Source organism: Euphorbia lathyris, chromosome 5 (genome assembly GCF_963576675.1).
Source record: "Euphorbia lathyris chromosome 5, ddEupLath1.1, whole genome shotgun sequence".
In the NCBI taxonomy this organism is placed as follows: domain Eukaryota; kingdom Viridiplantae; phylum Streptophyta; class Magnoliopsida; order Malpighiales; family Euphorbiaceae; genus Euphorbia; species Euphorbia lathyris.
The window spans coordinates 31,714,703-31,786,791 of NC_088914.1; the positions used below are offsets into that span (position 1 = coordinate 31,714,703).

Here is a 72,089-nt window from a genome sequence, read left to right on the forward strand (position 1 = left end):
TTATATTTCCGCTGCTATACCTTAGCCTTAATTTCCTTCAGAAGTGAGACAAAACTTTATAATAAACTAATAAACTTAAAACCACCCCAGCTCAAGTGATATGTTTAGGATTGATATATCACTGTTGAGACTTGCATGTAACAATGTCTTCTGTCCGACAGAAAGCTGATCTCACAAGCTTCATATATACAGATATCTGGACAGTTACATGGATCCGATGAAAAGTAGTTCATTAGGATTGGGGATCCGATTTGAGATAACAGGATGGGTAGATTCATCCTTGTCACATGTTCATCTCATTGGTATTAATAGGTATAACTAATCCTCAGACTCAAAGGAATATTAATTGGTATTCTGGATTACGGAATGTGACGCTTTGACTCTGGTGTAACACGATCCTTAATAGAGATGACTCTAGAGTGTGAACAGTAGATGTTGGGTATCACAGGAAGTGATTGCGGGATCGTTATATATTGGATTGAGCATTTATCACTCCCGATAAATGGGAGATACATCCAAGGATCGCTTGTGGAAGACTCGACTCTAAATCCTTGCAAGGTGATAGCTTAAGACTTGAAATACAGATTTCATTTAACCTATCTATTTGAGTTGACTCGACCTATACAAGTAAAACGAACGTCTCGCTATATGTGACTTGACATCATCCATAGTCATAAGATTCAGTTCAAGGATGTAGTTGATAAAGGATCGAATTATACTGTAACTAATACGGAAAGGTTAACGATAGAATCAACCTGTCTTCTTATGGCTCTGGGGGAATGATTACGGACTTGCTAATCACATACTCTATACATCATTCCGTTATGCAAAGATTAAATATAATACTTTGAAAATTAATTTAATAGTTGCATACGGCCAGTAGTAATAGGAACCTAATGGGTCACACATAAGACTTGGAACCTAAAAGAGAGATATATGTTAATTAATTGATGGAAGCCCAATTGAGCCCAATGAGGCCCATGGACCATAAGGGGGGTCGAAATTCATGTATGGTACATGAATAATTAATTTGATTTTAATCAATCCTAATTAGATTAGGATTATGAATTAAATTAATTAAGAGATAAATAAGTTAGGAGTTTTAATTAGATTATAATACTCCTATTATTATCCAATAAGGTTATTATTATTATCCTTAATATGTTAGATATATAATGAGATAATAATTAGGAATTCTATTCCGAATTGAATTCCTATTTAGTAACCTAATTCTATCTAACTAGGGATTAGATACAATAGATTATAAATACCCCCCCACTATGTGATTTTCGAAATGCTTAAACCCTAATCCAAGGCTAGTGATTTTCGAAACCTACCCTAAAGAAAGAAAGAGAATTTTCGACCCCCAGTTCGAGGACGAGATTTTCTACGGCTTCCTTCCGATCAATTGATTTCATCTATTTCTTTTATCCTTGATCTTGTGTTGATTAATTAGAGGCAATCTATTTTGGTTGCTATTCAACGGTTGATTCTAACTTAATCTTCCCATGTTTTATTTCGTGCTTGGGAACTCGGAGAAGAGTTGTGGGCACTTCATTAACAACGGTAGATTGATCATCAAAAGGTAATTCTTCTTATCCCTCTTTATATGAAATAACGATTAACGGATCCTAGGGTTAATGGAAATAGGTTAAAATTTTTATATTTCCGCTGCTATACCTTAGCCTAATTTCCAAGACAAAAACACAAGGGCGCATTTGGATGGACCATTCACGACATTAAAGGGATCAGCCCCACCATTTGCACACACGGCATCTTTATGGTGGATAAAGTCAAACCCTCCGTGCAGCCGCAACGACGACTTAACCCCAATATGAAAGAGGTAGTAAAGGCCGAGGTAATCAAACTCCTCAACGCAGGTATAATCTTTCCTATCTCCGATAGCCCGTGGGTTAGTCCGGTCCAATGTGTTCCCAAAAAGGGGGGCACTACGGTGACGGAAAATGATCAAGGGGAATTAATTCCCACACGAAAAGTAACGGGGTGGCGAGTATGCATTGATTATAGGAAACTTAATGAAGCTACCCGAAAGGATCATTTTCCGTTGCCGTTCATTGACCAAATGTTGGAAAGAATGGCGGGACATAAATTCTTTTGTACCCTAGATGGCCTTTCCGGCTACATGCAAATCCCCGTTGATCCCTCGGATCAAGAAAAGACAACATTTACTTGTCCATATGGGACATTTGCATATAGGCGGATGCCGTTTGGGCTTTGTAACGCCCCCGCCACCTTTCAACGGTGCATGACGGCTATATTCTCCGAAATGATTGAGGATTTCATGGAAGTCTTCATGGACGATTTTTCTGTTTTTGGGTCGTCCTTCGAAATTTGTTTGAGCAATCTTGATAAAGTCCTTCAACGTTGCAAGGACACTAACCTAGCTCTCAGTTGGGAAAAGTGTCAATTTATGGTTCAAGATTGTATCGTTTTGGGACACAAAGTGTCCGGGGAAGGAATCGCGGTTGATCCGGCCAAGATTGAGGTGATTGAAAAATTACCTCCTCCAATCAATGTTAAAGGGATACGGAGTTTTTTAGGCCATGCGGGGTTCTATAGGAGATTTATTAAAGATTTCTCTAAAATAGCGACCCCTTTGACCCAACTCCTCGCAAAGGATGCGGAATTTAGTTTTTCCTCCGAATGTTTGCTTGCATTTAACACGCTAAAGGAAAAACTAGTCAATGCACCCATCATGGTGAAACCCGATTGGAGTCTTCCCTTTGAACTTATGTGTGATGCGAGTGATTTGGCTGTAGGTGCTTGTTTGGGCCAACGGGTGGATAAAATTTTCTGCCCCATTTTTTATGCGAGCAAAACGCTCAATGAAGCCCAACAAAACTATTCTATTACGGAAAAAGAGATGCTTGCTATAGTTTTTGCTTTCGATAAATTTAGATCATACCTCGTGTTATCCAAAATTATCGTATACACTGACCACGCAGCTCTTAAGTACTTAATGACTAAGCAGGATGCCAAACCACGATTGATACGGTGGATTCTACTCCTACAAGAATTTGACATCGAAATTAGGGATAAGAAAGGAGTGGAGAATGTCGTAGCCGACCATCTTTCCCGATTACAAAGCGAGCTAGCCACTTCTTCGGCAGTTGTGGAGATCAAGGAGACCTTTCCCGACGAAACTCTCTATGCGGTAACACCTTTACCTTGGTATGCCGATATGGCAAACTACAAAGCCGGTAATATTCTTCCCCCGCACCTTACTTACGAGCAACGTAGGAAGTTCTTTCATGACGCTAAGAACTATTTTTGGGAAGAGCCCTACTTGTTTAAATCTTGTGCTGATAATGTCATTCATAGGTGCATACTGGAAGATGAGGTAAATCATGTGTTGCATATATGTCACACCCAAGAGCCGGGGGGCCACTTCGGCCCTAGTCGGACTATGGCTAAGGTTCTACAATGTGGCTTTTATTGGCCTACCTTGTCTAAGGATTCCCAAGACTTCATCAAATCATGTGACGATTGTCAACGGAGCGGGAACATCTCCCGTAAACATGAAATGCTCCAACAAGGGATCCTAGTTTGCGAACTTTTTGATGTTTGGGGGATAGACTTTATGGGACCTTTCCCTAAGTCGCATAACAATGCCTACATTCTTGTGGCGGTTGATTGTGTCTCCAAATGGGTGGAGGCCGTGGCCTTACCCTCAAACGACTCTAAGGTAGTAGAGAAATTTATAAAGAAAAACATCTTTACTCGGTTTGGCACCCCTCGAGCTATCATTAGTGACGGGGGTTCCCACTTTTGCAATCGTCAATTCGACCAACTCCTACAAAAACATGGGGTTGCACACCGAGTCTCAACACCCTACCATCCGCAAACTAGCGGGCAAGTCGAGGTTTCTAACCGTGAACTCAAACGTATCTTGGAAAAAACGGTTAGTTCCTCTAGGAAAGATTGGAGCCTAAAGCTCGATGACGCTCTTTGGGCTTACCGCACGGCGTTTAAAACGCCTATCGGGATGTCTCCCTATCGTTTAGTTTTCGGGAAATCGTGTCATTTACCTGTGGAACTGGAACATAAGGCCTATTGGGCTCTAAAATTTTTAAATTTTGATATGCAGGCCGCAGGGGACCAACGTCTCCTCCAACTCAATACCCTTGATGAACTTCGTCTCGGTTCATACGAAAATGCCAAGCTTTACAAAGAACGAACGAAGAAATGGCACGACAAGCACGTGCAAATCAGGGAATTCAACAAATGGGACCAGGTCCTCCTATATAATTCTCGCCTCTGCCTATTCCTAGGAAAATTAAAGAGTCGGTGGTCGGGATCGTACACCGTTGTCAGTGCTCACTCATCCGGAGCGGTCGACATCTAAGGTTCCGACAACGAAACCCATCGGGTGAATGGCCACCGCCTGAAAATCTATTACGGGGGCACTCTTCCACAACACGGAGAAACCACATTCCTCAAAACACCGTGAGCATGCACACATCAAGAGAAAGTCGAGCTACTCAGACTCTAAACATAGCCTCGGTTTGCGTTCCTCAAACCTATTGTATATATGTTTCAAATCCGTTTGTTATTTTTAGGCACTATTCTTATCAACGAAAAACAAATCCCATACAGATCCAAATATCTCACACGGGGCGTACACACCATCACGCCCCGCGCGTCTAAGCCTCTGGCCAAAATCGGCCTAAAAAGCACCTTCCACGCATGGCGTGTTCCCTATAAAATGCTCAGAAACTCAAACACGCGGGGCGCCCCTCTTCCTGCGCCCCGCGTATTCGAGTCTCTGCCACAAAATAAAATAAGACGCACTCCTACGCGGGGCGCCCCAGGGGCACGCCTCGCGTAGGACCAGACCTTTCAAAGGATCTTAATTTTAATTTCATGTCTATTTTTGTTTTTGTTTTATCTTTTCTTCTGCGACGTCCTTGGAATAGACGTCATTTTAATAACGCGGAGGGCCGTGCAACCCCGCACTTTCAGTTTGTTTTGCACTAACAAAAACAAAAATAAATAAAAATCAAATAAACAATAAAATAATTGAACTAATTTATCGATTCTAAAATTTTTAAGACACACTACCTCCCCCTTGGAAATAAAATAAAAGTTCCGTTATTTGTCCTTAAAATAAAAAGGCGGAACACAAAGGATCGGTTTTAGTAAGAAATTTTAGTCTTAATTTTGAAGTCCTAGAATTTATGCAAAGCCTAGGTTTATACTAAACAAAAGCATCGAGTCCTAACCCACATGTCATCTCCATAATGAAATTTAAAAAGGCAATAAAAACGGGATGTTTGAAAGTTTAGCAAAGACTCGATAGTACACAATTTGAACCCAAAATTTTGTGAGGTAATTTTGAGCCTAAAGGAGTTCGTACGAGAACTCTATTTCTTTTACAATTTTTTGAGAGCTTTGACTTCACTCGACTCATAGAGTTTGCACCCAATACCGGGTTAAGTACACCTATTTTGGTTAAAATCGCAATAGATGATAAAACGAGCCCACTTAGTCTAATTCTTTTCTTAATTTATTTTTCTCGTTTTTACCAACCTCTAGGAAACCCCATTGAGCCTACTAACCGACTTTTCTTGTTAATACCCTTTTAACAATTAACCCTCTTTTTCTTCTTGTTTAAATACCAACAAAATCAATTCGCATCCGAAATAAGTCAAGGCCTTAATAAGTGAACACCATAAGTTCTCGAGATCGTTTTTGTGCCTCTCTCAAAACAAAAAGAAAAAGAAGAACATAATAAAGAGCAAAAAGGCATTCTCAAGCTCCACCCGAGCAATTTCGAGTTATATTTTACAAACTTACCAAGGCCAAAATAAAATGCGGTGCAATCATCAAAATGGTATTTGAACTTGAGTTCTAAAAAATTAACCACTAAAAAGCCACCCACATTACAACCCCCCCTCTGGGTTCATTTTTAATATTGCCTAGACCATAACATAGGAGGAAAAACCCGGATGAAAATGCAAACTCAAAGTGATCTCGGGTAAGTGCAAAGAAGAGTGCTAAAACACCGACCCACCAAAGTTTGAGCGTAAGAGTGAAATCCCTTGGTGAGGTACTATCGGGTTCTCAAAAGATAATCAACCCCCGTTAATATTGCCTATTAATTTTGATCATGGAGGTTTCAAACAAGTTTTGGTCACTCGATTGTTTGCGTAGGTACTTACCGAAAACTTTGCATAAAACTGTAACTTTGAAATCACGCACTTGGTAAAACCAACCGACGGTTTGTTTCTTAATAATCTCAATCCCTTGTCTTTCGATTTCTTTTACTTGAGGACAAGTAAAACTTTAAAGTCCGAGGAGGTTTGATAGGGGTATTTTACCCCTATCTTTTAGCGTGATTTACGGGTTAATTTTAGAAGAAATAAATAAGTTTAATTATAAAAATAGAGTGTTTTAATAAAATAACGAAATAAAAATAAATTCCGTGCTTTCAGTTAATTTTCCTTGTTTTTGATTAATTTAGAAAATAAAAACGTCAAGCTAACTCGGCTCTCGAGATTTTTATTTCAGGTACGAGCAAGGAGTGAAAATCCACTCAATACGCGAGGCGCCTCATTCCTTACGCGGGGCGTGAAACATGGAGTCAGAAATAATTGCCCTATCCACAGGCACCATATGGGATCTAGTCAGCATACGCGAGGCGTATGACACATGTCAGAAATGATTAGCCTAATCCTGAAAGTCAGACTGCATGGTCTCCCTGAGTCAACTATCCCTACGTGGGGCATACTACCTTACACGCGGGGTGTGTGAGGGAATTCTTCAACATAGACTCATTTACGCGGGGCGTGCCTCAAGCTATGCACGGCGTAAAAGGACCAAATCAAGCAATAAAAAATCAGAGTCTCAAACACGCGAGGCGCATGCCATTCTACGCGGGGCGTGTTTGAGACAACAAGATCTGGAATTGGTCCACATGCAGGAGATTTCTGACGGAATGGGCACACACGCAGGGCGTATACCACCATACGCGAGGCGTATTATGGGATTTCTGCACAAAATTATGTTCCTCCATACTTGCACCTTGTGGAATTACAATCTTACCCCCAGCTTGATGTATAAATAAGAGTGACTAGCACTCATTTAGACACCTTAGACATTAGAGATATAGACCTTACACCTTACACCTTGTAATTCTTGTCATTTGTAGTTTTAGATTTTTTTTTTAGGCTTTATATAACCAAACTCTTCCATCTTGAGAGCTTGTTCATTGATTCCGGCATTCCATCAAAGTTCCACTCCATTTCCATGCACCAAGCTCGAAAGCCCCACCATCCAAGTCCTAAGAGACGGCTTTGAGTCCGATTAGCTAGTTTCGAGGGTGGACTATTCCCTTTTCACTTGCTAATTAGCTTGAACTCATCCTATGTACTAGGCTTGGTTGTAATTCATATTTACATTCTCCATATTTATAATCTATGATTCATAATCTTCTTTTCTATATATGTGTTGATGTTTGTTACTTGTTTTGATATTCATAATTGATTATTATGTAGGAGAACACGATTTCCGACGCCATTCGGGTTATCTTTAGGGATTCATATAGTTGTTGCCTTACCGGAAGTGACAAACCGGAAACTGTAGGAGTTGACAAGCCACGGAACTTACGGGCCCTAATTTCTGGTCCCAAGCATTAGACACGCCTTGACTAGGAACCACGTAGTCTAAGTACTTCACGGGTCGGTTACACTACACATAGTCATCTTTGCAAGAGCAAACCATCAACCGTATAAACATTAGAAGTCGTTATTTGTCATAGTTATAACTTATCGCATCCACATCACTTCGTAGAGTTTTGTTATATAAATTCGCCTCATCCGTAGTTAGGAGTAGTTTGTAGTTGGTCCTCATATCAACCTCAAAGTATTCACCGCTTAAATAACGTATAAAACCGAGTCATTTAATACTTGCAGTTATAAATCCCGTGGATTCGATACCCGGTCTTAACCGGATTATTACTTGATACGACGGGGTACACTTGCCCCTAAGTAGTGACGTCTAGTAAAGATAGAGCACTTAGAAAGATCACATCCATAGTCATAACGCACTTATCGTAATATACATTTCTTATTTACACCACTAGACGGTACGCATCAATATGCAATTAATGCAAGAGCTAATTCAACTCTAGCATTATTAATTTCAACCTACTAATCCTCATAATAAATATTTAAATGTTTTAGAGTGCTAAGTCAACATTATTACCCAAAAGAAAAATAATATGTTGCATTAATGCAACATATATATGTAAAGTCTACAACTTCTATAACATGTGCTCATTTATATAGCAAGCAAAGGTGGATGAGGTTACCATTCTAATACACAATCTTCGCAAAATATATGCTTACAGCACAAGAAAATGAGTGTGTGTGCGTCTTCACGTGGCAAATGACACACATATCTCATATTGCATTGACCTACAAAGTATTGTTAACAATTTGAGACATGTCAACAAATATATAAAAAAAAAAATTAAATTCACAACAAACAACTCTAAAATCGGGCATGGATGTCATATGTTGCATTTGATCATCATGATCTAGATAATGCTAGTTAAAACTGGATGTTCACATGTTAACAAAAGAATTCAAATTATGATGGTTATTTGACAAAGATGGCAAATCCCATTACACTTTAATTACAAAATACCAACTGAACACAAGGTGTGCCAGTGTAAGAGACATTAGTAACCCACCCAAACATAGATAAACTAAAAAGAAAATTTATTGAAGGTCAATTTGAAAGGATAAACTGAATGTAGAACAATTCTAATACTGTCCTCCTAACTTTAATTAGATAGATTAGGTAGATCAGATATTATAAATTACAATTACACATAAAGTAGGTATGATTTCTGATGGTCAGCTATATCAGTATAGTTGTATATTGAATTCAATGGGTTGATTACAGGAATAAAGAAAATAGAAGATTAAAAAGAACCATATTTTAGTAATTACAGCAAGTACATCCTAAATAAGCTAAATTGATATCTAAATAAAAATTACAAAACCATACAAATCCCAGAGCATATTCGAGTACTAATAACATCATAAATTTATAACTATGGTTACAATTTCAGATATATAAGAAGTAATTATATGCAGCTTTTGTATTTTTGAAATTAAAAGTTAGATACCTGAATTTAAATCTCCGAAGGAACAATCTTGAATGATTTATTCCAAATTCAGAAAATGTAGGTCCCAAAGCTATAATTTATCAACTTAAAAGAGGCATGTTCATAGTTCCGAAAAGGTGAAACTCCAAAAATGAAAATGCTAGAAGCTGGTGCCACTGTAGCGATCCTTCTCTAAAATCTGCTATAGCGGTCGAGGCAAAATAAATGACCATATAGAATCCAACAGTCAAAGATGAAAAAGGGCCACTAATGATTCGACGGTGAATAAAGAATAGAAAAAAAGAAAAATAGATACCTATAAAGACCATGAACAATATCAAAGAAAATAGGAACAAAGCCTACAAAAGAGATAAAGCTTAATCTAAAACAACTGATCCCAAAATTTAACACGAACACCCCAAAATCCAAAGGAAATAAATTATTAAATAAAAATGAGTTTAAAACTGAACATGAAAAATGGAATTAAACATGACAATGTTGGGGAAAAAAGAAAATGATGGGCAACTTAAAGAGGAGAGCAAAAGTTAGGAAAACCCATAAATAGATTCATTATCTATTTCCATAGAGGAAAAGTGTTCAATCCTTAAATAAAAGCATATAAATCAAGAAAATCCAATCCTTTAAGACACAATTAAACAAAAAGAAAGCAAATATAAAATATGATGAAATTATTTAAAACAAAAAAATATAAACCAAGCCCATAAATTTGTAAGCTCATCATTTTAAACCAGAAAGTTAAATCAACTATATTTAAAAAAAGAATATATACCAAACCTAAAAATTCATGAAACTATGAACATTAAAAAAAAGCTGAAAAGGAAATTTCTTTATGGTCAATTTGAAGCGATATACTGAATGTAGAACAATTCTAATCATGTCCTCTTAACTTTAATTAGATAGATAAGAAAGATGGTAGCTCCTAGGGAAAAAACCAAAAAATACCTTAGTTTAAGAACACACCAAATCGTAATAACAATTTGACGACCAAAGCTACAGCTACTCGTCGAATGCCATCATCGATAAAAAGCTCAATTATGAGGTGGAAGTTTCAACAGTTAGATCAAACTGATTACATCAACAAATTAGAAAGTAATCTGATTACACAAAAACTAATATTTCAATATGGTAAATGATTCAAACTAATATTACTCTTAGTAAAAATACATAGGAACCCTGAATCTTAGAACAAAAAGCTTAAATTACCATCCAAATAAACATAAAAATGAGATTGATATGTAATCTCACTGTAAACATATCTAATTTTTCAAATCAATCATTTAAACATCAAACAAATTATAAATATAAGAGCCCCTAAAAGACAAAAGCAGATATTATATTACAATTTTGTAGAGTTCAATTAGACATTCATAGCCAAACAGAATCAATATTTTTTAGATTGAGCATTTCAAATGTTTTTTTATTATTTCCTTAACAAAAAACAAAGCCAAAAGTGATTACTATCCATGACATACTTCTATGTCGAGCTTAGAGAAATGCCGTTGAAACAATCGTGTAGAAAAAAACATAAAGAAAAGATAAAAAAAACCAAAGTTCTGCAGAGTTGGTATAAGATGGAGACGCAAACAGATGAGAAGTGATAAGCACTTAACAAAATCCAAAATTTCAAGTAAATAGCTCAAATTTACCTCCACATCATCCGTTTGAAACCATCTTCCTTTAACCGAGCATCATAGGAAGAACATTATAAAGAGTCACCATCATAAGAAGAGAGGAAAAAAATCAAGAGGAACAAAAGAGGTGGAGAGAAAACGGATAACAACAACTCAAATTACGGATAAAAATGGAAGAGGTGCAAGAAATGAAATGGATTTAGAAACCCTAGACACAAAGCGATGGAGAGATGGAGAGCGGCAGATGTAGTGGGAAGAGAAGAAAAGATTGAAATGTTGAGGAGTCTGAAACCTACTACAAATGCTCATGTAAAAGACGATAATGCCACTCTATGAACGACGTCGTTTTTCTGTAAGTGTGCTAAATACACAAATGCTCATAACATGTTTTATTGGGCAATTGCAATTCAATGATAAATTTGGAAAAATATCAATTTGTTACTGTATTTAATAAATTGGAATTCTACTATTCCTTTGGGGATTCATCTTTATATGAGAGTATAAATGTCTTTTAAAAAAGTATAAATGTTTACACTGTTGGGTTTATAAAAAAGATATTGATAAACTCATCCTATATCTATGTGTCTACAAGTAAAGGTTGTGACTATATGAAATATATTAAATTGAGTTAATTCATGCTAGTGCCTAATAATGATATTTTTGTGTCCGTTGATGTTTTGTCTGTTTGTGGTAATTTAAGTTCATTTTGAGACTAAGGCTTTGTTGTTGTTGTTGTGGTAATTTAAGTTGAATGATGTTAATGTTTAGATTTCTAGCATCATAATGGACATTATTGATCTTAAAAACATATTTAAAGTAACAAATTGCGTGGCACTGATTCTAGTTTATTTGAAGCTTAATTATTAATAGTTTCTTTCACTGGAAGCTTTTTAAGGTGATGGTTTCTGACAAAATATAAGGTTTATTTATATGTGATCATGTTAATGAAGGAAAATAGGCTAACGTATAGCAGCGTAAATATAAAATTTTTAACCTATTTCCATTAACCCAAGATCCGTTAATCGTTATTTCATACAAAGAGGGATAAAAGAAATACCTTTCTGAAGTTCTATCTACCGTTGCAAACGAACTGCCCACAACTCTTACTTTGAGTTCCCGAGCACAAAACAAAACAATTGAAGATCAAGTTAGAATCAACCGTTTATAACAACCAAAATAGATTATCTCTAATTAATCAACGCAAGATCAAGGATAAAGAGAAAGAGATGAAAATCAATCGAACGGAAGGAAGCGGTAGATAATCTCGTCCTCGAACAGGGGGGGCGAAATTCTCTCTCTTGGTATGCTTAGGGTATTTCGAAAATTGCATAAGGGGGTATTTATATCCTCTTGTATCTAAACCCTAGTTAAATAGAATTAGGTTACTGAATAAGAATTTAATTCGGAATATAATTCTTATTTATTATCTATAATTATATCTTAAATATAAAGATAATATTAGTAACCTTATAGGATAATAATAGGAGTAATATAATCTAATTAAAACTCCTAACTTATTTATCCTTTAATTAATTTAATTCATAATCCTAATCTAATTAGAATTGATAAAATCAAATTAATTATTTATGTATCCTATATACATAAAAATCGCCCCCCTCCTTAACTGGGCCTTATTGGGCTCAGTTAGGCTTCCATCAATTAATTAACATTTGTTTCTCTTTTGGGTTCCAAGTCTTATGTGTGACCCATTAGGTTCTTATTGCTTCTAGCCGTATGTAACTATTAAATTAATTTTCAAAGAATTATATTTAATCTTTGCATAACGGAATGAGTACGCAAAATGTGATTGGCAAATCTGAAACATTCCCCCAGAGCTATAAGAAGACATGTTGATTCTGTCGTTGACCTTTCCGTATTAGTTACAGTATAATTCGATCCTTTATCAACTACATCCTTGAACTGAATCTTATGACTATGGATAATGTCAAGTCACATATAGCGAGACGTTCGTTTTACTTGTACAGGCCGAGTCAACTCCAATTAGATAGGTTAAGAGAAATCTGCATTTCAATCTTAAGCTATCACCTTGCAAGGATTTAGAGTCAAGTCTTCCACAAGCGATCCATGGACATATCTCCCATTTATCGGGAGTGATAAATGCTCAATCCAATGTATAACTATCCTGCAATTACTTCCTGTGATACCCAACGTCTGCCGTTCACACCCCAGAGTCATCTCTGTTAAGGATCGTGTTACAACAAGATCAAAGCGTCACATTCCGTAATCCAGAATTACTAATTAACATTCCTTTGAGTCTGAGGATTACTTATACCTATTAATACCAATGAGATAAACAGGTGACAAGGATGAATCTACCCATCCTGTTATCTTAAGTCGGGTCCCCAATCCTAATGAACTCCTTTTCATTGGATCCACGTAACTGTCCAGATATCTGTATATATGAAGCTTGTGAGATCAGCTTTCTGTCGCGACAGAAGACATTGTTACATGCAAGTCTCAGTAGTGATATGTCAATCCTAAACATATTACTTGACTTGGGGTGGTTTTAAGTTTATTAGTTTATTATAAAGTTTCGTCTCACTTCATGCTTGTATGAACACTTTATAATCACTTTAAACAAACTTACGGATTTCCTTTTATTAGACTTTATTTAGTTCTTAAAAAGGGATTGCCTTTATATAGTTATGAAAACATATATCTCATTAAAACAAACGATATAAAGAACACTTCATTTACTTTAAGTTTGTATCCTAGAACAATTGTCTATAGGACACTAAACCCCAACATACTCCCACTTGGACTAAAGCCAATTGTTTCTACAACTTATCCCAGTAGAAGTTAGATGACAATCATGTACTTTCTGGGTTAAGGGCTTTGTCAACGGATCTGCAACGTTGTCCTCAGTAGGTACTCTTTTTATTCTCACATCTCCTCTTGCCACAATTTCTCTTATAATGTGGTATCGCTTCAGGTAATGCTTGGATGTATTATGAGACCGTGGTTCCTTTGCTTGCGCAATGGCTCCATTGTTATCTCAGTACAGTGTAATGGGATTTACAATGTCAGGCACCACACCAAGTTCAGTAATGAACTTCCTAATCCAAACCGCTTCCTTTACTGCTTCCGCAGCAGCGATATACTCTGACTCGGTCGTAGAGAAAGCTACGCTTCCTTACTTGGAACTCTTCCAGCTGACCGCGCCCCCATTCAAGATAAACAGGTATCCTGATTGGGATTTAAAATTGTTCTCATCTGTGAGATGACTGGCATCTGAAAATCCTTCTATTTTCAGATCCCCTTCTCCGTACACTAGGAACATGTCTTTAGTCCTTCTCAAGTACTTAAGAATGTTTTTGACGGCATTCCAGTGCTCGTCTCCCAGATTACCTTGGTAACGACTCGTTATACTTAATGCAAACGCTACGTCAGGTCTAGTGCATAGCATAACATATATAATCGAACCGATTGCGCTGGTGTACGGGACTACAGCCATGCGCTTCTTATCATCTTCGATTTTAGGACATTAATGATTGCTTAACTTTACTCCATGTATCATGGGTAAGTTACCTCGTTTCGATTCAAGCATGCTAAACCGCTTTAGCACCTTTTCGATGTATGTAGCCTGTGAAAGACCAAGCAGTCTTCTTGATCTATCTCTGTAGATCTTTATACCAAGTATATAAGCTGCTTCACCAAGGTCTTTCATGGAGAAGTTACCAGATAACCATACTTTTACCGACTATAGTAGAGTTATGTCCTTATATAATATCAGAAATGCAACTGAGCTCCCACTTGCTTTCTTGTAAATGCAAGCTTCTTCGCAATTTTGTTCGAAACCAAATTGTTTTATGGTTTCGTCAAAACGCTTGTTCCAGCTTCTTGATGCTTGCTTGAGTCCATAAATGGATCTCTGAAGTTTGCAAACCTTGTTTGCATCCTTTGATATGAAACCTCCAGGTTGCATCATATATACATCCTCAAGCAGGTTTCCGTTTAGGAAAGCTGTTTTCACATCCATTTGCCAAATCTCGTAATCGTAGTGAGCGGCAATAGCAAGCATTATTCTAATTGATTTGGACATAGCCACATGAGAGAAAGTTTCGTCATAATCAATTCCTTGTTTCTGACGATATCCTTTCGCTACTAACCTAGCTTTATAGGTGCTAACCTTTCCATCCATGTCAGTTTTCCTTTTGAAGATCCACCTGCACCCAATGGGTTTTATCCCTTCGGGTGGATCAACCAAAGTCCACACTTGGTTGGTGTACATGGAATCCATCTCAGAATCCATGGCTTCGAGCCATGCTTTAGAATCTGGACTGTTAAGAGCCTCTTCGTAGTTTTCGGGTTCGTCGTCTAACACGGGAACCTCATCATCATCTCCCACTAGAAAACCATATCTAATAGGGAGTTCACGAACTCTTTGTGATCTACGAATGGGTGGCACTTGAGTCTCATCTAATGGGACTGCATCGGGTTCCTCAACCGCCTTTGTTGTTTCAGTCGGTGTTTCTTGTTCTTGAACTTCATCAAGTTCAATTATGCTTCCCTTTTCTGTTTCTTCGAGAAACTCTTTCTCCAAGAAGGTTGCATGCTTGGATACTATTACTTTCTGATCATCTGGATGATAGAAGTAATACCCCACAGTTTCCTTAGGGTATCCAATGAAGAAACACTTATCAGATTTAGAATCTAGTTTGTCTGACGCAATGCGTTTGACAAATGCTGAACAACCCCATACTCCCATGAATGAGAACACGGGTTTCCTACCAACGAACAATTCATATGGTGTGGAACTAGCGGATTTAGTTGGTACTCGATTTAGGGTGAAGAGGGCAGTTTCTAAGGCATAGCCCCAGAATGTCTTTGGAAGTAATGCTGTGCTCATCATGGATCGTACCATATCTAGTAAGGTACGGTTCCTCCTCTCGGATACAGCATTGTGTTGTGGTGTATAGGGAGATGTCCATTGTGAGCATATCCCACATTCAGTTAGATAATTCAGAAAATCATCTGAAAGATATTCGCTACCTCGATCGGATCGAAGTGTCTTTATTTTCTTTCCTAATTGATTTTCTACTTCATTCTTGAAGCATTTGAATTTCTCAAAGGCTTCGGACTTGTGCCTCATCAAGTAGATATAACCATATCGGGTATGGTCGTCTATGAAGCTTATGAAGTATCTGAATCCTCCTCTTGTTTGGACTGACATAGGACCGCATACATCGGAATGTATTAATCCTAGAGTGTCTGATACACGCTCACCTTTATTGCTAAAGGGTGTCTTTGTCATTTTACCTTTTAAACATGCTTCGCATGTTTCCAATGATTAAGGATCAATTGAATTTATAAGCCCATCTTGATGTAGCTTAAGCATGCGTCTTTTGTTTATATGGCCTAAACGACAATGCCACAAGTAAGTTGAATTATCTAGCTTATGTCTTTTGGTATCAATTGCGAAAACAGAAATTTTGTCATCTAGCACATAAATCCCATTTTGTGATATTCCTGAAAAATAGAAAATCCCATCTCTATAAAAATCGCAATGTTTGTTCTTTATCGAAATATAGAACATACCAGATGTTGGAGTCCCGGCTTTTCCCTTTTTGAGGGTAGCTAGGTACACCAAATAGTTTCTTTTCCAATGCCCTTCTTCACCACAAAAGTGGCACTCTCCTTTGGGCTTCTTCACTTCCTTTCCCTTTGTTTCGGTGAGCATGGCCCCTTGCCCTTATTAGGATGGTTTGGATTGGGAGAGTTCCCTTTCCTCTTCTTTGATCCTTCAATAGTAAGGGTCGGTATCCCCTCGTTTTCTTTCATATTGGGCTCGACTGTCTCGAGCATATTTGCAAGCTCTTCAAGAGAGGTTTGCAAGCCACTCACTTGATAGTTCATGATGAACTGTGAGTAACTCTCGGGGAGGGACTGAAGAAGTAAGTTTTCACTTAGTTCATGATCCATCGCATCTCCAATACTAGAAAACTTGGTGATAAGGCTAATCATCTTGGCACAATGTGCCATTACAGATGTGCCCACCTGCATCTTGCATCTATATAACTGCTTTGTTATCTCGAAGCGTTCGTACCGAGTTTGATTCACAAACAACTCTTTCAGGTGCGCGACCATGGAATAGGCATCCATTTCTACATGTTGCCTTTTCAATTCCGGTGTCATTGATGCAAGTATGATGTCTCCCGCATGATCGTCATCAGCCTTATGCTTCAAGTATGCATAAAATTCTTAGTAGGGAGCACCATCCGCCGGGTAAGGGGGTATCGGTGTATCAAGTACATACCCTTTCTTATCGAACTTCAAAACAATTTTGAGGTTGCGATACCAGTCGGTGAAGTTTGAACCGTTCAACTTGTTATCGGTAAGTATATTTTGCAGATTGGTGTTAGTCATGATTTTAAGAGTGTTTTAATTTAAACTTGAGAGTGAGAAAGAGTAAACGTACGTTATTCATTTGCTTTAAAATACATCAATCTAAAATTATGGGCCTTTTGTTCATTTTAGATTGCTCCCACTATTTTGCCAAATTAATAGCCCTCCATATTAATTCGAAGAATTTCGCAAATCCTTTAGTGAGCTAGGATCCTAACTCCTGAGATTTCACCTTGAGTTTGCTCAACAAGCTAGTCTCATTTGTTAGGTAGATTCATGTAATCAATCACATCTTTGATGTGATTCCTAGGTTATTGGGTTACTAACCACATTAGTAACTAATATGCTATTCATATTAATCCCAACCATATTGCCCATTAGTTTATGACAACATGAGTTTGCTCATCCAATTATCATAATCTAATTTAAGTATTACCCCATATTCATGAAAAATGATTTTCGATAATTCAGGTGTTACCATAAGACCCCGAGCTTGAGTTTGCTCAATAACCTAAAGGCCCCCAGTTCTGCCGGCTGAATTATAATATTAGGGAGGGGCAACCGATTTAATAACTTGCTTATTTACTTAACTTTTAATTAATGAGGGATTTTTATTTTAAGTCTCATAATCTAACTTAGTCTTGATTTGCTTTAGCATACATCAGACACATACATTGGTGTTATGGACATATCATCTAAATTATTCCGTCGAGCCAGAGACGGAATAAAAGGCCAAACCTAGGGAAATACTAACTATTACATATTTCTCTTTAGGTCATCCGTCTTCTCCATGGCGCCTTGAAATTACATATTAATTTCTATTCTACTAAAGAAAACTTCAATTAAATTGAAGGGAATTAGATGAGAGGAGAAATTACAATAGATAGTAGAAAGGCAGGACTCGCAAGCCCTATTTCAAAAATACCAAAAGACTAAAAGAGGGTCCAAATATGTCCATAACTCCAAACATGCATAGACTCAATTAAATAAATTTAATTGGTTGATTACATAAATACTTTATGTAATATTTAGGTTTATCACATTAACACATCAAATTAACTTTCATCCAATTTTACTTCTAACAGTTTCGTATCTTCTATATTAACCTTTTAGATTAATACAACTATACAAAACTTTAATTATGCATGTCCCAATTATTTTGATTTCAATTCATTTAATACTTTTGATTTACAAATAGGTAAAACAAACTTTTAAATAAACTTTTCATTCGATAATCAAAACATAAAACTATTAATTTCTGAAACATATATATATATATATATATATACAAATATATTTAAAAACTGATTTTAAAACGATTTAAAAATAAGTGGGTCTCGGGCCGGGCCCGAGGACGCGGCTGGCCTGCCGCCGCACGGTTGCGCCGTGAGGCGCGACCCGAGCTGCTGTCCAATTTTTTTTATTATTATTATTATTTAAAAAAAATTATATATATATATATATATATCAGTTTTAAAACGGTTTTAAAACGATTTTCAGAAAATAAGAAAACCTATTATAGATTTTCCGTTTTATCTTTAGAATCAATAAAATTAACTTTTATTAATCTAACTATAAAACTAATAGATTTTGTTATAATGATTATCAACCGAAATAATTAGGAACATATGCATAAACTATTTTAATTAACAATTAATTAAAACTTATTTATCTTTAGAACTAATTAATCAAAACAGTTTTGTTAATTAACCTAACTATAAATATTTATTCAACCTGATTGAAAAACTTCTAAATTTTCATATATGAAATAACGGATTTAACGCAAGCTCTGATACCACTGAAGGAAAATAGGTTAACGTATAGCAGCGGAAATATAAAAATTTTAACCTATTTCCATTAACCCAAGATCCGTTAATCATTATTTCATACAAAGAGGGATAAAAGAAATACATTTCTGAAGTTCTATCTACCGTTGCAAACAAAGTGCCCACAACTCTTACTTCGAGTTCCCGAGCACAAAATAAAACAATTGAAGATCAAGTTAGAATCAACCGTTTATAACAACCAAAATAGATTGTCTCTAATTAATCAACACAAGATCAAGGATAAAGAGAAAGAGATGAAAATCAATCGAACGGAAGGAAGCGGTAGATAATCTCATCCTTGATCAGGGGGGTCGAAATTCTCTCTCTTGGTATGCTTAGGATATTTCAAAAATTGCATAAGGAGGTATTTATATCCTCTTGTATCTAAACCCTAGTTAGATAGAATTAGGTTACTGAATAAGAATTTAATTCAGAATATAATTCTTATTTATTATCTATAATTATATCTTAAATATAAAGATAATATTAGTAACCTTATAGGATAATAATAGGAGTAATATAATCTAATTAAAACTCCTAACTTATTTATCCTTTAATTAATTTAATTCATAATCCTAATCTAATTAGAATTGATAAAATCAAATTAATTATTTATGTATCCTATATACATAAAAATCGCCCCCCTCCTTAACTGGGCCTTATTGGGCTCAGTTGGGCTTCAATCAATTAATTAACATCTGTTTCTCTTTTGGGTTCCAAGTCTTATGTGTGACCCATTAGGTTCTTATTGCTTCTAGCCGTATGCAACTATTAAATTAATTTTCAAAGAATTATATTTAATCTTTGCATAACGGAATGAGTACGCAAAATGTGATTGGCAAATCCAAAACATTCCCCCAGAGCTATAAGAAGACAGGTTGATTATGTCGTTGACCTTTCCGTATTAGTTACAGTATAATTCGATCCTTTATCAACTACATCCTTGAACTGAATCTTATGACTATGGATAATGCCAAGTCACATATAGCGAGACGTTCATTTTACTTGTACAGGTCGAGTCAACTCCAATTAGATAGGTTAAGAGAAATCTGCATTTCAATCTTAAGCTATCACCTTGCAAGGATTTAGAGTCAAGTCTTCCACAAGCGATCCATGGACATATCTCCCATTTATCGGGAGTGATAAATGCTCAATCCAATGTGTAACTATCCTGCAATTACTTCCTGTGATACCCAACGTCTACCGTTCACACCCCAAAGTCATCTCTGTTAAAGATCGTGTTACAACAGGATCAAAGCGTCACATTCCGTAATCCAGAATTACTAATTAACATTCCTTTGAGTCTGAGGATTACTTATACCTATTAATACCAATGAGATAAACATGTGACAAGGATGAATCTACCCATCCTGTTATCTCAAGTCGGGTCCCCAATCCTAATGAACTACTTTTCATTGGATCCACGTAACTGTCCAGATATCTGTATATATGAAGCTTGTGAGATCAGCTTTCTCTCGCGATAGAAGACATTGTTACCTGCAAGTCTCAGCATTGATATGTCAATCCTAAACATATTACTTGACTTGGGGTGGTTTTAAGTTTATTAGTTTATTATAAAGTTTCGTCTCACTTCATGCTTGTATGAACACTTTATAATCACTTTAAACAAACTTACGGATTTCCTTTTATTAGACTTTATTTAGTTCTTAAAAAGGGATTGCCTTTATATAGTTATGAAAACATATATCTCATTAAAACAAACGATATAAAGAACACTTCATTTACTTTAAGTTTGTATCCTAGAACAATTGTCTATAGGACACTAAACCCCAACAGTTAAGGTTTCTATTACATAATATTACTAATACAATCAGAATGGTAATAGTACTAAAGTGCCTTAAAATCTATACTTAGATGTTTTGTGAGAAGTAATGAAGTCTGCCAGTCATATTACGTGCTTATTACTTCACTGTCACACAATTAGTTAGCTAACTAGGTGGGTATATTCAATGATTTGGAGTTTTGATAAATGTAATCACATGCACATGTCTCAGAAAGGAGGCGATATAGTGCCGTTTTGCTCTAATTTGAGCTTGTACGGTGTCCTGAAACTGGAGCCGATAGCAGTACCGTGTTGTTAAAATAATTATTATGAGATTACAAGGTTACATGTCCTGAAACTGGAGGCGAGAGCGTATACCTATGTTGGAATATTGTTAACCATGAAATCGTTGGATATATTTCATTTAGCTCGGCCCTTAAAAGCAAACATAATCAATTATAGTTTTGTTGTTTTAAGTAAATCGAGTCATGTACGAGATGCTATGTTTATATTTTATTCTTGATTGATTTATTGTTCGATTTTTTTATTAATTAAATGTAAGATACATGAAATTAATTGTATATACGTGTATGTATATATTTATGTATATAAATATAGGTAATTATGTTTATTGAGTAAGCCTCTCACCCCTTGACATATTTTTTAGGGTAGGTTCAGAGATTCTCCTATTTTGCTAGATTTTCAGATTTATTCCGCATTCAGATCGGCCAGTTCAGCGCATCATTCCCATCAGCGTTTTCCTAGACATTTTTAGGATTTATTATATTTGGTTGGATTGTTTTACTAGTAATTGATTAAATGGTTTTGTCTTGGTTCTTTGATTATGGTTTTTTTATAGATATTATTTATTATGGGGAATTTATTGGTTAAAATCGATGTTTGTGCGTAACTATGATAAATGCCTAGTCTTCTGTGTGTTTTAATGTGACCCATGAAGGGGGTTACATATATAATAGATTGATGGAGATTTTTTTTTTGATAAAAGTGTCAAATATCATTCCATTAGATTAAAAAATACAAATACAGCACGAAAACTATGAGGAATAAAACCCCATACCCATACAAGCTAAAGCAAGTACAAGATTGACAAAGAGAAGAAAAACGACTACAAAGAGCGATAAAAACCAGAAAAGGTACAAACACAACAAATATATAAATCATATCCTTCTCGCAAGTTGAATCCCGTTGAAAAACCATTATAGTCCAGCCTTCTTCATTTAAGCTCTTCTGGACAATTCAGATCCAAGTCCTTTCTATTTTTGCAACCACGCAGATCTATAGATCTACGGATAAGATGAAACTTTTCCGTTCTTGCTAAGACCAAAAAAAGAATAAATGAAAGAAGTACAACTAACAGAGGTAGATTTGACGGAAAAAAAGTTCAATAAGGGATATAAACTTCAAAACCAACAAGAAAAGTAAATCTGAAGCTAACTAAATGTAAAACATTGATGGAGGAAAAATGAAGAGTGCTTACTCATTCCCCCTCTAACTGAACCTGATTAGAAGAGTAGAACAAACAATAAGACGACAACAGTGGTGACACGTTGAATTAGAAGAAGAAGAAAAGATAGGGAGCTCAGAAAAGGAAGAAAAGATAGAGAGAAGGAGCTCTCTCTCACTCTTCGATAGAGAGAAGGAGCATTATTGATGTTCAATGGATGGAGTTTTGAATAACAAGAAATATATTATTGTATTCTATTACAATTTTGATTAGAAAAATGGTATATTACATCCCTGAAAGAATAATAAAGAATGTATTATGTAAATTAAAAAATTTGTGAATATTTTGCATCATACATTAAAGATGCGTGTAATAAATAAAATATTAAAAATACTTAATAGCGAATGTTAAAACAAAATAGGAAAGTTTGTTAAAATTTATCATACGCTATCCAACAAGAATTATGTGGAAAATTATATATTTAATAAATTGATGAATTTTTCTCTAACAAAAACCTAATTTTCAATATTTTTTTTTATATATAATACAACTATAATTTTTTTTAGAAAAACTTATTGGAAAGTATAATCAAACATAAATAAAATAAATTATATATATTATATATTTTTGTGTTAGAGTTAAATATTAATAAATAACTATTTCGCTTATTTAAAGACTTCATCCCATTTTCTACCAAAAAAAAAAAAAAGACTTCATCCCATATATGTAATTTTTTTTTAGTAATCCATGCATGGGATTAATATTGATTAAGGACTTGGAACGTTAAATCAAAAGCTTGATATACTAGGAGTGCTTTACAAAGTGTTTTGTAAGTTTTTTAAACTTGTTTAAAATTATCTATCAATAATATGATTTGTTTAAAGTGATTTACCAATCTTCTAAACTTATATATAATTGATTCAAATAAAAATGATGTACAAATTATTCAAGATCTTTTTTGTTCTGCAAAGTTAATTAAGTTTTACGTTAATGATGTATTAAGCTAAATCAAAAGTTAAGATAAAGCTAGAAAGCTTAGCCGCTAATAATGTCATGTTTCTTTTGAAAATCGTAAAGGGAAACCGATTTGGGCTAACTGAAAATAACTGTTTTAAGGGCTAAGGTTATTATATTTTATAAAAAATTATATATTTTTTTACTCATTCACAGGGGAAAAAAATTAATAATAGAAAAAGATAAATTCCTTAATAGTATGTATCAGGCAGACAGGCATATGCTTTTCTCCAAGCAGCCGCAGATTCTGTTTCTTTCCCTTCTCAATCTCAACACTTTACTCACACAGTTACGCTACTGCTCTTCCTCTCTCACAGTTTGTTCTTCTACTTTGGCGCGTTTTACTCGGAAATCGGATTCCTTTTCAAAATTATAGGGTTTTCTCTTTACACACTTTCTCCTTGATCTCTCTCTATCACAAATGGACTCCTTACAAAGTCGAGTAGAATCATGGATCAGGGATCAGAAAGCTAAGATCCTCAAGGTTTCTTGGGGGCCACTTCGATGGAGAATGAGATGGCCTCCTTGGATTAACAACAACGACAGAGAACAAAGGAAGAAGATGCATCAAGAGTATGAGCGTAGGAGGAAGCAGCTTCACGATCTCTGTCTTGCCCTCAAGGCTGAGTCTATCTCCGACTTGCAGGATATTCTCTGTTGCATGGTTCTCTCCGAATGTGTTTATAAGGTATTCTTAGTTTGGGATACTTTTACTTCCTGATGTTAGATTGTGTTTTAAGGAAATGAATTACGGCCTTACAATTACTGATAATCACTTCGACATTGTCAATTTCATTACTGACTGACTGATACATTGAATGCTAGTTTTGCCATGAGTTACTAGTTTAATTTGATTATAGAGTGTGTATGGTGGCATCAATCCGTGTCTGATTCTTGGAAGAAGGCTGTTTGAAGTTGTAATATTTTGGTGTGTTTGTTTGAGTTGCATATCAGTGGATTTGTGTTGAGAATTGAAGACATGATAAAACTGAGAAGAAGAATTGGAGATTCAAGAGAGAGAAAACTTAACTGATTTCATTCATGAAAACGCAATGTTTATATTTCATAGAATATAATCCTTTGTGCTAACGGACTCTTAACGTATTCAAAACCAAGACGCATAACTAATGCTCAAAACAACAATGCAACATTTAATCTCATAACAAGAATATACTATTCAACCTTGAAAGCTTAATTACCAAAAAACTTCCAAAGCTTTGCAAACTTTCACTTTGATATTACTTCTAGCTATCTAAAAAAGCTAATTTAAAAATCCAAAATCCTGAGCACTATTATAATTTTTAAAGAATTCCTTTACATCACATTGCTATTAATTTACCAATTTTATTCACATATAGTTTATATATTTTCAATGCTAAGTCATTAATTCATAAAATATATAAATAAAATGGCTGAAATTGAGAAAGAAGATAAAAGGTTTGGCTTTTCCTGTCAGCTAGGCCATACTAATAATTCTTTTGGGAGATGGCTAATTCCATAGAAACTTGGATTTCTTAGGTACTTGATAGACAGAATTGAAAGAATTGGTTAAAATTGAAAAAGAATGCGAGCTTCAGATTTTTGTTTTTTTATTTATTCATTTTTGTTTGAGGTCATTTGTCCACACTTCAGGTTATTGGTTGTTCTTCCAAATGCTCTTTGTGATCAGTTGAGTTTGACTGGGTTTGGCAGTCCCATGTAAAACATCAAATGATGATAGCTACTGTGTTAATGCAATGACCTGCCTGCATCTTTCTTTTTTACTGTATTCACCATTCTGTTTGTAGAATAGTAGAATATTTCCATTTGTTTATTTTATTTTTGCTCCATGACATGGCAGAGACCTGCTATTGAGGTGGTTCGGTCTGTCAACAAATTTAAGACTGACTTTGGAGGACATGTTATTTCCTTGGAGCGTGTCCAACCTTCTTCAGATCATGTTCCTCACAGGTCTTCTTTACAACCTTTATCGAGTACACTAATTTACCCTTCATCAACTCTTTTCCTATTTTATATGATATGCACGCATTCTTATATATATATATATATATATATATATTTTGAACTTTGAAGTGATGCAACTAGCTGTTTTCCTATTAGAGAAGTTCCACTTCCTGTCATCATCATCCCCATTCGTTTACAATATGGAACGTTAGTGTTTCCTTTTTATATTGTAGCTTGTTTGCTGTGTTGTCTCTCACATTCTTATTATGTTCCATATCCAGTTGTGATCATGTGGGTATGGTCTTTGAAGCTGTCTTTTGAAGTCTCTATATATAGCATTAGAAGCATAAAGGAAACTAAATGCAGGAGTATATATTATGGTCTGATGGTGGGATATCAATGAAATTTCCCCTTTTATATTTTACATGCATTGTATCAATATATTTTTGTTTTTAAAGACTTCACATGTTATTTCACCTTTTTTTCCATATTATAATATGGCTTACTTGTATGTCTTTCCCCTGCTGAAGGTATTTATTGGCAGAAGCAGGTGACACGTTATTTGCTTCTTTTATTGGGACAAAGCAGTACAAGTAAGTATTTTCAATATCCAGAAATACACTTTCTACAGTATTTATAACCGACAAAAGTGATTCTTTTCTCTTTTCAATCTAATTTTATTATCAGGGATGTTGTGACCGATGTAAATATACTCCAAGGTGCAGTATTTCACGAGGATGGCATGGAGGGTATTGTCCCGATGGAAAATGTTGAACCTGGGCCAGCTGAAAGCCAAAAGGGAAATGTGGATAATCCACGTAATCCCCTTGAATCAAAGTCCAAACAACTAAAAGATCAGCCTAAGCCTGCTGCTCATCGAGTAAGATAGTTGTCAGCCATTTCTGCTATCCACTGGATGTGCTTTTCATATGTGGATGGACCCTGAGGCTATGTTGATAGATCATAGTTTGTATATATTTGCGCATATATTTCTCGTGTTTCACTTCTAATTTTTTATATTTACCCCAGGGTTTCTTAGCTCGTGCTAAAGGGATACCTGCTTTGGAGTTGTACAGACTTGCTCAGAAGAAGAACCGGAAACTCGTATTATGTGGACATTCACTTGGTGGTGCAGTAAGTCTGATTAGCATCCTTAACTTTTACTGAATGCTCTATTTTTTAGTTTTAAAAATTGTATTTCTCCCTTTTGCAGGTAGCTGCTTTAGCTACTCTTGCCATTCTGAGGGTTATTGCTGCATCCTCCCCATCAAAAGAAAATGAAAAGATTCAGGTTAAATGCATAACATTTTCCCAGCCCCCTGTTGGGAATGCGGCGTTGAGGGAGTATGTCTTGTTTCACCCTTATTTCCTAGATGAACAAGAAAGTTGAAATACCTAACCAGTCTTATCTTTTCTGAAATGTTGAGACCACTTACTATATTATTCTTGTTTCTGTGCCTTCTCGTTAGTTATGTCCATGAAAAAGGCTGGCAGCACCATTTTAAGAGCTATTGTATTCCTGAAGATTTGGTGCCCCGTATCCTATCTCCTGCTTACTTTCATCATTATAATGCTCAACCTCCTCCAACACGTGCTGAGGTTGAAACTGCTAGTCAATCAGTGTTGAAACATCAGCAAGTGCTGGAAAAATCAAAGGAACAGAAGGCAAAGGTTAATGAGGGGGAGCAGTTGGTTATAGGTTTAGGTCCCATACAGACTTCTTTGTGGAGACTTTCAAGGCTTGTTCCTTTAGAAGGTCTTAAAAGGCAATTTTCTGAATACAGAAGAAAAGAAGTTGATCCTGTAGAGACACCTGCGACTAATTATTCTGCTGTGAGATCTTCAATGGAGGATGTAGGAGCTGAACCTCAGTCTCTTGAAATCCAAGAGGATTCTGATGGTGTATCTCTTAAACCATTGTCTAACATCAATGATGGGCTACTAGATGAAGTAATGGCTGGAAAATCAGCTGAAAAAGGCAACAGTACAAGTGGAGGTAGAAACAACTGGCGCAGAGTACCATATTTACCTTCATATGTTCCATTTGGTCAGGTAAGAAGATGACTGCAGAATGAGTACGATACTCTTTTTATTTCATTGTCATATTAGCTAACATGTTATGATGTTGACATGCTTAAGACTAGAAAAGTGGTTGAAAGATGTCCCCTAGTTGTTAATTGCACAAGCTGTATAGCGTTCATAGGTTACTGAAGAATAGACATGCTTGATGGATATAAAGCACATGTATATAAAGAATGTGCATAAAACATATGTGAAGCATCCAAAATTCATGAGAAAATGTTGACACTTCAAAGAAATAACTACTGTGACTAGTTTGACAAAGTCATTCTCAAAGGACCATTTAGTTGCTAAGTATAGTTTAACTCAAACACAAACTATGATAAAACAAAACTCCAAATTCTATTCTCCATGCAGTTCTCAAGAACTTCATTCTTTTTCTTTCTTTTGGTTTAAGGCCTTAAATATGCTTTTGTTTTCTTGACGCATCTCCTCAGAGGTAGTCTTGTTCTCGTATGTAATATTTGGTTATGTACCTGCAAGGTTAAAGTAGCTTTTGTGCTTCACCGACGAATGCAAGTAAGACATCCACATAAATTTGCCCATCCGTTTCATAATCAATATAATAATTCTTTTACTACTTGTATCCATCCAAAAATCTATTAACAGTGTTTGGATACTGACAAAAACTTTAAGAATTTTTTTAATTGTAAACATAATCATTAAAAAAGTTGCATGAAGTTTCTTTTTTTTTTTTTTTTTTTTTTTATCTATAATAAATTGTAATTCTTTTGGTGAATTTATAAATCAATGTAGATTTATAGAAAATTTTCTTTTCTTTTATTTATTAGGTATTGTCTATGTTGCATGGATACTCCTCTTCAGTATTGTTTCTGTGTTTCGTATCCATTTTGGGAAACAGAAACTCCCGGAAACCAGTACAACATTTTTCTGGGCGCGTTTCTGTAAATATTGAAAATAGGAAACGTGTTTCTGGTTCAGGAAACCTTTTTGGTCGGCAAACCAAACACAATCCTTCCAATTCTGACTATGATTCTAGCTAATTGAAACTTCCTCTTTAGCTAGAACTTCTTAATTGATGATAATTTTTATTCCACACAATTTCTAATTATTTCTATTTTATGCTCATTTTTGTAATCATCTGTAGAGTATAAATACCAATTATTATTATTATTATTATTATTATACTTTTTATATTTACAAATAGGTCCCTATATGTTTAATATTTCGCGTTTCCCCATGTTTTCGCTTCCTATGTTTTTTAGAAATAACGTTCTGTGGTTTCCGTTTCCATGCAACATAGGGTAATGTTAATGTATATAAATGATGATTTATATAACCCATGAAATATTGGTTAGCTGATATAAATATATCAAACTTGTAATTTTACCTCAAGCCTACCTGTTTTTCTTTTTTTTTTGAATGCCCAAACAAAGTATATCTGACTAGTAGGGTTGGATACCCTGACATATCCTACCTATTGTCACCCGTAGTCAAATGTAATAGTAAGGAGAGGGACATGGCACATGTTGCAGTTGTCATTGAAGCATGAAATCAATATGATACTCCCATTTAAGTAGATTTTGTGTAATATACTTTTATTTAATATTTTCTTGAGACAAAGTAAAACATCCAACAGTAGAAAAAAGGGGGAGATGCAAAAATGAACATCTGAGCCCAAAAGCCACGTGCATGGGAATCACTGGAAGGGTTGTACCTTTAAAGTGGAGCTTGGCATGAAACCACACAGAGTGAATGATCTTTGGTCTTGTGTGTCTAGAGTCGCCTCTTTGACAATAATGCAACTCACTGTTGATTTATTTCTAGTTGCTGTTTTCTCTCCTCTTTTTATTCCATAATCTCTTGTTAGTAGAAATATTTCGATAAATACTCGAGGGATTATCATCTAATGAGAGCATTTTCATAATTTTGAATGATTTAAAAGCTAAGCAATATTTTTTTCTTGCTTGGTTTACATTCTTATAGGACAATTGGAAGTTAGTATCTCAGAACAGTTATCTTTTTTGTTGTGGGATAATCTTATGACCTGCAATCTTTGTTACTTATTGTTAGTACCTCCAATTGAGGAGTAAGAAGTTGTAGGTCCATGTGATAGGAGCATACTCTGATGTAGCACCTTGAATCTTGGTGAAATCACTTACAACCATATTAACTTGCTGATAAGGATATTTTTGGCTTTTTCATTTGCACATATGCTACTTGTAAGTACTTCATTTGACTTGGTTCTCTTGCACATGCTATTTGTGATTCTTAGTTGACTTAACTTTGTTCAGTTGGGATATTAAGGGGGTGTTTGTTTCAGTTTTTCAGAGCATCTCTTAGCGTTTCACTCCAAACCGCAGGAATATAGTGTTTGGTTAGGTTTATACAACAACTTTTAGCTTTTTTGATAGAAACTAAAGCATTTTGAAGCTTTCCATGAATAACTGTTTGTATTTATTTGATGTTGACAAAATTATTATTTCCACAAAACACATTTCTTCTTTAACATTATTCCATTTCTATAATATTATTGCCGACCTTGTCCTTTCGTTCAATGAATTATTATTTTTAATATTTATTTAGATAGTTTTTATTAATTTAGATAATTTTTATTAATTTGTGTATTACAATTTTTATTTTTATAATTTATTTGTTGATTAATTTAAAACATGTCCATATTGGACATTTACATGCTAACCTAAAAAGTTAATCACAATTTTACCAAACGCTAATAATTAATCAACTAATAACAAACAGCTACCAACAACAACAACAACAACAAACTGCTAATTGCAATAACAAACAGCTAACAGCAACAGCAACAACTGAACCAAACAGGCCCTAACTGTTCTTCCTAAACCCTTCACCCTTCTTTCCCACCATCCCCTCCAACAGGATGACATCAATTTATGTTTCCTTATGTTATGTTATTTTGAACATAATGTATTTCTGAACTTGTTGTATTATGGTAGTGATATTTTGCTTCTGACACAGTTGTACCTATTGGAGAATTCTTCTGTGGAGTTATTATCAGGTGCAGAGTACTTAAAAAAGACGTCGGTAAGAGTTTCCTTCGTTATCTGGTTCTGTTTGTTATGGAATTTTAAACATACTGTCCTGGAGACAATGCATGATTCACTTTAGCCTTGCATCTTTTTCTGAGATCTCTCATTTTGTTTGCTTTCTTCTGGCAAAGACATTTTCAGGTCCGATCTGTGATTGCTGAATTAAGGGAACTCTTTCAGTCACATTCAATGAGATCTTATCGGTCTCGATTTCAGAGGTAATATATTGTTGTCAATAGAACTTTATGCTTTGCTTATTCTTATTGCTATCATTCTGCAATTAATTAGATGTAAACTTCTCTATTCCGTGGGCATGGTCACATCAGCTGGATGTCTAGTTATATTCATGCAAGCTGCTGAAGTAAGTGAACCCGCCTAATGGTTGAGAGACTTTTCAACCTTAGGTAATTGGTATAGCATCGAACTTTTATACTAATGAAACCCAGACAGTTCTCCCATACTCATGGTTGCTGAGTTGCACACAGTTTCTAATGGGTCAAACATATTTTGTTCATATTACTTTGGCAATTGAACTTCAATATAGTCTGAAAGCCATGCCAATTTTTCGATTATGATTTTGCTGGATTTTGGTCACTAAACTAGCATGTCATCTATGGTTTAAAAGAAGACATTTCTCATTCCAATAAAATCTAGTGAAAAACGTTATTGGATAGTTGAGCTGCCAATTTTGGCAGAAAGTGGAAACTGTTGGATTTTAGACTTTAAATGACAAACAAAGTGCCAATTTGGTAACCATAATGGATTGTTGTCAAGAACTTCACAATGTTTTGGTGAGTTGTGAAATGCGGATTAGATTGAAGTTTGATGACTTAATTAATAGATCTGTCATATCGTTCGAGTTTGATTGGTGATTGTATTCATTTGTTATATGATTTAGTTGATTGTTCTATTTCATTTGTAAAACGCTCAGCGAATAGGGCTGCCCATGCACTTGCTAGAGCAGTCGTATCTGTGTCTGTGCGGGGAGAGTGGCAAACGTCGCCTCCGTTTCTTACTGATGTTCTTGTTTCTGATATTGGTTAATAAAGTCTATTCTTTCAAAAAATAAATAAATAATAGAAACTGAAACTCTGTGATCAGATCAAAACTCCATCCAATTTTTTTAATGACCAGAGGTCTAATAATTCTAATTTAGTATGGAACTTTTGGACTTTTACACCCTTTAATCTACCAAGACAACGATCTACCTGGTTATGGTATTTTAAAATGCAAAATATACCCCATGTTATAAAGCTAAAGTTGAATACTAAATCCTAAGTTCTACTCCTCATAAAAAATCTCCAAATTCATCGGTCATCATTATCACACGAGTTCATCCTACTATAGTTTTATCTCTGTTAATAAGACTCTGTCACTTCCTCTTCTAATTAATTCAAACGTGTACTATCTCTTCCTCTTTTAATATTTGTTTTTTTTGCTTATTTGGGACCCTCGGATGAGATCACAAAATGTGTATAACATATTCCAACTTAAAAAACCCCTAAAAACTGCACCTATGTCACCATAGCGCTCCTCTGGCAACTGCACCTTGGCGCACAATGGCGCCCCTGGCAGCGCCGGGGAAGCTGCGCCCACCATTCTGGATGTCAAGGTGCTAAGGACGGCGCCTGGTGCGCCATGCGCTAAAGCCGCACCTTTAATAACTATACGAGTATCTAATAGAGAATCGAAACTCAAACTCACCCAAACTGATTAATAACACTAGAATGCACTCACAAACACACACAGATAATCTGATTAAATAATAATAGATGAAATATAGAATTCAGGGAATACAAAACAGAAAGAGATAAATGGATCAAGCAAGACTCAATCCTCTTCTCTACCCAAAAGGCAGAGCCCCTGCTAAAGCAGCCAAACAGAAATCATAGCAAAATGATTCAATACCCAAAACCTAATAAACAATTCCTATTTATACTCAGCCAATTACCCAAACTACCCTCTACTCACGCCTTCTAGAATCTTTCTAGTTTCTAAAAATGGACTAGGCCATTCTCCATCAGTATCACTTTTTTGTTAGATGAATGGTTACTAAGCAGAAAAATGCTAGAATTTTGGTATTTGGAAATATGATATGGAGTAAGAAATTATTCTGTATGGTCAATTACTTTGTCAGAACTTTGGGGTACTTGCATAGTTAAGGACTTTGAAGAAAAGGAACTATGATTTGGTTGTTGAGGAATAAAGCCAGAAATTGCTAGTTCCTAAATATTTTTTTTTAACAGAAACAGTAATTTAATCCCTAAAGAGTTAAAAGATGCGGGATTAAATGCTATTCTATCCAAAATGTGAATGAATGAAAAAGTATTTATCTTGGAAACAAGGGAATGAAGTCGACAACTATTTAATGCGTATTTGAGCAAGTAAGGATTCATGTGGCAGCATGGTAAAATTTTCCAGAGTTGTTTAATTATTTTCCCAAGAACAATGAAATAGTTGCTGGATGATTAAACATGACATGTTATTCCTTTCTTATGTGCAGAATCTATGACATATGCATGGGTGATGGTGGTTCATCTTTTCCAGGAATGGAGCAACTGCCTCAGTTTCCACATTTACGACAGTGGCTTGGCGTTGCAGTTGCAGATGCTGTAGAGCTTGCACAGATTGTAGAGTTGCCGGTTATTCGAACTGCTACTTCACTTGTTCCGCTTGGATGGAATGGTGTTCCTGGTGAGAAGAATGGAGAACCTTTAAAAGTTGATATCACTGGTTTTGGCCTGCACCTTTGTAACCTGGTTCATGCTCAAGTGAACGGTAACTGGTATATCTTCTCTCTGTTTATCCAATTTGTATTTTGATGCAATTAAGATATTTTAAGAATCTTTTAAGCATTTAATATGTTATGGCAGCTTGTACACCCTTTCTTCTGGTGCTGGATCTTTTTAGTGGGTGGAACCTAATTTCTCTAACCAAATTGACATGGTTTTATCCTGTGGTGGTGCATGTTTTCTCACAGTCATTTATGTTACTGTAACACTTCTGCTGAGTGGTGAACTTGATGATCCAGATTTAAATGTTTGCACCTGTGAAGCAATTCCATGTTATTCTATTTAAATGAAAAGCATCTGTTTGATACTTTTCAAGGAAAGTATGTTTTAATGATTCATATTTAAGTTTTTTGTTGTTCATTGGGTGACTTGTGGGGTTTGGCCTAGTTAAAAGGGAATAACACTTCCCCTCCCTATCAGCTCCTCTTACCAATGTATTCAATGTTTAGCTACCCAAGTAAACCCAAATATCTAGTACTTTAAAGGACTAGTTGCTGTATTCCTTTGGACAAGGGCATATGAAGCCGTGAACCTTGTGTGAGTTTTTCTGCTAAGGCATATATCAGTTAAAAAAAATTCTTATGGTTTTTTTGCTTCCAGGTGTGCAACTAGAGTGGAGTCATTTCCTCCAGCACCAAGCTACTCTTCAAGTCATGAAGTACAGCCAGAATTACAAAATATCAGGGTCTTAGTTGGAGCTCCTTTGAAACAACCACCAAAGTATCCGTTAATGGCAGATTCCATGATGCCTGTTTTTCCTTCTATTGATTCAAATGGAGATAACATCAATAGGGAGCATAACTTAGGACATGGAGAGAAAATCCTTTATGCTGAAGGTTTAAGTGATTTTTGCATTTTTTTCACTAGTGATTTTGCTACTGTCTCGAAAGAGGTCCATGTCAGAACTCGTAGAGTGCGCTTATTAGGCCTTGAGGTAAACTTGTCTTATCCAAATTCCTACCTACTCCTTCCCTTCTTTGTCTCTGTATTTTTCTTATTTGCATGCTGACTCGTGTGTAAACAGGGTGCTGGTAAAACTTCTCTATTCAAGGCAATAATGGGTGAGGGTAGACTTTCCACTATGAGAAATTTTGAAAATATGCACGTAGAGGCCAAGTCTCCCGAAGGCATTGCTGGTGGTGTATGCTACGTGGATTCAGATGGGGTAAATCTGCAGGTATATTTTTTCCTGTGTGAGTCTCTGTTTGTGTTGGAATGCTGATTTCGTTATGTATTTTCAGATCAAATTATTTCCCTTTCCACTGTAATTTGCTTAAGGCACCAATTCATGTCTTCTTCATCAAACTAGCAAATATCATCAATCTTTCTTACAACCTCCATATCATCATGTCCACGAAACCCAGAAAGCACTGGTGAATTAAACCACAGTTACTACTTTGCATCTTGATTCATCAGATGCCATCACCCATTTAAAAAAGTCTAAATCTGCATCGTGTAGTAGGTGATTTCTTTTCTGTAATTTGGTCAAATCAAAATGACGGGCATAATATAAAACAAAAAAGGCTGAAGATCATCCATATAAAGTAAAGATTCCTGGTTTCTCATTAATATTAGCATGGTAGTTGAATGGAGCTTGAAGTTGTAACAGAAAAAGAATATATGAATTTGTATGGTACATTCTTCACTTTTTATTGAAATAGTTAAGAATTATTTTGAAGTAAAAACACTTTCTTGAAATGGTTTTAATGCGTCAACCCAATGGTGTTTCCTTTTTCTGACAAGAAAATTAATTCAAACTGAAAATGACATTATGTTTGTCATATTTTTTTGGTGAGGTATTTAGCTTCTTTGTGTTTCCTTGTATTGCAGAATGTGAGTACTGAGGCTTCTCGTTTTAGGGATGAGCTGTGGATGGGGATTCGTGACCTTTGCAGGAAAACAGATTTGATTATTCTTGTGCATAACATGTCCCATAAGATTCCTCGAGTTAGTAGTACCAATGCATCACTGCAACAGCCAGTCCTTTCACTTCTTCTAGATGAGGCTAAAGCTCTTGGAATTCCTTGGGTTCTTGCTATAACAAATAAATTTTCTGTCAGCGCACACCAGCAAAAGGAAGCAATAGATGCTGTTTTGCAGGCATATCAGACGTCTCTAGGCTCAATAGAAGTTGTGAATTCCTGTCCTTATGTGATCCACGGTGCCAATGCAAGTGCTTCTTTGTCATTGGCTGCAAGTGAGAGAAATTCTGGTGGCATAATGGGTGCCCAAAATCTTATTTTTGCACCAATTAATCTTGTTCGGAGGCCATTTCAAAGGCGTGAGACCATTTTTCCAGTTGAGGGTGTCGCCTCACTTTGTCAGCTTGTCCATCGTGTACTACGGTGTCATGAAGAAGCCTCATTACAGGTAAAAACATGTCATTCAGTGTACTGTTGTTGACTTATTCTATGTCTTGCAGCAAATTGTCTAGAATGTGGAGTATAATACCATGATTTCACTAGTATGTCTGAGTTGTAAATTTTAGGGGTCACTTAATTTCAACTTCTCAAAAGGGATAAGGTGCAAAAATACCCCTAATGTTTACGCTTAGGAGCAATTTTACCCCTAACGTCTAAAATGGTGCAATTTTACCTTTGACATTGGCAGCCAAGAGCAATTTTACCCCTAAAGTTGACAAGTTGGGTCAATTTGAGAAATTATTCATCAAATTGTCTTCTCGATCATGAATCTTGTTATCCACATGTCATTTTATCACTCATTAGCAACAAATCACAAACATATGATTAAAAGTGAAAAAAAATACAGTATTTTGTATGAGTTGGACAAAAAAAATTCAAATATTTCGCCGAATTTAAAAATATTAATCTTCAATTCTATTATTAAATCACAAAAAATATGAAATCTTTTTTTAGAATCAACTTACGTGCAGAATAAGGAACAAAATATCTATGTTTTATAATAATGTCTGAAATTGTCCCAATTTGCCTACGTCAGGGGTAAAATTGCTCTTAGCTGCCAACATTAGAGGTAAAATTGCACAATTTTAGACGTTAAGGGTAAAATTACTCCTGCGATAGGGGTATTTTTGCACCTTATCCCCAAAAACAAATATGCTTGATTTGGGTTTGAATTTCAATAATGTTAATATTAAGGAATGTGCATAAAGGTTTGGCTTTTTGACCTGGATGCTAAGTAAGAAAGCTTTACTGCACGTTTAAAATTTGTCATGGAACCAATTGAACTAAAAGCTCGAGCTGATAGTTCAAGGTCCACTCCATATTAACAGGCTCATATTACCATGTCCTGCAATTTAATCAACAAATGGGGGCTGCCAGGAATCGAACCCTGGACCACTTGGTCATACCGGTTCTGATACCATGTCATGGAGCCAATTGAACTAAAAACTCGAGCTGATAGTTCAAGGTCCACTCCATATTAATATCTGACAAAATTAAAGTTACGGAGAAGTACAAAAAGAAATAGCGTAGCTTTGTACTTTTGTAAGTGGAGAAAATGATGTACTTCTGTTACAAAATGGACTCGGTGATTTACGCCGCAAATCAACCCCAATGATATCAATTTTGCTGATGTGACCTTAACTTAAGGACATCTCAATTGTCATATCAACAAACTCAAATGACATTTTTTAAGTTCTTTCTGCTGTCGTCGTAAATCACAGGACCCCTTTTACAACAAAAAAATATTCACATTACTCAACTTGCAAAATACATACAAAATGAGTTTCTTTTTCCCCCTTTAATTACTTACCTGTCAAAGTAAAACGATCGATTGGAATTGTATCAAAATTTTGCAATAACAATCTTGTTGAATTGCAAATAAGACTAGTAATCATTTAACGAAAAATTGAAGTTAATTTGTGATATTAAATTTTTTAGTGACAATTCTAATGACCGCTTGCTCAATTAGTAAAACTCGTCTAATAATTTGTAGGTTTACCATTCTAATATGAATGTTTAAATTGGGTTCACATGCTGTTGACACATGTATACACCCAACAAGCAAGAATTTCTGTTAACTTAAGCCTAAAATCCTTGAAGATCTGGATAATGAAGGAATGACTTTGTTTTTTTAATATGTTTTTAAATGAGTTATGCATATGTTTTCCCTGGAATATATGGACATTTAATTAAGCAAGTTGGACTGGAATGCACCCGTGCTATGCATTCTTATTATTGCGTGTCCTTTTCACTTTGAGTCATGCATTTTTGGGGCAGAAGGATCTTAATTAGACATCAGGGAATTAACGGATTTCGAAAACTGTTTGTATGCTGCAAAGTTATCTTATTCATTTAGTTACGCATCAGATTTTTCCTGTATCTATGTTGTGCAACATATATACAAACTGATTCTGTTGACCGTAATTCCTTACTTTTGGTTTAAAAACGGTAGGATAGCAAATCATTTGAGTTGTTTTTATTTCATCTCTCCTTACATAACAGGGGAGAGAGAGTTGGGTTTTTTTATTTGTCTTTGGAACGCATATCAACGAGTGGTATATGATGGATTCTAAATTACTTGAAACAGAGAAATTTTGGTAGATTTGATCTTTATTGATATGCTGATGGAGAATTAATGACATGTTTGATTGAAGGAACTAGCTAGAGATAGATTATTGGCAGAGGTGGTACGTGAACGTGCAATGGCAATAGATGCAAGGCAAGCAGCTCAAGCCAAGGCATCTTCCTTGACAGCTTCAGCTGTGGGTGCTTCTCTTGGGGCAGGTGTTGGCCTTGTTTTGGCTGTCGTCATGGGTGCTGCATCTGCTCTCCGTAAGCCTTGACTGGCTTTTTATATCTTCTCTCATCATATTCAATTTTTTTTTTTAATGTCCCAGTCCATTAGCTAGTGTAAGTTGTAATTTATCATAGGTCAAGGCAGTGATAGCAGATGACCGCCAATTTGTTTATTCTATTCGTGTAAATCCAATGCAATCCTTGTTAGAATTTCCCATATGTAGAGGAACTATGTAATATTACTCCATGACCATAACAGGCTGATTTTGATGCCAACACTTTGGAAGATGCACTATATATGTGAAGTTCTAAGAGCAAACATATAGCGAGGAGCCAAGTTAGTCCAAAATGATATTTCTAACCCAAGTTCCCTTGAACTTTTATTCATAACAGTCATGTGAATAAATATAGAGAGTTGAGTCTAGTCCCCTTTTGTCCAAAATTGAATTTATGAAAAATCCTTAAAGCTTTGTTCTTAAAGAGTTAAAATGAAGTGTAAAGCATCCCACATTGTCTAAATATCACTTTAAAGTGCTATTTACAAAAGTCCTCATACTTCTGGGTGTGCCCAAAGAGTACTTTTTTTTTTTTTTTTTTTGTGAAATTGTGAGGACCTACATGATGCTTTACCACCACACGTGCCGCTATCGTCCAATTGATCCGGGTTCGAGTGGTGTGGTGTAGACAATTTTTTTTTTTTGGTTTAATTAAATTTTTGAATATTTATTTTAATTAATTATTTTTTCTCAACATTTTTTTTTGTTAAATTGATTTGATTTATCAGAATATCACTATCTTGTTTTTTCTCCCACTTTTTGCTCTACTAGACTAGTAACTCAAAAACTCTTTTTTTCTAGCTATATATAGCTTTTGTATTTCATATTCTTTTACATGGAATTTTTTTCCTGCTTCATGCAAACGAAATTGAGCAATTATTGAGTGTATTTCTGACTAAGTTTGTACTGTGGAATACAAACTCTTATTTTCGTTGAGTGAGCTATTTTATCTTGGAAGAGACTAGATTATACGACTGTTTGCACTATCTGAAGGCAATTCTGCAAACGTCTTAAGGAGAGCGACTTCGTTCGCGACTCATTCCATTATTGTGTTCAGTAAATTTACATTTTTCTGTTTGTGCTTCAACAATCTTAAGACGATTCTCTACTGCTATGGCTACCGAACAAACCAATTGGTTGTCTGGTATCAACAAGCCATTTTGGTTCGAGGGGGCTCACTTCCGACGATGGAAACAAAAGATGTTCTACTTCACTACAAAGAAGGTTGTTTATGTTCTCACCACTGAGAAGTCTGTTGTGCCTGAAAATGCTACTTAGGTAGAAAAACATGCCGTTGAAAAATTGTCAGAGGTCGATTTTCTGTGCAATCCTTAATTGCTTGATAGATGACTTTTACTATTATTACAATTGAACAAAAATCTGCTAAGGATATATGGGATGATCGTTAAAAAAATATGACACATAGGAAGTTGGATCAAAGAAGTATGTTGTCAGCCGCTACCTCAAATTCTAGATGTATGATGGCAACTCTATAGAAGCTCAATCACATGAACTCCAGAAAATTGTACACGAGATTATCTCGGAAGGTATGCCTCCTAATGAACAATTTCAAGTTGTTGCTATAATTGACAAGTTGCTCCTTCATGGACGGATTTTAAAGATGTTCTCAGACACAAAACTAAGGAGTTTTTTTTCTGGAATGTTTGATCAGCCGTCTCTATATTGAGGAGGAAGCTCGAAAACAAGATAAAAAAGAAGAGGTGTTTGTTGTCTCTAAGAAGCAGAAAATCTAACACCCATGCTATGTAAGAGAACTACTACTGTACCCAATCAGAAAAACTTTAAGAAGCAGAACATGAACCAGAACCGTAAGAATAATAAGATTGGAATCCTCAAAGGAACCAAAACAGACCTCAACAACAACCACTTAAGAATGACACTGTATTTCACTACTTTAATTGCGGGAAACCAGGTAATATGGCACGTAAGTACATGAACATACCAAACATTGCTCCTAGTATTAACCTGACTGAAGAACTACCTCTGATAGCAATAATTACTGATATCAACTTTGATGGTGGATTAGATGGCTGGTGGGTAGACACTAGTGCCTCTCTCCATGTCTGCTATGATAGAAATATGTTTAAGATATATACAACTGTGGCTGAGGATCAAAAAGTGTTGTTGGATGATTCTCACACCACTAGAGCAGCAGACTTGTTTACTTTGACAAAAATTGAGATGTTTTAGGAAAAGGTTATGCTACTCATGATATGTTTAAGCTTAATGTTGAAATTAATAAAGTGAAATAAGAAATTGAAAGATTTCGTGAATGTTTTTGTTTATACTTTGCGTAATTTTAATAATTGGCATGCTTGTATTTGTCACGTGAATAAGTGTATTATTAAAAATATGAGTAACTTAGGTTTAATACCTAATTTATCTTTAATTGAGTTTAACAAATATGATTATTATAGTCAAGTAAAAATCATAAAAATCGCAAAAACCCTTTATAAATATGTGACTAGGAAATCTGAGTCTCTAAAATTATATATGTGAATTAGATGGAAAGTTAACCAGAAATGGTAAACATTATTTTATAAAGTGATGCTCTTGACATGTTTAAACTATTTGTTGTTGAAATTGAAAATTCATGCAATAGGAAAGTTACGAGACTTCATAGTGATAGTAACACAAAATAAGATTCTAGCATGTTTATTGATTTTATAACTCACATGGAATCATACATGAAACCACTGCACTATATTCACTAGAAATGAATGTAAAGGCTGAAAGGAAGAATAGGACACTAGCAGAGTTTGTGGTTGTTATTATGCTTAGTTCCGGTGCTGCCTCCCATTGGTGGGGAGAAATTTTATTGACTGTTTTCTATGTGCTTAATAGAGTTCCTAAATCAAAAAGTAAAATACTTCCTTTTGAGATTTTGAAAAATAGAACACCAAGCTTGTCCTATTTTAGAATTTGGGACTGTTTAGTTTATGTTAGAATTCCCGATCCCAATAGATCCAAACTTGCTGGTAGGACTTATGAATGTGTGTTTATTTGATATGTTGTAAATAGTAAAGTATGTAGGTTCTATGATTTGAATGCACACATTATTTTGGAATCAATTAATGCTGATTTTTATGAAGATAGATTTCCTTTTAACTTGAGAAATAACGGAGGTGCATCTTCTAGTAATACACCCGTTGTTAGACCTATAAGGCATAATGAGAGTGGATGATATGAATTTAGAAGAAGTAAAAGATCTAAAGTCTTTAAAGACTTCAGTCCTAACTTTTATACATTCACAGTAAAGGAGGATCCACTTACCCTCCAAGAAGCTCCGACCACTTTAGGGAAAGAAGCCATCAATGATGAAATGGACGCTCTAGAGTCAAATAGAACTCGACACTTACTAGACTTATCACCGGGTTGCAAACCAATAGGTTGTAAATGGGTCCTCAAAAAGAAACTGAAACCCGATGGTTCAGTTGATAAGTATAAGACACGCCTTGTAGCTAAAGACTTTGGATAAAGAGAAAATGTAGATTTTTTACACTTATTCACCTGTCACTAGAATGACATCTATTCGTGTTTTGATTGCTATTGCTTTTGTACACAATCTTGTTGTGCACCAAATGTATATTAAAACTCCTTTTTAATAGTGTATTGGAAGAAGAGGTATATATGGACCAATCTGTGAGCTTTGTAGTTTCTGATCAAGCCCATAAAGTGTGTAAGTTAGATACGTCTTTGTATGGTCTAAAACAAGCACCTAAGCAATGACATCAAAATTTTGACTCAAATCGCTTCAAGGTGAATGAAAGTGATAGATGCATCTACTATAAATATGAAAATGATGTTTGCACTATTATGTGTTTATATGTTGATGACTTGCTGATTTTTGGATCTAATATTCATGTTGTGAATGCTGTGAAGTCTATGCTATGTGAAAACTTTGACATAAAATGGAGAAGAAAATATCATACTTGGCATGAAAATAACTAGATCTGAAAATGTAAGTTCTTTAGATTAACCTCACTACATTGAGAAGATTCTAAAGAAATATAATTACTTTGATTGTAAACCTACATGCTCACCTTACGACCCTCGTTTAAAGCTTTTTAAGAATACCAGAGACGATGTAAGACAATCAGAGTATGCTAGCATAATTGGCAGCCTCCGTTATGCCACTGATTGTACTAGACCCCACATATCTTATGTCATGGGATTATTGTGTAGGTTTACTGGTAGGCCTAGTGTTGAGCATTGTAATGCTATAGAAATGGTCATTAGATATCTTAAAAGAACCATGAAACTTGAGTTGCATTATCAAAGGTTTCCAACAGTCCTTGAGGGATATAGCGATGCTGACTCGAACACCTTGTCAGATGATTCCAAGACAACTAGTGGCTATATATTTAGTATAGATGGTGGTGCTGTTTCATGGAAGTGGCTACATTTTCTAGTTCAATCAACTATGGGATCATAACTTATAGTACTAGCCACAACTAGTGAATAAGTAGGTTGGTTGAGAAGTCCGTTAGTTGAGGTTCCGTTGTTGGAAAAACCGATTCCAGCAGTATTGATCCACTGCGATAGTACCATTACTATGGCTGAGATTCAGAAGCGTTATTATAATGGTAAGAAACAACATATACTTCATAAGCACACCACTATTAGAAAGCTACTATCTCAAGGAGCTGTTAGAGTGGATTATTTACACTCTGAAGAGAATTTAGACGATTCTTTGACGAGAAGATTAGCTAGAGAGAAAGTTCAAAGTGCCTCAAAAAGTGTGAGACTTATGCCCCTGTAGTGATGAGTTACATATAATTGTAATCCAACCTATAGACTGGAGATCCCAAGGAATAAGTTCAATGGGTAACAATAAGTTGTGATGTAATACGAATTAGATTATGCATTTGAAGCATGAATTTTCTAAAGCGATATTAGATTGAGATAATAGAAACTTTTAATAAGGTCTATACTACATTAGTACTTCTGATAGACTCACCCATATATATGTGGAAGTGGGGCCACTTCCTATGAGTTTACGGTAAAACTCTAGAGCATTCATTATATCGGGATAGACGTGTATGTGCATAACCGCACACTCTGAAAATGTTTTGATGTGGTACAATGTCAAAGATAGAGTTCAAGACTACGAGTCACTCTAGTATAGTCTAAATTACACTCACTATGCCGGGGTTCAAAACGAAAGATACCTTTGTCCATGGTCGACCTTATGTTACTGCTCCCCTTGGCCCAAAATTGAATTTATGAAAAAGCATTAAAGCTTTGTCCTTAAAGGGTTAAAATGAAGTGTAAAGCATCATATATTTGTTTAAATATCACTTTGAAGTGCTATTTATAAAAAAAAGTCATCTCACTCTTGTCTATGCCCCAAGGGGTACCCACTTTTGTGAAAGGATGAGGACCTACATGATGCTTGAATATCACATGCGCTAGGGGTGCACGTGGTCGGTTAACCAGTCCATTAAGGCTAATTCGGTCGGTTAACTATTTCATCGGTTTTTTGAAAATACTAACCATACACTAGTCCACTAAATTCGGTTAACCACTAGTCGGTTAACCAATTATTTCGGTCGGTTAACCTTTTATTTCGGTTTCTAACCATTAGTAAATAAAGTAATAATAATAATAAAACTTTTAATTTTTATTGTGAGTGGAACGGCGGGTCAATGACGAGTTGAAGAGATTAACGGCGGAGAGAGAGATGTGCGTGCATTATGTACGTGTAGACTATGAATTGGACACTGCATTTTTCTCTTATATCAACTCTTTAAGGTATTAAATTACTATGTTTTTTGAATCAGAATTCTTATCCTTCGTGCTTTACCAACTAAGCCCTATCCATGTATATTAATTTCACTAATTATCTACTTTATGGCAAATTTGATAGTACAAGATATTTGGGATGAAATATTCCATCGTTGAGTCTTAGTCACCGGAAATAATTAGTGTTTCTTATTAAATTTTTCCTATTGATCCCTGTATTTATTTTAAGTGGGATAATGTATAATTATATGTATAAATATAAATATAAATATAAATAAATATATTTTTATATATTTAATTGAATTCGGTCGGTTTCGGTTAACCGCGGTTTTTAGAATATGAAAACCATAACCGTAACCATTAACCACTATTTTTAAAATTAAAAACCGTACACTAGTCCATCGGTTTCTGTTAACCTTATTTTCAGTTTGGTTTCGGTTTGGTTTTTCGGTTTTTCGGTTTTGCGGATTTTTGTGTGCACCCCTAACATGCGCCGTCAGTCCGTCTGATCGGGTCGGGTTGGTGTGGTATTGTGTAGACACTATATTTTTTTTTTATTATCGGTTTAATTAAATTTTCAAAAATTCATTTTAATTAATTATTTTTTCTCTACAACTATTTTTTTTGTTAAGTTGATTTGGTCCATCAGAATCAGTCTAAACTGCTCACTACTATCCTGTTTTCTCTCCCACTTTTTGCTTCACCACATTAGTAACTCAACAACTCTTTTTTCAGCTGCAGTAAAACCTCTATATAGGAATACTCTATATAGGAATAACCTCTATTTTGTTATAAAAAAAACTCGGTCCTAACTTGGGCTAGTTATAAATAGGAATAACCTCCCAAACGTTATTTGTTATACACTTTTCAAGTCCCACCTTTAGAAACTATACCTCTATATAGTAATAATTATATATATATATATATATATATATATATATTAAGAATTTAAACTAAATTATAAAATATTTAAAAAAAAACTTTTGAAATTATCTATGAGTTGGAAACAAACTACAACTTGAAATTATAAATATTTAGTATTCTCATTGATCAGGAATATTCATATGGACCTTAATGATCAAGTGAATTTGGTCATTCACCGTTAGGTCTAGACTTATTAAATCTAAACCGTAGCATGCTTTGAATCTCACCCTGAGATTCTAATAAACCTAGATCTAATGATGAATGACCAAGTAGTGCATGGCCATTAAGGTCCATGTGATCAAAACCGTCTCATTGATAGTTTACATTTTTCCCATAAAACTCTTCCAATTATCTATATATTGAAAACCTAAACTCTAAATTGAAATTCTAAATATTTAATTTGTTATATTAATATCTATTGTTATACATTATATATAAACCATGTATGCCTATGATAAAAATTTAAAATTTTATGTGTTGAGGAATTTTATTATACCAAACTCTATTTAGTAATAACCTCCCAATTGTTATACAAATAGTCCGGTCCCAAGTGTATTCCTATATAGAGGTTTTACTGTATATATATATATATAGCTTTGGTATTTCGTATTCTTCTACATTGATTTTTTTTACTTCCTTTATAAACGAAACTGAGTAATTATTGAGTGTATTTTCTGACCGAGTTTGTACCGTGCAATCCGAACTCGTATTTTCTTTGACTGAACTGTTTTATTTTGGAAGCGACCGGATTATACTAACTACTTGCACTATCTGAAGGCAGTTCCACGAACATATTAAAAAGAGCGACCTCATTTGCAACTCATTCCATTTCTGTGTTCGGTAAATTTGTAGTTTCTGTTCATGCTTCAACAACGGTTACATGTGTCATGTACATTTAAGCATGCCATTTTACATTAACAAATTTAAAAAATTCCCATTTTGGTTTTTCCCAGTGAAATGAAAGATGGAAAGGGGAAAAGTTAAATCTCATATGTTTTTTGGTTAATTTTCCTCCTTAAATAAAAATACAACTTACTAGTGAAATACTGGTATTTTTAATTGAAGATTATTGCCAACCAATCCTTGCTACTAGTACCAAAATCCAGATTACAACAAATAAATAGTTCCAGAAAGGAAAATATATATCTCTGTGAGTTAATTGCAAAGATAATAAATAAACGCTAAACAACATTATACCCAGAAAGGAGCCTAAATCTAGGAAGAAATGGATCATGTGCTGCAGCAAGAGAGAGTAGATTTCTTGGCTGAATTAGCAGTGAGGCTAACACGGTTCACAGTTAACTCGGCCTTGTAGGAATCAGAGTTGAGGACTTTCCGGCTGACATTATTATAGATCTCGCGGATAACAACCTCGAAAGCAGTCTGAACATTAGTAGAATCAAGTGCAGAAGTCTCCATGAAGAATAAGTTTTCTTCTTCTGCGAAGTTTTTGCCCTCCTCTATGCTCACTTCTCTTATATTTTCCAGATCGCATTTGTTCCCTACCAGCATTCTCGCCACCGCTGTATCACAATGAGCTGCAAAATTCATCAGATTTTAATAAGCCTCAGATTTTTTCACAATATAACAGCAGCCAAGAATAATCACTATATATATTAAGAATAAAATGCTTTTTTAGATTCTCTCAGCTCAAATTGAAATACAGAAACTTCATTCTCAACTATAATTTCATGCTTCAAAACATATACAGAAAAACCTATGTATGAATACATTTAGTAATAACCTCCCAATTGTTTTACACCAGTTCCGATCACATGCACCTTAATGACCATACAGAATTTCGTCATTCACCGTTAGATCTAGGGCTTGTTAGAATCTTAAGGTGGAGATTCAAAGCATCCTGAGACTTAAATTTAATAAACTTAGATCTAACGGTGGTGCATGTGAATATTCCTGTACACAAATAATCCGGTTCCAAGTATATTCCTATATAGAGGTTTTATTGTATTCCTATACAGAGGTTTTATTGTACAACTTTTTTGTTATATACTATTCTCAGCTATTGCTCAACACTGCCCAGCTAAACCTTTGACTTCAAATTTTCATGGGGTTAATACACATATTTGCCCTTGTGTTTTCTCGGAAAAACAGATTTGCCCTTAAATCAAATAAACCCACAAAACTATCCCTGAATTTTCCATAAACCTGCAATTATACCCTAATCTGACGGAGCTGCTAAACGGCGATGACATCAAACCTTTTTATCTCCAGAAAAACTTCAGAAAAGAACAACCAATCACAAACAGAAAAAAATATACACATTCAATTTCGATTAAAAGCAAGTTAGAAGAACAGATTGGTCAAAATTCATTTTCATAAAAGCTCAATCAACCTAATAAAATGGCGTCTAAACCTCCTAATTAATCCAAAAGCAATAGCAATAGAAAACAATAAGAAACCAAATGAATTTTGATTCTCGTCATCCAATTTTTTTGGAGATAAGAAGGTTTGATATCATCGCCGTTTAGCAACTCCGTCAGATTAGGGTATAATTGCAGGTTTATGGAAAATTCAGGGATAGTTTGTGGGTTGATTTGATTTAAGGGTAAATCTGTTTTTCCGCGAAAACACAAGGGCAAATATGTGTATTAACCCAATTTTCATGTTTCGCCAAATTCAAGAGTGCCACCCTTTTCTATTTATAATCTCACTCTACATTAACTTAGAAGAAATAATAATAATAATAATAATAATAATAATAGTAAGACAAGAAGCATAATTAAGTCCATGAACTTTGCATGTTTTAAAGATCAAGTCTGTGATTCATTATTTTTTCACAGGCTTAAAGCACTTTTTGGCCCCTGACCTATTCAAAATTTATGCATTTGGCCCCTGACCTATTATTTGGTCATATTTGGCCCCTGACCTATCAAATTAGATAAAATCCAACCCATACTGAATGAAAAATTAATTGTGTTGGAAAAAATTAACGGCAGTAACCAATACAAAATGACACATGACACATAAATAAAATTAATTTTCACGCTATCGGAACACTAAAAAAGTTTTTAGGATTTTATTACTGTGTAAAATAGTTACTATTGCCATCTCTAGTTGAAAATTAATTTTATTTGTGTCATGTGTCGTTTTTGTATTGGTGAATGTTGTTAATTTTCTAACAACGTTAATTTTCCATTCAATATGGGTTGAATTTTATCTAGTTTGATAGGTCAGGGGCCAAATGTGACCAAATAATAGATCAGGGGCCAAATGCACAAATTTTGGATAGGTCAGGGGCCAAAAAGTGCTTTAAGCTTTTTTCCACATTGAAACATTGATCATTGATTATGTTATACACCATGCTCTTATTTAACTTTTCTGTCCAGTTTGGACTGCATATATTGTTAGGGAGATTTGGCTTGTTGACATGCACAAATAAAAATAAGAATTTATTGACTAGGAAAGATAAAAATTAAAAAGAAATTATAGAAAATAATTTCCAGCAGTTCTTCCAAACTTTTTTTTTTTTATTTGTACACATGGAAGAAAAATGTCCACATCACCGGCTGAATCTCTTAACGGCTCTTGTCGTCTAAACTCGATAGAAAAGTTAAATACGGGTTGAATCCATAACAAAATCAATGATTAATGATTTAATGTAGAAAATAATTTGATCCTTAAAACATACAAAGTTCAAAGGTTTAATTATGTTTTTTTTTTTTTTTGCCTAATGTAATAAATTATAGTTACAGACGGAAAGTTTCATTCGTAAATATAAAATTTCCGTTCGTAATAACAATACATTTAGAATTTGCACAGAATTGATATTAGCAATGAAATTTGACGGAAATAGACATGATGCTTCATCCAATTAAAATATGTAATTTTTTTTTATACATTTTGTAAATGGCTTAAAGCATTATTTGGTCTAAATCTATGATTTTGATAACATTTGAATCAATTTGGACATAATTATCACATTACACGGTGAAATTAAGAATTAAGAATTACAAAACATGTGTCAAATATAATCCAAATAGGTAATAACTTACCTCTTAAAAACATTTATGGTTTGATTAAAAAAAAGCATTTATGGCAAACAAAATCTAAATGTATGATAATTTAGATACGGAATATACAGGGCCAGAGCCAGCCAAGGACGAAGCCTCCGACCACCGGTTCCGTTCTTGAGTATTGTTAGTTTTATCCCGTGTAGCACTATTAAATATTGGTTTATATTTAATCTATGTAGTATTATTTCAATAATTTAAAGTGGTTAAGTTTATTTAAAAGCTTTATTTTAGGATGAGAGATCATGGATTTAATCCCCACCAAACTCATTTTATGTTGCTTTATTAATATAACATTTTTGAATTTATTTTTATTATTATTCTTTTTTAGAATTTATTATATCTCTTTTCCATAAAAAAACAAATTTTTATTTTACTTTTGAGACTCAAATAACTTAATTTCTGAATTAAATTTTATGAAAATTATAAATAATTTATAGTTAAAAATAAAAAAATATAAACTCTTCTGAAAAAAGTGTAAAAATGTGATAATTTGTAGCGAACAACCTAAACGACAAGGTTTTAATGTGTTCTAGGCTAAAAAAGTTTTGCCTAGCTAACAACCTAAACAACAAAATTTTAGCACGTTGAAGGCTAAAAAAATTTGCCGTATGAGCTGGATTTCGGAAATTTAATCCTAATAACAAAGCTAAATTTAGCCTTTCGGGTATCGATTCTTGGCTCCGCCATTGGGAATATAACTATTTTCCTAGTTAGTCGGATGAAGTGTAATTAAAGTAAGATAATGTAAAGTGAAGTAAGTGAGGCATTTGAAATAACTTGTTGTGTTTGGATTGAAGTAACATAAGTAATGGTTTCATAATGTAATTGTATATAAAATTATTTTTATATCATTTCATTTGTATAAATAAAATAAGAGAAAAAAGGTAATTTAGGAAGAATTAATGTACCATCATTCCACCGCAAATTGGGATGTAAGGAAAATAACCCAAAATTCACCCCACTTACCACTTACTAAGCTTTTCGATCACATCTCAAAACAAACAAAGTTAGCTAATTACATTTATCTCACCTACGATTCAAATACCATCGTCCAAACAATGTCTTAGTTTTGTAATGTTCAGATTGGAAGTTCAATTTCACAGTCAATGTTTACATGCGATAGTTTAATCCAATAGTCCAAAAAATGTTGCTTTAAATCAAATAAAAACATAATGCAAGATAATAAATAGAAATGTAGGCCCTGTTTGTTTCGGGGAAAATATTATGTAGGAAAATATTTTCCCAATTTTTCAGTGTTTGTTTGGGCAGGAAAATAAGTCGAACGAAAATAAGTGGTGAGTCAATGAAAAAGAAAGGAAGAAAGAAGGGAAAATGTTTTACCATTTTTAAAAAGGTAAAACATTTTCCCCAACACATACGCCTTTAGAGAAAAATGGGAAAAACGTCAAAAAATGAAAAAATACGAAAAATATGAAACACGAAAAACATGAATTACGTGAAAACGTTACAAAACACGAGAATATGAAAAAAACCCGCAAAAACATGAAAAGTTGAACAAACGCGAAACACACAAAAACGCAAAAAAAAGAAGCAAAACACAAAACATGAACAACGCGAAAAAGTGACAAAACACGAACTATACAAAAATGTGAAAAATACAAAATACATGAAAACGTGAAAAAATAGGAAAAACATGAAAACACGAAAAATGCTAAAACACAAAAACGTGATAATACTTGAAAAACGCGATAAACATGAAAAGACGAAAAATGCAAAAAAAAAACACGAAAACGTAAAAAACACGAAAACATAAAAATACGTGAATAACACGAAACAGTAACAAAATGCGAAAAATAAAAAAAGCACGAAAAAAAGAAAAACCGAAAAACTAAAGTTGAAAACACGAAAAAATGAAGAAAAACACAATAACGTTAATAACACAAGAAAACGTACAATTTATAGTAATAGATTCGAGGGTAATGTTGTTTTTTGATTGAAAATTTATATATTTTATTCTATCTTATTCCACGAACCAAACATAGGAATAGTTATTACTAAAGAATTTCTATTCCATTATTTGCTATTCTATTCATTTGTAATAGCATTTCTATTCCATTCCACGAACCAAATGGAACTTTACAGTTTATGTGTGTTTTTGGTGTTTAATTTGTGCTTAATACATGTGAATTTCTTTTTTGTGCTTTATATATACAATTGAAAATAAAAAATATAGAAAATCTATATTTAGTGGTTGGAAAATATTTTCGTATTGTAGCCAAACACCGGAAAATATTTTCGAGTTTTTTGTTGCCAAACAAAGGAAAATATTTTATTTTCCTGCGCAATATTTTCTAATTTTACAGAACACGATATTTTCCCACAAACAAACAGTAGTCATTCCTTCATTTTCTTTTATCTTGTTAATTGAAAAATCCCCAAATTTTCCACTATCTAAGCAACGAAAACAGAGAAGATAAACAGAAAGAAACTTACTAGTGAGTTCATCAAGCCATCTTTTAACACTCTCAAAGCTAGATCTTCTGGTGATATCGTAGACAAGCAAAGCACCAATAGCACCTCTATAATAAGCAGAAGTAACAGCTCTAAATCTCTCTTGACCAGCAGTATCCCAGATCTGTGCTTTTATTTCCTTTCCATCAATATCCACCACTTGCGTCTGAAATTCAACCCCAATTGTCGCCTTTGAATTGCTATCGAATTCATTCCTCGCAAATCTCGATAGCAAATTGGATTTGCCCACAGCAGAATCGCCAATTATCACAATCTTGAATAGGTATTCTTCCCCCCTTTCCCCCTCTTCTTCTCCCATAGCTGATGCAACTTTGAATAGAGTGAAAAAATGGGAATGAGAATGCGAATTCAATTAATCGTATTGGGATTTGAGTTTTGATTGTGTAAATGATAAGTAGGGTTTTAGCTTTTTAGAGAGAAGGAAAGACAGAGAGGCTAGACTGACTGCGTAATTGGCGGGGTATTTGTATTTTTGTAAGGGATTTTTGCCTCTCTTAGTCCACTTTCATGGACCCTCTTCGGCTAAGGTTATGTTTCTTTCCTCAACACAAATATCTTTTATTTCTTTTTCTTTACAAATTTCCTTTTTTTTACAATTTTTTTAAAGGAAAATTTGACTTCGATTACAAAATATTTTAAAGTTCTTACATATTGTTTGGCTATTTGGTAGGAAATACGGGCGTACCGGAGAATTATAGTATTCTCGAACTATGGAGTGAAATTGAATGCGCTTTCTAACTTTTACGTAACAAACGATTGTAAGAATTAAAGAGATCGAAAATTCATAAAAGATTCAATTATCAAAACGATACCGATCTTACAGAAAATGATTAAAGAACAAATAAAATAAATTTGTACTAGAAGCTTGAATGAAATTCAACTTGAATTAAAATGAAAACTAAAGGATGATTGAGAATTCTAAAAATGTTGAAGTCTAGAGATAATTTGCTAGAGTTTTGTTTGGATGTGTTTAGTTGTTCTTTCTTCATCATGATACCTTGCTTTATAGACATTGGGATAACTTCACGCTTCATTCCACAAGCCACGTTCTCCACCATATTGAGTAAGTAATTGCTCCACTTTGCCTTTCACAATGAAATGATTCTCCTACTTTCTAATTGGCTCACAAAACACAAGTTAAAAATCTTAATTGACCTTCTGATTTTCTCTTGATTTACTTTAAGGGTGCGTTTGGTATGACGTAATGCAATGTAATGTAATCAAACTTGTAATGTAATGGAATGGAATGGTGATTCCATTACCATATTTGGTTAAAAAAATGATGAAATGTAATTAATATTACGTTACTTATGTAATTACCATCGTGAAATTAGTATATAATTTTTCGTGTTTTCATAGTATTTTTTTTTTTACATTTTTCTCGTTTTTCGTTTTCCATTTTTACCGTTTTTTTCTATTTTCTCATTATCTTTTTTTTTTTGCTTTTTTTTCGTTTTTAGGTTTTCTAGTTTTTGCGTTTTTGAGAATGATGAGAAGTGAGATTTGACAAATGAGAGGTTAGATGAAACTTTAAAGATAAAAATTAGGATTACTTGTTGGATGTAATGAGAATTCAATCCATTTTTTTTTTATGTAATGTGGATTACAATAGTTGTTAAACAAAATTTAATCTATGGATTTCTCATTCCATTACAACAAAATTTTAAAATGCAACCAAACATGGTAATGACCCTTCAATGAAATGGACATTCCATTACAAAGCCCATTACATCTTACCAAACGGGTCCTAAGTGTCCCTTAAAGTTCACCCTAAAAAGTAGCTTTCTCTTGATCCACTTTTGAAAAATCTATTTAGACGTAATTTAGACTAATTAATGCATTTAAAAATGATATAAAGCCAAAAAATTAATTATGGTGCAAACACATATATTGCATTAATTGAAAATATTTCCCATATTGAAAAGAATGACTTTTTTCTCTTATTTTAGAATATTTATATTGATTATCATTTTTTTTTGTTATAATGGAGGGCTAACTCCGAGGAAACACCAAAAAACAGACTGATCTTTAAAGATGGATCATTCTAGGAAGTCCAGAACCATAAAAATTAGAAAAAGAATGTCATGGATGCCTACAGGAGGCGCATCACACTCTCGAAGACCTAAACTCAAACTCCGTGCGTAGTTTGTCATCTAATCAGCTGCTCTGTTCCCTTCCTGTGGGACATGAACGAGCCGCACCCTCCAATCTCTGTCATATAAATCACGACACGCACTAATAAGCCAATAAAAACGATGCCGTTGAACCACCTCATGACTAACAAGCCGAATTACTATCAAAGAGTCTATTTCGAATACTACCTTGCGGTAACGCCTAGCCCATACGTACTTGAGGCCAAAATACAAACCTCATAGTTCTGCCAGTACTGCAGTGCAAAAACCAAGATTCACCGCCACACCTCTTAACCACTGACCATACTCATCACGTAGGATCCCTCCAGCCGAAGCGAGCCCCAGGATCCTCTTGCTTGCACCATCACTATTAAATTTAACACATCCTCCATCACGGGGAGCCCACCTAACCAACACCTCTCTAATATGCCGATTATAGTATCTCTGTTCTATACGGAACGTCTTGGTAATTTCTCTCGCCTTGGCCAAAATAAAATCCAGCTTATTGGGGATAATCGGGATGCTAGGCTCAAAGATCAACGAGCAACGCCAGCATCAAATCCACCAAACCGTGGCTGCAAAAAGGACCGACTACTCAGTCTCGAGCCAAGTCCCCCTCATACTCAAACCATTGCGAATCCAATCCACAAACTTCGAGCTATTAAAAACCAACCAATCTGCTGTTGGAATTAAATTTCGTCAAATATCAGTAGCTTTACCGCAGTTGCGAAAAATGTGGATAGCAGATTCCGCATAACCACAAACTGCACAAGAGGCATCGTTGCTTAAGTGATGCACCACCCTTTTAATATTAGACAAGATACGATCATGGAATAACAACCAGATAAAGTATCGAATACATTCAGAAATATGTATGCTCCAACCCGCTTTCCAAACTGCAGGAGGAAGAATGTTAATCGCCTCAACATGGATAAGCGCATATACATTAGTAATACTAAAGTTTTCCGAATTTATTTTATTTTACTTATTTTTGTAGAATGTGAATTTATGTAATTTTTAATGTCAAATACATTTCAATCAACGACTAAAATTATATATCATTTCATTACAAGAAAAAATATATGATAAATAAAATCCCATACAAAATAAAGTTTAATTAAACAAAATGATATTGCAACATGTCAACCTGTCACAAATAATAATAATAATAATATTCGTAAGTGTTATTTATCATATAAAATAATTATAAAAAGAACATATCTCTTCAGATAAAACATATAATTTTTTTTTTTTTTTAAAGAAACATATAATTTTTTTTATATATTAATTAATTGTGATAAGAGGAAGGCGATTATGGCTACCACGATTTAACGATTATCTATTTTTTTTTTTTTTTTGAAACAACGATTATCTATTCTTAATCATGGCATTTATTTTTTTAATTGAAATACAAATCTAGCCCAATGGAAAGTCCAACCAGGTTGGCATCCTCGAAAAGGCAAAGAACCAAATATATAAATGAAGAGATGAAAAAAATATGAAACCAGTACAAAGAATATTTTAAGAAAATCTAAACATATCCCTACCAAGGGCATTATCTCTAGCAAGAAGGGAGCAGAAGTCTGGAAGGGTATTTCACATTTGTAAATCTGAGGCCAAACGTCCGTAATTAGCAAGAGCGTCCGCCACTTGATTTCCCTCACGGAACACATGAGAGACAACCACCTGAATATGTGTCATTGAATCTAAATAATTTAACCAATCCACAAGCATTGTCCAGGGAATGATCTGCGCACGGGCACGGAAAATTCGAATAACGTAAGTCGAGTCACTTTCAATCCAGAGACAAGTCCATCCACGTGACCTCGCAATTGAAACTGCAAAAATAGTGGCTTGCAATTCCGCCATGTGTACCAAAGCACAATCAAGGGGGAAGGCAAATGACCCAAGGGGATGCCCCTGACTATTTCGAAAAACCACACCGCAACCAGCTCTACCCGAGATCACGGAGGCATCAGTGTTAGCTTTAATCCAATCAGACGGAGGGGGCTGCCATCTAACTTCAATGATTCGAGGGGCCCTATGATGACGAGCGTTTAACCCGAGATTGTGGAGAATAGATAACTCCACAAACAAAATTCCAAACCGATCCGTTGCTGATTCTATCAGAGCTACGAATTGCAGACCAAAGACAGCGTAATGCCTCATGAATGTTTGGTGGCTTGCTCTCAAAAATAGCAGCATTTCTTATAGACCAGATCAACCAAACAGCGTTGACAAGCGCAACCTGCCAGAGGGAAAGGACTTGCGAACTGAACTTGTGTGAGAAGGCGTGTTGTAAGAGGGTCTGTAGAGAAGAATCAAGTACAAGTCTTCTACCAAATAAAGCCGATATACTGAACCAGATTTGGGAAGCAAAGGGGCAATGAACAAGCAAATGGTCACTTGTCTCATAAGCCATTAAACAGACCGGACAGCGAGATATTAGTGGCAGACCTCTAGCACGGAGCGCATCATGAGTTGGTAAAGCGCCCCAGTATGCATGCCAGCAAACCATAGAGTGCGACGGCTGAATAAAAGGTTTCCAAATTGACTGAAAAACCAAAGGCAAAGTCGGAGGAGCACGTAGCCAGTGATAGAATAACTTTACCGTGAAGAGGCCATTGCTCGCAGGTCTCAAAAAACATAAATCATATTCAGAGCCATTTCCATGCATATTCCGGATGCGTTGGTGCAACGGACTAGCCAGCATCGGAAGATCCCGCCAGTTGCCATTTTCATAAAAATCTGAGATTTTATCAGTGAGCTTCAAACGGTCTGACATAGAAATCCCAAGCTGTTCAGCCAGGGGAGGCAAAATTCATTCCGAATTCCAGAATGACAACTCAGAAGATGATCCAAATGACAAAAAACAATTCTCCCGTAACTTGAGATAGGCGACCTTGATAGACCACCAAACAGACGATCGCTGCAACCGAAACTTTGGCATACCAGCCCTATTTAGAAACCACATCCTCAACAAATTAAAGCATAAAGAATTAGAGGAAAAAAAGCCCCACGCCAATTTACCACTCATAGCCAAGTTAAGGGTCGAGATGTGTGTAATACCCAACCCTCCTTCCTTTAAGGACTTTAAGCAAACCTTCCAGGGAACAGTAACAAGCTTTTTGGACAAAATTGAACCCGTCCAAATGAAATTCCTCATGTGTCTATTGAGTCTATTTAGCAAACTCACAGGCCATTTGTAAACCATAAAGGTGTGGATCAGAGAGCTAGTGATAACTGAATTAACAAGTGTCAGCCTACCAGCCATAGAGAGAGACATCCCCACCCAGCGCGAGAAAGAGAGAATAATTCTATCTGCAGTCGCCGCAAGGTATTTAGCTCTTGGGATCCCTTGAAAAAGAGGAACGCCCAAGTAATTAAATGGGAGAGATCCAATTTTGATTCCAATTAGACCCGCCAATCTGTTCCGACGTCTGAGTAAGATCGAATCCCCGAAGAAAATCTCAGACTTTTGCCAATTCACTAATTGTCCAGATAGAGAGCCATATAAATCAAAAATATCCATGAGAGCATGTATGTTCGAGATGCTTGCCCTACAGAAAACTAAAATATCATCTGCATAAAACAAGTGCGAAGGCATTACAGAAGAAGTAGAATAACCCATCGGAGACAGCGACCCACGCAGGGTGTGAGCATTGATAAAACGGCTAAGGAAATCCTCCGCTAAACCAAATAGAAGAGGAGAAAGAGGATCTCCTTGTCTTACTCCTTGAGAGCAAGAGAAATACCCAGCAGATCCATTAGCAGTGAGAATCGAGATATGAGCCGAAGAGAGTATCACATGAATCCAATCAATGAATTGAGAGGAAAAACCAAACGACTTAAGAACTTCAAGCAGAAATTGCCAGTTTAACGTATCAAAGGCTTTCCTAATGTCCACCTTCAGGCACATGTTACCACCAAAACATTTTTTATTCAAGAGATTGACACCTTCAAAAGCGATTACAATGCACTGATGGATTTGGCGCCCTTTTATGAATCCAAATTGATTCTCTGTAACAATTCGGCTAGTAATAATGGCGAGCCTATCAGCCAAGATCTTTGAGATGATTTTGAATGTGAAATTGCTCATAACAATCGGCTTATACTGTTCAATTGTCGAGGCACCAGGGACTTTGGGGATAAGTGCCATCAAGCTTGAATTCAGCCCACCAGAGATTTTCCCATGCTGAAAGAACCACTGAACCATTTTACACATGTCACTACCCACAATGCTCCAATAGGACTAAAAGAAATGACCGGTGAATCCATCAGGGCCAGGAGAGCTAGAAGGATCCATGGAAAAAACCGTATGACGGATGCAATCCTCATCAGGGCAGACAGTTAGAGAAGTGTTCTCAAAATCCGTCACAACCCGAGGAACCATATCAGAAACCAGAGACAAATCCACCGTATTCCCACCTGTGCTGGTGAACAGGTTATCATAGTAAGAGATAATATGATTAGAAATAATATTTGGGTCAGTGTGAGAAACCCCATCAATTGTTAAGGCAGAAATTCCCATATACAATTTTCGCATCGCAGAGACACGTTGAAAGTAGCTTGTATTACGGTCACCCTCAGCAAGCCACCACACTCGGCTTTTTTCTTTCAAATATGTTTCTTGCTGAAGCAAGTGAAGGTCCAACTTCTCATGAGCGACCAACTCACGTTCCTGAAGATTCAATGACCATCCAGCAGATTGAATAGTCTGCTGAATATCTGCAAGGGAGCTGCGCGCCTCATCAATGTTAGCATTGAAGTTACCAAAAATATTAATATTCCAATTTCTCAAAATAGTCCTCAGACCACGTAACTTATGACACAACAAAGGAGCAGTCAGAAGAGCAGGGGCAGGGCCATCCCAATGATTTTTTATTATCCCATAAAGCTCAGGATTGCTAACCCACATTTTTTGAAATCTGAACCGAGAAATCCTACCAGAAGTAGTCGAAAATTTGAACAGAAGGGGGTGGTGGTCCGAGTGAGGACGCGTCAGCCCCACACAGCATGAATTCCAAGTTTCCGCAAAATCAGCCGAAACTAAAGCCCTATTGTAGACACCGAGTCGGAGGACCTGTGACGAAAACCTGAAACAAGACGGTCGAAGCGATTGATTCCGGAAGTTTTGAAAAATATATAAAGAATAATAAGCTGAGGAAAATTAACGGCACGGCGCGGGCACGCAACGGCATCCCGCACGCGGACGACGATGGTCGAACGCCCGCTTGACGGCTCGAGACGTGCGCGCGGTGTCCGTCGGACGCACCGCGAGTGGCACGCTCTCGATGCCCGGGCAATGCCTGGGACCGCTGGCGGTGCACGCCCTCGTGGGCCGTTGAGCACACATGCCTGGCAGCGCGAGGCGCGCGTTCGGCGGCCGCGACGTGCGAGCGTCTAGCTGCGCGGAACGCGCGCTCGGCGGCCACGGAGTGCACGCGTCCGACGGTGCGGGGCACGCCCCGAGGGTCGCCGGGCGGGCACCCAACCACATCGGGCGAACGCCCAACGCGTCGGGCGGACGCCCGACGAGGGTTGGGCGCGGGCGCCCGACGAGGGTTGGGCGCGGGCGCCCAACCTCGCGTTGGGCGCTCGCCCAACGCCGTTGGGCGGCCGCCCAACAAGGTTGGGCGGTAGCCCAACACTAGGTTGGGCGGCCGCCCAACCACAATGCGCGACGCCCAATTTTTTTTGGGCGTCGCCCATTGTTCCGGGATCCGTTTCCCTATATAAGGGCACGGATCCCAAGGTGAAAAGGAGGCCTTTTTGGGGGAAAAAAACTTTCTCACTCTAAACATTTTTAGAGAGAGAGTGGATTTTTTTGAGAAAAATATTTTTTTTTCTCAAAAATTCCGAATTTCCTAAGTTCAATTTTTACTAAATTTTTATTAAAATCGGGAGCTCGCGGTTCGTGGAATCAATCGGCTTCGACTGTCAGATACCGAATTAAAGGTATTATCCGAGGACTAGACTCTTTATTTTATTTAATTTATTCTCTCCTTCTATTTTTTTTTTTTATGCTATAGTTTTTATTCCTTTAGTTATTTATTTATTTTATCACGTTTTATTTAATTAACGTATTTATTTAATTTTCGTTTCGTGTTAAATAAAATTCGGTTTTGTTTTAAAATAAAAACCTCGTTTTGGATATCCCAATACGAACCATGATCCGATAAAAAGGTAGTTCGGGTATCGAAAATGTTGTAATTATAAGTTTTTAATTTAAAAGAGGTTTCCAAATAACGTTTTAAAATAAAAACATCGTTTTAGGAACTTCCGTTTTCGACTATGATCCATCTTTGGTAGTTCGGAAGTCCAAAACGATTGAATTAGATTTAATTTAAAGCTTTTGAATAATTCTGGAAAATATTGGAGTGCTGCTGTAATTTGCCAATTCTGTCACTAAATGCTGTTTACCGACGGATTTTCCGTCGGTAAATCTACCTTAATGTAAAAAATGCCATTTCAGTCCCTTTTTCTTAACTTTTAGACTTTTAATCCTTAGTATATATATATATATGATTATGTAATACATTCTTTTCAAATTGTTTTAAAACTTTAACATATATAATTATTTTAGGAGATTGGTATTCCATTTTTATTCTAATTTTTTGTATATGTACATATTACTTTCTTTTTTATTATTATTCATTTAAATTACATTAAATTCTATTTTAAATGTTATTTACTTGGGCATTTTGGGAGATAATTAGTAGATATTGGGGGATGAACATATAGTCTTTTGACATTAGGATTATATTAGTTATGTATATATATAGTTTTGGGGTATATTTGGGTTATCTTAATTATTGTTAAATAAAATTATTTTGAGTGATAAATGCTATTTTCTTATTTATGAATTTCATTCACTATTTTCTTGTGTTTAAAGTATAAATATATTATTTTCATTATTCTTTCTTATATATGTATTAGATAGTATATTTTCTTTTACTCTTATTTCATGTCTTTCGGGCTAAAATGTGTAAATATATATCTATATTATTTTCTTTATTGCTTTTGGTCATTTATAAGTCCATGTTTCAAATGGGCTTCACTTGGAAAAATTAACTTTTGGGCCTAAAGGTGTTTATTGATGTAATTATAATAGTTAGAGAGTCCATTAAATAAGTGGGGAAAATAATTCACAAAAAGAGAGTTTTCAATTAAATTATTTAAGCTAATGAGCTTTCTTAGATCTCTAATGTAGATAAATAGAGTCATTTTGGTTGATATTTCAAATCGTCTTCAAAACACCACGTTTTAAAACCTTAGTCCGTTCCAACGACGGATTAAGCGAACATGGTAATCAAAATCGTTTTCTTTGTTAATAATGGAGATTTTGAATCGCTTTCTTAATGAATTTGTACAAAATAAAATTGACTTGTATGTTTAACCACGTTTTCTTATTAAAAGGCTTTTACTTTAACGTTTTCAATTACTCGAGTCGTTCCAACGGCGATTCGGGTAAGCTTCATCAAACGGGGTTTTAAAACGCACCTAAATCGTTCCAACGGCGATTAAGGTGCGAACCATGTAATAAACATCGTTTTGGGGGAATGAGTTAATGTAGAATAGACACACAACATAACATTTAAATACGGTTGTAAATAAATCACTTCTTTCTTTCCACTCTCTGTGTATGTATAAACATAAATGGGTGATTCTTTACTGATGTGGCTTTTCAATATCATATGCTCAAAATGGTTTCCAAAAAGAGAAAGAAAAGGGTTTCAAATGAATTTTAAACTTAAAGAAGTATACGATTAGTCCGTTATCGCCTAACATGCTGAGTAGGAGGCCGGTGGTTCATAACCGGGCGATGTCGGGGTGCCTAGTAGCCTTTCTCTGGAAAGGAGCTAGCCTTCTCGGCTCGTACCTAAGTTTCCCGAACCCACACCGGTCTCCCGCAAGGGATCGGTGTTCATTTTCCCATTCGTGGGTGGCGACTCTTCCATATCTCCGAGCTCCGGCCCTGCCGAGCAGCTTGATTCCACGATTGGTTGCTTTCGGCGCCAATCACCGCTTACGTCGCCATGAGGTTGTCCACCCCCCGGTCCGCCCGGGAGATTAGGCCGCGGCACCTCGTCTAACAAGTGGCGACTCTGCTGGGGAAGCGAGAAATTTGATTCCAGAAGGCATGCACTAAGCCCTTAACGGGGACGGATCGTTTTACTTCTTTTCGTTTGCATTCACGAGCATTATTGCAAACCCTTTGGGTAATTTCCGCGAAACCTCTAGCGAGAGTCCATTCGTCGCTCGAAAGAGGATAGCGTAAGTTCTCCCTTACAGTAAGGCGCCAGAGGGTCCCCATCCATTCGTTAGGGGCGAATCTGTGCGGTCCTGTGAGGTCCCGCGGTCAGCCGTGTCAGCATATAGTAGCCTTAGAAGTTTCCATAGGATTACCCGTTATTATTTTTGATGTGATAAATGAATCAGTTCGTGTTTTCAAACCGCCATGATACGTGTCTAATCCTAAATTATGTAAAGAAAATGAGACGATGCGTTAATATATACTCATGAATCGACATACTAATTACCCTAAAACATCGAAATGATTTGAACTAAAGACGACTTAGTCATCTCATATGAATGAACATGTGCGACCCGCCTTGTCCCTTTGGGTGTCCCGACGAAGGCACGTGTTCAGGAAATACGTTATGACGTAAGCACGTATTAGTATGAATCAGTTCGGTATTAAGGATAGTTATATTTCGATACAAAAGACTATATTAACGGTAGCCGTTATTCACATTCTTTAAAACAGTTAGGATAAAACGAGATCATGACGAAATGAAAACGAAGAACGTTTCTGTTTCGAACGACCCTGTCGTAACGTGAAAAGTTTCGCACAAGTAGCCCGTCCCTTCTGAATAAAAGACGAGCTTTTGCGTTATGCCTTGTGTCATTCTTAAGAGAAATGGACGTGTCCGCAAAAGGTGACTAAGAAAAGAAAAGCGAAAAATGAACTAAACGACCAAAATCATTCCGAATCTACGATATATATCAAAACCGAGAGAAGTTAAAGAAAATAAACCAATGTCGTTGAATATGTGCCTCGGACGAGTGTATACCCCGTTTAAAATCTCGAAGCCGAATTAAGCCAAACCATATAATTGCGCCATATGGACGAGACTGCGGGTTTTGACTAACGACTCGATCATTTCGACCGTTACCAAAACTGCAAGAAATATGGCCCGATATACGTGTTTGCTTAAATCGTGCCTAAAGGAAGGAAAACGGTGATATCCTCGCTTCGAATAAACACGCGATTCAACGAAACGTTGATTTTCTATAACCACACTGAGATGATATATCCCGTGGAGTGGGAGGAACAAAGAGTTGTAATTAGCCAAAAGATTATCGTGCGCTCAAAATAAGACTCGCCGTCTTTTCACGTAGCAAAATGAGCAAACGGATCCTCGACGCTAAGAACAAACGCGTTACGCGATGAGTCCGTTCCCTAAAATAAAATCCAAAAGTGATTCCATCACTAAATAAACACGTGGTTACGTCTCTCGATAGATCCAAAAGGTCCCGTTGTAATCCAAAAATCGAGACATGAACCCACGCGAACAAAAGGGAACGAGTCATTGACAATAACGAATGATTGGACTAGAAGAATAACTCGAATCACGTCTAAAAACTGAGATGCGCTCAAAGGGAGTCAAAACCCGAATTAATGCGTCTCACGAAAGGACGAAATACGAGTTATTCCGAAAGGACAATCCAACTTGGTCGATTTCTTAGTCACTGAACGTTGATACGTCAAAACGAACTGTATTGTCTGATGAATGATTTATTTTTCCGCAATAATCGACGGCATCACGCGTCCCCTGGACCGCAATGTGAGCCCCAAACCAAAATCCTAAGAAAGAGACCTGGACCAACGAGTGTGTGGAGGAATAAGGGTGGAAGAGAGATATTGTGATACATGTAAATAGAACTAACGTTTGTTCTTCTTATCTTATAATCGTAAATAAATAAACGCACACACCACGAATCATGCATATAAAACCATGCATACATACTAATGGATACCGTTCGCGCAGACGTCATCATTAAGCGGTTGTGGTTTCGCAAGAGTGATCGGCTTGTCAGACAGTTTGATCAGTTGCGAGTAGACAGTCCCGAATCAGCAGTTGTGGCTTCTGAATCGTCTTCATCCGAGTATACTCAGTCTTTCGCCAGTATGTCTGCGACCGACGAGAAAGTGGCTGAATTGGAGAATTCTGTGAACAATATCAATGATCAGCTGGCCGCAATCTTGGCCCAGCTAGCTGAGTTAGCACTAAAGGACAACAAGAGTGGTAGTAAGCGTGCTGAGAATGAGGTGAACGATGGCCCTCGCTTTGGGAATGAGGAGGATTATCAGGATTATGTCCGAAAACAGTTAGAGAAGGAGAAAGCTAAGGAAGAGGAGTGGAGGCAACACATCACACAAGAAGTGCAGGACTTGCACGGAGGAAGCTCCGGAAGTCAGGATTTCTATAACTTGAAGAATTGCTTGACAGCAACAGCTTTGCCTCTGAAATTCCGGCTCCCTGACATGAAAAAGTTCGATGGAACTGGAGATCCCACCGCTCACATGAATCAGTACGTTGCGGTAATGAAGCACACGATCCTGACCGAGGATCAAGTCTTGGGGCTGTTTAACACTTACCTGGAGGGGGCTGCCCTCACATGGTTCCATGCGCTGCCAATGGTGACAAAGAAGGATTGGAAGGAGTTGGCGAAGTCATTCATCGCTCAGTATAGCTTTAACACCATGTTGGAAGTCACTTTGAAAGAGTTAGAGAGCACTAAGCAGCAGACTGGGGAATCCCTTTCAGACTTCGTGAAGAGATGGAGGGCTAAGGCCGCGGTCATGAAACAGAAGCCGCTTGAGCAAGATCAGATCTGAATGGTGATTGGCAATACGTTGCCGTATATTAAGAATGAGTTGAGATATATGCCGTTCACAGATTTCAATCAGATGTATAGTTGTGCCTTGACTGTCGAAGGAGATGGGGAGCCGAAGAAAGCTTATACTAAGTGGACGAAGTGTGGATATAGTGCCGGAGGGCCTAGCGCGAGTACGGAATCTGCGACAGTGAAAGTGGTTGATCTTAATGCTATCGAAAAGAGGCGGTTCGCCAAGTTCGATCAGACCTATGCGAAAGTTTTCGAGCGTCTGCAGAAAAAGGGATTGTTGAAAGCCCTTACCCCGTATAACAAAGCTCAACCTACTCCGCAGATTCAGGCTAGAGGGTACTGTGAGTTCCACAGCAGTTATGGACATACAATTGAGAATTGCGAGAGGCTGAAACACGAAATCCAAGATTTGATTGAGGAGAAGAAGATAGCTGATCCTTCGTCAGCAAACCCTTCCGTTAGGCGCAATCCATTGCCTAATCATAGGGTGAGCGTGATCGGAGTTGGTTTGACGGAAACTGTAGTGATGGAATCTTTTGAGGAAGATGTAGAGGAGTTGTTGGACTCCGTCGAAAGAAGCAATGTGGGAAATGGTTTGTATGTGTCCTTCTTGGGTGAGGAACAAGAGGAAGAACCAATGGAGGAGGGATCAGATGGTGGAGCACCATATGACGAGGATAGAGCCGAAGAGACCGGTGAAGGGGCGTCTCGGACTATCGTGCCTAATTTGGGTTTGTTCAGTGGAGGAAGGGATCCCGAAGTGCACTTGCGTGAGTATATGCACGACATGTTTATTGAATCCTTCGGGGTAGATGAAATTGCTCAGTGGTTCCACCATTCGCTGGTAGGCGAGCCTTTGCAATGGTTCCATTCATTGCCCGACTCTTGCAAGCACGATTGGGATCGGTTGTCGGATTTGTTTCTTGAAAAGTATCAGAGACCTGAGGATAGAACCGCGGAGCACTTTGCAATGCAGATTGGACCCATCAAGCGTCCATTGCCAAGGGTGAGCAAGTATAACGGCAATAAGGACCCTATGGAGCACCTTCACTTCTATTTGTCGGCTATGACAGCCTTGAGTTTCAAAGAGGAAGAGATCACTAGCTTGTTTTGTAATTCATTGATGGGTGAACCGCTGATGTGGTACATGTCGCTGCCGATGTATGTTAAGACCGATTGGGCAGCTATGACGAAGAGATTTATCAAGGAACATACGGTATGGATGCTAGCAGAGCAAACTCCTGATTCCCCGTCTTACCAAACACCTGATGCGGTGTTAGCAATGCCTAGGTATGGTGGATACCGGGATCCTATAGAGCATGCGAGGATATTCCGCGATCATATGTATAACGCTGGATTCCCACAGTGTGAGTTGCATGAACATTTTTCGGAAACCTTGATGGGTGAAGCCTTATTGTGGCATCAGGGTCTGTCAGAGGAAGAGATGTGTCATTGGATACCGCTCCGAAATGCCTTTGTGGCGAGATATGAAATGTACATTCCATGGACGGGATCCCTGGATGATCTGGACAGGATTAGGCAATTCCCCGAGGAACATTTTGTGGATTATGCTAGAAGGTGGAGGCACCGTTATGAGCAGTGTAATGAGACAATGAGCGATAAGGTGCAGCTTATGTGCATACAACGAGGCGCTATTCCGTTGGCCGCAAGGAGGATGAGCCGGGTGTCCCTCCGTGACTATGACGAGTTGATAGGTTGGGCCTTGTATGGATCGGCGGATCCCTTTTTCCTGAATCCGAGTGTTCCTCACGTCATGGATTTGATGGTCGTAGACATTTGGGCGAGTTCCTCAGACGAGGAGGATGCCAATCGGAAGATCCCTATCAACATTTGGGACGAGTCAGATGATGAGCCGGAAATTGCGGTAATGACGAGATCAGGTCGTGTGGCCGAAGGAAAGGCACCAATGGTAGAGACTGAGATTGGAGAAGGGTCGGCTCCTAAGCCCGACGACCAAGTTCTTGAACAGTTGAAGAAGACGCAAGCTAAGTCTACGGTCTGGGAAGTTTTATGCCATTCTAGGTACCATCGGGAAAATCTGATGAAAGAGTTGCAGAATTTGGTTATTTCCACCGATACCGAGCCGACATCGCTAGTAGGGGCAATTATGGCTCGAAAGAGGACTGAGATCACATTTACCGACGAGGATCTCCCAGAAGAGGGGAAGGCTCACAACAAGCCATTGTATATCCGAGCGGAAATTAACGGGAAGAAGACTAGCTGTGTTATGGTCGATGATGGATCGGCCATTAATGTTTGTCCTTTGAAGCTCTTGTCCAAGTTAGGAGTGGAGAGAGGAGACTTGACAGCTTCTGAAACAGTGATCAGAGCATACGATGACAGCCGTAGGCATATTGAAGGAGTTTTCAAGGCCAAATTGAAAGTAGGGCCGCATGAAGAAGAGACTGAGTTCACAGTATTGGACATCTCGGTAACTTTTGCTGTGTTGTTGGGACGCCCTTGGTTCCACAAGCTGGGAGGTGTGCCCTCCACGCTCCACCAAATGATCAAGTTCCCTTTCGGGGAGGAGATAGTAACAATTAGAGCTGAGAAATTGAGCTCGGTGGCAGCATTGGGAATTGAGCCTCAACTCTTCTCCGGATTCCAAGTCTCTGGGATTTACGAGTCGAGCATGACCACCGATGTGGTGAAGATGATGAAAGGAGGTTTCATCCCGGGAATGGGATTAGGAGCACACCATCAAGGGTTGTCGGAGTTTCCGGATTTTAAAAGTCAAAAAACCCGGAGGGGTTTGGGATATGAGCAGGGGAGTCCATCCAACATGAGTGCAGAAGGAAAAATAGGTTTGAGGAAGCATTTTGTAAGCGAGGGCATGGAAAGCCATATTCGGGAACCTCCGAGTCGTGGACTAGCACGGAGGGAAAGATTCTGCCAAGGTTTGAAATCTTCAATGATGTCGCCGACTAGGGCAAAGGAAAGGCAAGCTGCTTTGTCGAGGAGATCATGATGCTGGATTCAAATGCCGAGGAGCAGGTCATTACCATTGAAGCGGCTACAGGAGCTGAAATTGAGCCTAGTACCTCGAGAGTATATGAGAAGTCCGAAGATATTGAGGATGAAAATTGTATTACTGCTTTGTTTGAGTCCGATGATGTAATCACCCACGCTATCAATGAAATGAATTCTGATTTTCCTTACTTGCTTGATGTTGATCATGATCATTCCATGCATTCTCATTCATATAACATGCCTACATTTGAAATCAATACAATAGAAATGTCAACTTATACAAATTGCTCAAGAATTAACTATCGAAGAGAGAAAAGAATTTGAGAGAATAATTAAAAAATACGAAATTGTATTCGCTTGGACATACGAAGACATGCCTAGAATCGATCAATCAATCGTAACTCACCGTATTCCAACATATCCCGAGGTGAGGCCCGTAAAGCAGAAGCTCCGACGTATGAGACCCGAATGGGCAGATAAGATCAGAGAGGAGGTGAAGAAGCAGTTAGAAGCAGGATTCATCGAAGTGATCGACTATCCCCCTTGGGTCGCAAATGTAGTGCCCATCGCGAAAAAGGATGGCAAAGTGAGGATGTGCGTGGATTATAGAGATCTTAACAAGGCATGCCCCAAGGATGAGTTCGCATTGCCTTATATCGATGTATTGATCGACAGTGCAGCGTCAAGCATCTTACACACAAATGTGGATGGTTTCATGGGCTACATGCAAGTTCAGATGACCGAAAAGCACAAAGCGAAAACCTTGTTCACAACAGAGTGGGGAACATACTCCTACAGGGTAATGTCGTTTGGTTTGAAGAATGCCGGGGCAACTTACCAGCGAATGGCTACAGCACTGTTCCATGATATGATACACAAGGAGGTAGAAGTCTACGTGGATGACATGATGGTCAAATCAGAGACAAGAGAAGGGCATTTTGCCGCGCTCGAGAAGTTTTTGGCCCGAATTGCAGAATTCAAACTGAGGTTAAACCCGAAGAAGTGCTTTTTCGGTGTTTCGTCGGGGAAAATCTTAGGCTATGTAATCGGAAATAAAGGAATCGAGGTAGATCCTGATAAAGTAAAGGCTATAAAGGAAATGCCAGTGCCGAGAAATGAGAAGGAAGTGAGGGGGTTTCTGGGGCAAGTTCAGTATATCAGTCGGTTCATAGCAAGACTCACCACAATCTGCGAGCCAATCTTTAAGTTGCTAAGGAAAGACCAACCCTTCGTTTGGAATGATAAGTGTCAACAAGCGTTGGAGAGTGTCCGAAGTTACTTTTCTAATCCGCCAGTGTTGAGACCGCCTAAACTGGGAAAGCCACTTCTCCTCTATGTAGCAATTGAGGAGCGATCTATTGGGGCAATGTTGGCTCAAGAGGGAGACACCGGTGTGGAGCACGCGGTGTATTATTTGAGTAAGAAGTTCCTGGAGTATGAGCTCAAAGTACAACATGATCGAAAAGACATGTGTGGCAGTGGTGTGGTTGACGAAGAAACTGCGGCACTATTTCCAATCGTATAAAATGATCATTATTTCTCGGATGGACCCCGTGAAGTATCTGTACCGAACTCCATCCTTAACGGGGAAGTTAGCCAGATGGTTGTTGCTTTTGTCCGAGTTTGACATTGAATATGTGACGAAGAAGGTTATCAAAGGAAGGGCCGTGGCAGAGTTTCTGGCTAACCAACCCCTGAATGCAGAAGAGGAAGAAGTAAGCTATGATTTCCCCGATGAACATTTGAACGCAATCGAAGTCATACCATGGAAAATGTTCTTCGACGGAGCAGTTAATTCGAGTGGAGCCGGAGTAGGAGTACTACTTATCTCACCGGAAGGAGAAAGAATCCCGATGGCAAAGAAGTTATCCTTCCCTCTTACTAATAATATGGCCGAATATGAAGCGTGCATTTATGGTTTGGAGTCGTTAACAGCACTGGGAGCATCATATGTCGAAATTTGGGGTGACTCCAAGTTGATCATCGAACAGGCACAAGGAAACTGGGAAGTGAGAGAAGAAAGGCTACGTCCGTATCTAGATCAGCTAGAAGGGTTGGCATTGAGATTCCAAGAATGTCGCTTCTATCACATTCCTCGAGCTCAGAATCAGGCCGCGGATGCCTTGGCCACTTTGGTGTCAGTTTGGGACAACCCTCGGAACCTTGCTTCGAAACCATTGGTATTGAGAAGATCCCACAAACCGTGCTATGAAGACGTAATGCTGTTAGGGGCCGATGAAAAACCGTGGTATTTCGATATCGTGAACTTCATGAAAGATGGAACATATCCGGCAGAGTTAGAACCTAGGGATCAAGCTGTGATTAGAAGGCTAGCTCGTCAGTTCGTCATCCATAACGACTTGCTTTACAAAAGGCACATTGACGGATTACAACTAAGATGCTTGGATATGGGTGAAGCCCGCGAAGCGATGGAATCAGTACATTCGGGAATTTGTGGAGCCCATATGGGAGGAGCAGTACTCGCTAAGAAAATTATTAGGCAAGGCTTCTATTGGCTCACCATGGAAAGAGATTGTAACGAGTATGCGAAGAAATGTCACGATTGTCAAATCCACGGCGATTGCAGTCATCTTCCGGCCATGGAACTACATGTGCTAGCACCTATTTGGCCATTCGCTGCCTGGGGCATTGACATCATCGGTGAAGTAAGGCCTAATGCTTCAAATGGACATAAGTTTATTGCAGTCGCCATCGATTATTTCACCAAATGGGTAGAAGCAGAGTCGTTTAGCAAACTGGGATCCAGGCAGATGAGAAAGTTCATTGAAAAACACTTGATCACCAGGTTCGGAGTGCCTCATCACATGATCACGGATAACGGGGTCCAGTTTCAGGGGGAAGTAAGGAATTTTTTCCGAGAATATGGCATTGAACATCACAAGTCTTCTCCGTACCGTCCACAGGCTAATGGGGCAATAGAAGCAGCTAACAAAAACCTTAAAAGGATCCTCGTAAAGACGGTGGAATCACATCGGAACTGGCATGAGCACCTCCCACTCGCGTTGTGGGCTTATCGCACGACAGTCAGAACCTCGACTGGGGCAATGCCGTTCTCCTTGGTATACGGAACAGAAGCAGTTTTGCCGATTGAGATTGAAAAGCGATCGTTGAGAATCGCAGTGGAAGCAGAAATTCCCGAGGCGGAATGGGTAAAGAGGCGATGCGAGCAGTTGGCTTTAGTTGATGAGAAAAGGATGGAAGCCCTTTACCATGTACAGTTATATCAAAGAAGGATGGCTCGGGCTTTCAATAAAAAAGTCAAGACCAGCCCTATTAAAGAAGAAGATTTGGTGCTGAAACAGATCCGTGTGACGCACACCAACCCGAGGGGGAAGTTCAGGCCTAACTGGGAAGGACCATTCGTCGTAAAGAAGATACTAAGCAAAGGAGCGGTGAAGTTAACCACAATGGACGGCATGGAATTCTCCGAACCTACCAACCTGGATAGGCTTAAGAAATACTTTTCGTAAAAAAAAAAAAGAAAAATAAAGAAAAATTCCCGATAGGTTGAAAACCCGCAAAGGGCGACCTATGCAACAATAAGGGAAATCCCAATGGGTGAAAACCCGAAAGGGCACTCATTTAAAAATTCTGGGATAGTAAAAGGAGAGGAGAAAAATCGCCGGGATCCAAAAATCGAAAGGCGGGTCCTGGTAACAATAGTTATAACTTGAGCAATTACAAAAACAATGTATAAGAGACTAAGTATTTATGTTGTTTGTAAATAAATAAAGGCATGAATATATTTGACGAGAATGATTGGAATCATCATAATCTACTGAATGCATGGTAATATGAATCACGAGTTATACATTTCCTATCCTACTTTTCACAAAAAGCCTACCTACTATCCACCCCACTCCTTATACATCAGTTATACATCGGAGAAACCCTAATAAAAGCTACAAAGCAACAATGAAAGCTACGAGCCTAATACGGAGGGAAGTCCCAATAGTTCTCAAAATCTCTCAGGTGAGATGCCCGCTCCACAGATAGTGTCTCCTCGGCAGCACGCGCTCTCTCATCAGAAGCTCGCGCTCTCTCATCAGAAACCCATGCTCTCTCATCAGCAGCTCGTGCTCTCTCCTCTGCAGTAAGGCGTCTGATCGACTCATCACGTGCCCTCTCCTCGATGGCAAGGCGACCCTCAGTCTCCCGTCGCATCACCTCCGACCAGTGGTCGTTCCTCTCTTGATACACGTGACCAACTCGGGCATCAGCCTCCCGCACTAGCTCGCTCTGTCTCTGCTCATGGGCATGTAGATCATTCTACAGAAAAGGAAAAAGAACAGATAAAAGGCAGGATAGGCAAAAACATAAATCATACATACATGCATACATTTCACTACACTAAAGTACAATGATGATACATACCAGGTGATCGGTGCAGCGCAAGCTGAGGCGGTCTCGGAGATAACCAGACAGCCCTACGTAATCAGTACAAGTCTCTCTCATGGTCAAAGAAGCGTCCGAGGGATCAAACGGGACCCTCGAGGAGAAGATAGGAGGGACCGCCTCAAATCCCGCGTAAGGTGCCCCGGACTCGTCATAGCAGATCGTAGCATAATCTCTCCCATAGTCTGGTATAGGCACGCCTATGGACGACCCCTCCAGTCGAGCTGCACTGGATGACTCGCCGACAAAATAGGGCTGCTCGCACACCGGTGTCTGAGCCCGAGTGCCATCGAAAAAACTGATAGGTGGGCACTCCGCCAGGATCCCTCCTGCAAAAAAAAAAAAGAGCAAAAAAAAAAAAACACACAATAAAACCTCCGAGCATATCATGAATAAAATGAAAGGAGGGCGGAACCACTTATCGGAACCTCCGCCTGACCAAAGACGGCCTCGACCGCCTCTCTCAAAAACACGTCCGCTACCGGATCTACCTCCATCGCTGCCGCTGGGGCATCCCTCGCGCTCAGTAAAGTAGACAAATAAGGCTCGCGGCCCC

At 36.9% G+C, this 72,089-nt stretch overlaps 2 protein-coding genes across 2 annotated transcripts; one reads left to right on the top strand and one right to left on the bottom strand.

The window, feature by feature from the left end:
- The first annotated feature begins 23,451 nt into the window (after positions 1-23,451).
- Positions 23,452-38,125, top strand: LOC136229175 (uncharacterized). Its single transcript, XM_066017766.1, has 14 exons — positions 23,452-23,930; positions 25,083-25,192; positions 25,717-25,779; positions 25,874-26,066; positions 26,216-26,320; positions 26,400-26,530; positions 26,656-27,238; positions 30,224-30,289; positions 30,436-30,512; positions 32,798-33,079; positions 33,687-34,020; positions 34,111-34,263; positions 34,917-35,456; positions 37,663-38,125. Exons 1-14 carry the CDS (start codon positions 23,664-23,666, stop codon positions 37,849-37,851), a joined length of 3,093 nt encoding a protein of 1,030 aa, XP_065873838.1. The 5' UTR covers positions 23,452-23,663; the 3' UTR covers positions 37,852-38,125.
- Positions 38,126-45,527: 7,402 nt separating this feature from the next.
- LOC136230230 (ras-related protein RABA5b) lies at positions 45,528-51,583 on the bottom strand. Its single transcript, XM_066019229.1, has 2 exons — positions 51,039-51,583; positions 45,528-46,088 (listed from the first exon to the last, which is right to left on the bottom strand). Exons 1-2 carry the CDS (start codon positions 51,373-51,375, stop codon positions 45,781-45,783), a joined length of 645 nt encoding a protein of 214 aa, XP_065875301.1. The 5' UTR covers positions 51,376-51,583; the 3' UTR covers positions 45,528-45,780.
- Positions 51,584-72,089: the final 20,506 nt, after the last annotated feature.

Bases quoted from the DNA above. Each gene is read 5' to 3' on its own strand.
- LOC136230230 (XM_066019229.1), bottom strand. From the start codon at position 51,375: ATGGGAGAAGAAGAGGGGGAAAGGGGGGAAGAATACCTATTCAAGATT. The intron at 46,089-51,038 runs GTAAGTTTCTTT...TGAATTTTGCAG, and splicing joins ATGGCTTGATGAACTCACTA to CTCATTGTGATACAGCGGTG.
- LOC136229175 (XM_066017766.1), top strand. From the start codon at position 23,664: ATGGACTCCTTACAAAGTCGAGTAGAATCATGGATCAGGGATCAGAAA. The intron at 23,931-25,082 runs GTATTCTTAGTT...ATGACATGGCAG, and splicing joins TCTCCGAATGTGTTTATAAG to AGACCTGCTATTGAGGTGGT. The intron at 25,780-25,873 runs GTAAGTATTTTC...TTTTATTATCAG, and splicing joins ATTGGGACAAAGCAGTACAA to GGATGTTGTGACCGATGTAA.